General features: G+C 43.3%; 1 protein-coding gene across 1 annotated transcript; it reads right to left on the bottom strand.

The window, feature by feature from the left end:
* Positions 1-19,328: 19,328 nt before the first annotated feature.
* SYT10 (synaptotagmin 10) lies at positions 19,329-59,351 on the bottom strand. The gene is made up of 7 exons (XM_053406054.1): positions 58,599-59,351; positions 48,773-49,133; positions 34,732-35,296; positions 30,153-30,273; positions 27,984-28,155; positions 25,968-26,097; positions 19,329-22,733 (listed from the first exon to the last, which is right to left on the bottom strand). Exons 1-7 carry the CDS (start codon positions 58,732-58,734, stop codon positions 22,662-22,664), a joined length of 1,557 nt encoding a protein of 518 aa, XP_053262029.1. The 5' UTR covers positions 58,735-59,351; the 3' UTR covers positions 19,329-22,661.
* Positions 59,352-72,089: the final 12,738 nt, after the last annotated feature.

The following is a 72,089-nucleotide window of genomic DNA, read 5'->3' as shown; positions in this document are numbered from 1 at the left end:
TTCTACTAGGCTTTGCCAAAGCTAACAGCAGACTCCTAAGGGGTGTACAAAGATTTATGAAAGCAATTCCAGAAAAGAAAAGAAAAGAATATGTAAGGAAAACAATAAAAATTCACTTGGAAAAAAAAAGAAAGCAATTCCAGAGTTCCCAATGCATTTTGAGCAAATTTCTCTTCTTCAGGGGAATAGCTAATAGAAATGAATGTCAAGGGGGAAAAGGACTTTGTGGACATGCATGTCTCTGTTCTTCAAAGCAATAAAAAACTAAGCAGCAAGAAGCTGGAAAAATATGCATTTATTAGTCAGGTGCATTAAAGAATTGTTTGTCTCAATAGCTTCTTTGATTTTGTGTTCAGGTTTCCATTTTTTATACAGTTGCTATAGGCTATATCCCTATGGTAGAGATGGTCTTTGTGTTTAAAAGCAAGATGTACTTTAAAAAATTGTCTTTCATGATCTAAACATAAACCCAAAATCAGCTCTAAAGGAGGAGGCCCTGGAGGCATAGCCATACTATCAGAAGAATTTTAAAAAACAAGCCATCTTTTGAAATCATCAACCTCTTTTCAACTATAAGTCCACACACAGATGAAGCACCGGATGACACCAAAACCTTTGGGAAGGCAACCAGATTTATAGCTCCTGCTTTTACTGTTTATTCCTCCTAGAGTTTATGAGAACAGCTTCTGCAGCATTAAGGAGAGCTTTATGAAATTTCGCTGCTTTCCCATTGATTTCTTGACTCAATGGTGCACCCAAGTGTAAATCTGAGCCTCTGGAAGCATCCTCACATGACCTTGTTAACTATGAGCAAACCACACTTTGGACGGGAAAACAACAAGAATGAACGAACGAACAAACAAACAAACAAACAAACAAACAAACAAACAGAGGCACAGGACAATTCAGCATGGCAAAGTACTCCCTCTGAAAAAAGAAAAGAAGTCAGGATAAAAAATGTTATGAATACTCTCCCTCCCCAAAGACCCCACATTAAACTATTAAGAAGCAGCAGCTTGTTGGATTCAGTGGAGCCTCTGTGCTAGCTTCACAGAATGTGGGTTGCTGTTGCTACCTGGGAGGAAGAAGGAGAGAGGCAAGGCAGTGGAGAGGTCAGTGTGGTGCAAACTCACCAGCAGGGCCTATCTGGCAATCCTACTGGTGTGTTTGCAACGTGCCAACCTGTAGCCTCTTAGAGAGAACCAAGGTGCCCGCAAGGTTAGGGCTCTACTGACCTTGATGGTGTAAGAGATGGGGTGGGAGTGGAGTCACAGGCCAGACTGGAAAACAGGAAAGAGGCAAAACTTGCAGGAAGACAACAGCACCATGTATATTACAGTTGAGATTATGGGGGTAGAAAAGGTGTGTGTGCTGAAACTCAAAGTTTGCTTAGCACAAGCAGAGGGAGCTTGGTTGAAAAATGGAGGAAGGTTTTTGATGGCTAAGGGTGTTGCCCTTCACCCATTTCATTTCTCCTAATTGAACTGGAGCTGCAAGCTCATTTCAGAGTAGAGATTTGTTTGCCCACTCTTTTAAAAGCAAAATCTTCTTAATTTTAGTGCATGCCAATCAACATATTAGTTTCCAACAACTTCTGTGTTTATCGCCCATTGTATCTCCCAGTCTCCTCCCTCCCTTTCCTTCCACACAGTCCTTGTGATTTCAAGTCCTCACCATTTAATCACTTATCGTTGCTTGCTTTTTAATACTTTGCAAATGTGGATATTAAATGGAAAGACAGTCAGACAGCACGGATGAGAGAGGAGTGATGTTAACTGTGATCCATCTGACAGTGGTGCAATTAAACTGCCAGGAAAGAACAACAGAACCTAAAGGGAACCCCCTCCCCCCACTTCCAGCTCCACAGTCTGTGTTGTTTAACAAATAGTTTCAAGCCAAGCACATTTTACAGCGCGCATCCCAGGAAATAATTACAATAACTGGCTTTATAATTGCTCATGTGATGGGCAAAGGGATATTAGTCATCATGCAAATAGGTGGAGAAAGGAACCAGAGAGTTTCACATGCTATGCAGGTCTCAAGCATCATTTTTGATTTGATTCTCAAAGCATTGCTTACTGAAGAGTAAGAGGGAAGAGAGAAGGGAGGCTTTCTGTGTGGGGTGGGGTGGGTAGCAGTAGGGATGGGCAAATCTGTTAATTTCTGGTTTTTCCTAACTTAAATTCTTAAATAACATTAATAACTTAAATAACATGCAATTAATAAACGTAATAAACAATAAATCTTACATCAAAAAGTACTCAACCAAATCAATTTCCACATAAATCATTATAAATTCTAAAATAAAGATACAAAATATTAACAACAGAAATAGCACCACTCCCAACAGCCCCCACCCCTTAAACAACACCCAAGAGTCTATTCAGCAGGTCAGCTTTTACAGTTGGAGTCAATCAGGGCTTTGCACTCCCAGGCCAGGTGGAAAAGGCCTGCAAGGCTGGGAGCCGGTCTGTCTATAATATATATATAATGTATCATGAAACTTCATCAGCATTTTAGTGTGAATATTCTCTGAATATACACATAATTGCAAAACATCTTTTCCTAATGTTATTTGCATATGTTATTTCCACTAACATTACCCAGGTGTATGTATTTTTTTGTATGCATTACTTGATTTACATAGCTGGAGAGCTACACTGCAAAATTCTAAGAAGTGTGAATTTTTAATTTTGGCTGTGTCAGGCTTGCATATTATTTTGGGAAATGCAGATTAGGTAGGTTCACCTGCAGATGCAAACTGAATACAATTTCTCCCCCATCCCTCCTGTCAGGAACCGAAAGAAGCTCCCAAAGCATGGGGAAATGGAGGGAAGGACCTTTCTGCACACCACAAACTATCATCGTCTGTGAAACTTCAAAGCTTTTCCCTGGGTTCTGAACAGACACCAAATGCAACTGAAGATGTAGCTACATATTGTTTGGAAGGAGATATTACTTTCTGTAACGTCTTTCAAATAACCGCTTACTCTTCTTGAATAATGCTTCTTTCCATATTCTAGGACCACTGAGAGAAAGAAAGAGAGAGAGAGGGAGGGAGAGAGAGAGAGAGAGAGAGAGAGAGAGAGAGAGAGAGAATGAATCTAAAGGGGTCACAGATTTTTGAAGCAATGGTAAATGACTCTGACTGCTGCTGTTTCCAAGCACCGCTGCAGAAGATGGATGACAAAACTCATCGAATTTCCTTCTCCCTGGGCAAAGCAGCTGCTGAAAATCTAGCTGCACTTTCGTGCTCCCACCCTGGGGCATTCTGATTTATATTGGCCTTAGCAAGCTTTTTGCTAGTGAATCACAAGAGGAATCACATACTGCTGGTGACTAATTGAATTCTGAAACACTAGGTACCGCAAAGCCAAAAGACATTATTTTAGGCCTTATTGGCTGCAACTGATACACGGTCAGAGATGTTATTTAACTTGCTATCAGCTCCCACTCTGAGAGCTTTTGCATTGATGAAGTGATAGGCTCATTTCCCTTCTAGTGATCAGGCTAGTTATAGCTTCCCATGGGAGACGGCTTTCTTTCAACAACCCAGCAGAATGCTTTGAAGATGCTCTCCATAGAAACCTTTGCTGACCCCTGAGAGGTGGAGGAAATTTAAGAAACAAATGGAACTTTGGCTTGTTATGAGAACATAACCTTCCTTTAAGCGAGGTCTGAGCCCAGTCGCTTTCCTTTTCCGTTTTAAGACTTCTTCAGCTTGCTCCTTACTCTGGAGGCATCAGACCATTTTTCATGAGGAAAACTCCTTGGCAGGACTGCCATTGCCAGGAACTTAGCAGTCATTTGTAATGCCCACTGACATGAGTGAGATTTGAGAAGATCAGAGGTTGTATTTCAAAGGACTGGTACTGTCTGGAGCAGGACAGGAAATCTCCCAAGAAAACATAGCCCAATACAGGGTTTTGAGCCCTCTTCTGACAAAACAACTGTCACAAGTTTGTGGAGGTCCAGAGGCTGGTCCTGGAGCCATCTGACACTGAGGTATTGCTGAAGCAATCCCTTGGATGGGAGATGGCTGTGAGTGTAGGAGTGCATCAAATTTTGAATTATTTCAAATATGGATATTCATTCATGCTTGCCTGCATATAGTGCAGGAACCTTCCTCTGCGGCAGTTTCATGCAGAGGTGGAATTGTTGCTCAGGAACCAGGTGGCCCTCCACAGATGATATTAGGCACCCAACACATTAGATCATGGGTAGGCAAACTAAGGCCCGGGGGCCGGATCCAGCTCAATCGCCTTCTAAATCTGGCCCGTGGACGGTCCAGGAATCAGCATGTTTTTACATGAGTAGAATGTGTCCTTTTATTTTAAATGCATCTCTGGGTTATTTATGGGCCTGCCTGGTTTTTTTACATGAGTAGAATGTGTGCTTTTATTTAAAATGCATCTCTGGGTTATTTGTGGGGCATAGAAATTTGTTCATTTTTTTTCTTTTCCAAAATATAGTCCAGCCCCCCACAAGGTCTGAGGGACCCTGCTGAAAAAAGTTTGCTGACCCCTGCATTAGATGAAGCCATGACTCCTTGCTACCCATGGGCTATCATTCAGCCTTGAGCACCCCAGGCCAAGAAGTGAGCTAAACCAATATACAACTCTTAATCTCAGAGCCATGGGTTTGAGCCCCAAATTGCAGGGGTTTGGACTAGATGACCCTCGTGGTCCCTTCCAACTCTATGATTCTGTGAAGAATCTGAGGCAATCCAGAACCTTCAGTAGTCTTTTTTATGGGTGACATAAATATTATATAAATGCTATTTTGATTAAAACAAGTTACCGCTAATATATCTCAAGTAAAAGGTTAACTACTGACAACCCAGTGCAAGAATAGCTAGGCAGGCTGGGCTCATGCCCTGAATTTTACCCCTGGTTTCCCTTTTGGAAATATTTTGGACCGGGTTACATTAATGAAGGGACGCGGGTGGCGCTGTGGGTAAAACCTCAGCGCCTAGGACTTGCCGATCTCATGGTCAGCGGTTCGAATCCCCACGGCGGGATGAGCTCCCGTCGTTCGGTCCCAGCTCCTGCCCACCTAGCAGTTTGAAAGCACCCTTAAGTGCAAGTAGATAAATAGGTACCGCTTTATAGCGGGAAGGTAAACGACGTTTCCGTGTGCTGCTGTGGTGCCGGTTCGCTAGAGCAGCTTCGTCACGCTAGCCACGTGACCCGGAAGTGTCTGCGGACAGCGCTGGCTCCCAGCCTCTAGAATGAGATGAGCGCACAATCCTAGAGTCTGTCAAGACTGGCCCGTACGGGCAGGGGTACCTTTACCTTTACCTTTTACATTAATGAATATAAAAAGAGCCCTGTTAGGTCAGGCCAAAGGCCTCTCTAGAACAGCATCCTGTCACCCACAGAGGCCAACTTTCTGCCTCTGGAAAGACCATGAGCAGAAAATTAAGGGATCTGTTCTCGTCTGCCACTGTTGTTCTCCAGCAACTGGCCATTCAGAAACACGCTGTCTCCCAATTTGGAGTTGGCATATCGCCCTCAGTGACAGCAGCCATTGATAGCCTTATTCTCCACATTGATTAATCCCCTTTTAAAGTTGGTTAGGCTACCTTGTCGCAGTGAATTCCACAGGTTAACTAAGCACTTTGGAAGAAGAACTCCCTTTTGTCTGAGACATTTTGCTGCCTGGGGTGGACAAGATGGCGCCCTCCCTCTGTTTTTAACACCGGCAATGGGCCAGTGTCCGCCACCTCTCCTGAGGGCAACAGTTTAGGAAGCTAAAGGGAGGCTGTATGGCACACACACATTTCTCCTCCAGCAAAGAGAACTGTCACTATCTGCTGCCTGAGGCAACTGTCTCATTCTGTCTAATGGTAGGGTTGACACTGCTTTTGTCTGTTCTGTGTCCCATCCCTTGGCTTCACTTCTGGCATTAATGAGGCAAGGGAGGCACACCACTCCTTTATTTATGTAACTTCTCATCACTGGCTCTTTCCGTCTTTGCTTACCTTCAGTCAAGTGCGTGAGCTGCCTCCACCGAAAATACATTTCTGTGGGTTGACATTGGGAAAAGTTAATTCACCTCTAATACCTCATTCATGCATACAAGTCATCACTGGTGTTAACAAGTCAGCGAGTGATGACAAGCTTGCAGATGGGCACCAGCTTTTAGTATAATTGGGAAGGAGTGGATCAGCAGCAGTCACAGCTGGAATGGAGACCAGGCTGTCATAACAAGTTTTTAAACAAAAAACAAACTTAGTGTGGGCTGTTGCCATAACTGGTATTGCATTGTGACTGAAAGATTATCTGCACATGTAACTGGTTAAGATACAGCTGTACATTTATCTACTCCATGTTTACAGTATCTCAAGGCTTTGTCTTGCACATGGCACCTTAGTATGTTTGTTGTTTGAATGGTTACAAGTCCATCTCTATTCTAGCTATTATTCTAGTAAATTTGGTTTTATACTTATAAGCCCGTTTGTGGTGTTGTTGTTTTGTTGAAAGATTATCTATACATTTAGATTTGTATTATTGCATACATTTATGTTGGGAAAATTAAAACAGAGTACTCCTTCACAGAGCACATAGTTAAACTTTGGGATTTCCTCCCGCAAGAGGAAGTGATGGCCAATTTGGATGGCTTTAAAAGAGGATTAGGCAAATTCATGGAGGACAAGGCTATAAATAGCTACCAGCCATGATGGCTGTGCTCTGCCTCCATGTTCTGTGGCAGCAATGCTTCCCAATACAAACTGCTGGAAACCACTGGAGGCGAGAGTGCTCATGTGCTTGAATCCTGCTTAATTTCTTGACAACTCCATCAGGTAGGTTAGGCTGAGGGATGGGGACAGATCCGAGGTCACCACCCAGTGATTGTGTGGGGCTCAGAACCCTGGTCTTCCAGCTCCTAGTCCAACATGCTGACCACTACACCATGCTTTAAAGCCCTAAATGGCCTCAGTCCAATATACCTGAAGGAGTGTCTCCACCCCCATTGTTCTGCCCGGACACTGAGGTCCAGTGCCGAGGGCCTTCTGGCGGTTCCCTCACTGTGAGAAGCCAAGTTACAGGGAACCAGGCAGAGGGCCTTCTCAGTAGTGGTACCCGCCCTGTGGAATGCCCTCTCACCAGATGTCAAAGAGAAAAACTAGCAGACTTTTAGAAGACATCTGAAGGCAGCTCTGTTTAGGGAAGCTTTTAATGTTTAATAGGTTATTGTATTTTAATATTCTGTTGGAAGCCGCCCAGAGTGACTGGGGGAACCCAGCCAGATGGGTGGGATATAAATAAATAATAATAATAATAATAATAATAATAATAATAATAATAATATATTATTATTATTATTATTATTATATAATAATAATAATAATAATAATAATTATTATTATTATTATTTTGAACACAGAGCAAAACTCTTGATAGAAGTAGTTCAGATCAGTGGTAGAGCACATGCTTCATGTGCAAAAGGTCCTAGGTTCAGTCTCAGGATCCATCCATGGTATCTCCAGAAAGACTCCTGTCTGAATCCCTGGAGAGCCCCTGCCAGGCACTATATAAATACTGAGCAAGATGGCTCAGTGGTCTGAGTTGCTATTATTAAATTTATATATTCCTTGCATGATAAAATGGTGGAAGACAGCTTCCTATGTTCCAGTATTGTGGACAAGCCATAGCCAACTGGGTGTCTTCTTGATATTGCTGTTGCTGTTACTATTATTGCCATTTGTTACCTGCCCTTCAGCCCATGGTCCTGGTGCACGTTGCTGGACCTCAGGTCCCATCAGCCCCAGAAACTATGCCCAACTATCAGGGATGGTGGGGATTGGAACATCTGGAGAACTTCTGGAGGTTGCCTGGTTGGTGAAGACTGTTGCAAACTTACAATGGCTCAGCTATACTGCAAGTTGACTGGTGCTCAATATCTAGCTGGAAGAAGAGGTGGGGGTTCCTTTGTGGAGGTGAGAATTCTTGTGCTGTTTTCTTACCAATTGCCCATACAGTGGTACCTTGGAAGTTGAACGGAATCCATTAATGAAATCTGTTTGACTTCCAAAATGTTTGGAAACCAAGGCGTGGCTTCCGATTGGCTGCAGGAAGCTCCTGCAGCCAATTGGAAGCCATGTAAGCCAAGTTGGACGTTCGGGTTCCAAAGAGCATTCACAAATTAGAACATTCACTTCTGGGTTTGCAGCATTTGGGAGCCAAAACTTTCGACTTGCAAGGCATTCAGGATCCAAGGTATGGCTGTATTTTGTTTGGTTGCCTGCACTTTCACTTGTGTACATTTGCACATTTTGTAATGTGCGAAGGACAAAATGGGTGTATTTTGTTTCATCTCTATACACCAGCCCTGTCCCAATGGGCACTGTGTCCTTGTTCTCTTGGAAAGAGCCAAAGCAGCATTTGCACCCAAATCTTTGGCAGTGAATTTAAATAATCAGTTTCTCCACTGCAAGCATGAATTCCCACAACAGGCCTCCAAGGTAAATTGCATTTTGTTTCTTAAGTGGACAGTTTGCTAGGAGCAGATGAATTTTGATGTCACTGGAGATAAGAAACATGATTAGAGTAGAGATCCAAATCAATAAATCAGGCCTCTCCATTTAGGAATCCAATGAGCACAGCATTGGGCAATTTATTTTACGTTCAAACAAATCACATCCAAATTATGAATGCTTTCTGTTTGCAACATTTCATAGGCTGTTTGGCAGCAGAAGAGTAAATAGCAGTAAATCAGTAGTCATTTTACTTGGCTGCATTGCGGGGGGCAGGGAAAACAGTGCCAAATGCCCTCCACTGGCCTGGCTGGGCCCAACTGCCCTTTGACTCCTCCCCCTTGAGCGCTGCCTCCAGCAATGGTCATTGTACCCATTCATGTGGCCCCTGAAAGGTTTCCCAGGAAGGAAAGTGGGTCTTGGGCTGAAAAGATTTCCAATCCCTGTTTTATAAACTATAAACCTAGCTTGAGTGCTTTAACAGGAAGATGATATAAATGCAGTAATTAAACTGTGTTTTGGGTTTGCAGTATTCTGTATGTTGCAAAATCCATTCTGGTATCTTGAGTCACTTGTTTTAAGACAAAACCATTTGCGCACGTTTGCAAAGGCGGAACAATAAGTGCACTTTTAACACAGACACAATCCGTAGCCCCAAGCTTGCTCATACTAGGAAATGCATGCTAGGCTGTGGTTACATTCAACACTAGTAAAGAATCTTAATAGAGCTGAAAGTCATGAACCACTATACTGTTCTTGGGGCTTGAACAGAAATGCATGTATACCACCTGATGAGTGTGTGAATTGATTCCCACCAGTCATTTCCTTGTGTTTGAGGTGGTGGGAGGTCATATTAATGTTCTATCTGTGATGTTTGATCTGTGATGACTCAAGAAAGGTCAGGGAAAATAAGTACCCTCTGAAATTTAAGTTGAAGTTCTATGCACAAGCTCCATTGAATTTTCATGAGGACTTAACTTGGCATTTTTTTAATGTGGAAATGTGGAAAAACGAAGAGTGGAAAAATGGTAGATTGTTTATGTTGCTTTCTAATGAGATTTGCAATTTTATTATTCTTGGTTTCAAGACCTTTAGAGTTATGAATTAATTCTTATTAATATACTAATATCTGTGTTTTGCCTAATTTCTAGATTTCAGTGGCTGGTCTTTCATAGCCATATTCTGTATTTGTTATCTCTGTATTGACACAAAAGCAAACATGCCATCATGAATGACTTCAAGAAATGCAAAGTAGGTAATTTTAGATTACTTTATTTCTTCTTCAAAATACATATGAAACAAATAGAATAAAATTATATCAAATGTTTATTGTTTTTTTAAGATATAAAATTATCACAAACTGTACACTTGTTAACGTATATTTGAGGTGTTGTCATTACATAGTTTGATTTCTCTCTCTCTCAGTTGACAAATAGATTTTTCACACATTCTAGGTGATACATTGTAAAAATACAGAAACATGTTGTACATCTCTTAAAGGCTAGTGCAAAAATACAGTTACTATATCATTAATAACAATTATATACTCTCAAGTTTCCACAAACGGCGGTTTATAGCGCATACAAAAAGCCAGGAACATGTGTTGGGAGGTGGGAGAAGTGTGCTTTAAAAAATTCTGTCTATCAAATGCAGAAGCCAAAGATGCCAACATGAACAATGGCTAAGTACCAAACCACAAACTGCCTTGAAAAAGTCACAGAATTAACACTGCATAAAGGGTACCAGAAAAGATCCCATTCAGCCAACATCAAATAGCAAAGACTAGGCAGATGGTTTGAAGAACAAATTCGTCCTTCATAGGCTACATTGACCTGGCCCTGTGACTTAGAATATTCCACACAGATAGGCAGTTCAGTTGAGTTGAGTTTGGGCTGCTCAGAGCCAGATAAACTGATGCATATACCAAAGTTAATTGGCAAAACTGCTCGTAGGAATAGTGGCTGCTCCTAGCCTTGCCTTAGCTCCATTGTAATAAAATAGGATTACGTGGGAGGCATGCCTGAATGATGCACAATTCAGCACATTTGAAGCATATGCAAACCCAGTATCCTCTATTGGGACAGGACTATTATCCCGTAAAGCAAGGTTTTATGGGTTATGTTTGTGTCCATATGCATGCACCCTAGATTCCAGATTGAAGTGTGCTACATTTTTCTTCCCCCGCAGGAGCTTCCATTAGGCCAGAGAAAACACGTGGCAGTTCCATAAGTATATATCTAGAAATGGTGTCCATTGACTTTAGTGGTGGAAGGAAAATGGAGATTCAGAAGCCTAGCACAGCCTACTGAAACCTGCTGCTCTCTAGGTGTTTTGGTCTACAATTCCTGTCATTCTCAGTCAGCATGGCCACTGGGCAGGGATGATGGAAGTCCCACCACACCTAGAGGGTACCAGGTTGGGAAAGGCCAGTCTTGTGAATCCATTGGGAGCATCTTATCTATCAACCGCGTGGATAGTAGTCTATAGTGGGCATTGCACCAGGCTGTAGGTAGCACACTAACTTTGCAATTAAAGTTTTTTTTATAAAACTTTTTTTAAAAAGTGCACTGTTACAGTTTTTGCTTTCAAGATTTCCAGCAGCTAGCTATCCCTGCATGAGTCCCCCCACCGTCCCATTTCGGACAGTTAATCCTTATAATCACTTTGTTTAAAAAATAAGCATGTCTGTTCTATATATATATATATATATATTTGTGGTAAAAGCCAAAATAGTCTCTGATGAATAAAATATATATCAAAAGCCAGACTCTGTCCACCTCATTTCCATGGAGTAGATTCCCTGAATACAATATTATAAAGGAGGAGAAATGGAGTGATTATCAATGTCCTGTTTGGATCTCTAACCAACCTTACAAAGGCGGATTGCTAAGCAAACCTGTTGACTCCATACTTGGTAGCCTGAGGGCGATGAACTTCTGTTATGACAGCATAGAGCTGTAATCTATTTGGCTGGACTCTAAAGAGCATGGAGGTGGTTATGATTTTTCTAAAGGGGTATATGACAGAGTTTGTGAACTCCACGTACAGAGAGAAACTGAACACAATGTCCCTGGAGAATCTTGCAGCGTGCAAAATGGGATGGCAGGCAAATCCCTCATCTTTTGACAACCATTGTCCCTAACACTTGATGTCTCCTACTCTTGGTTGAAAAGAATAATAGATCTGGGCGAAGAGAAGGAGGAAGAAATAAGAGGAGTAATGTGAAGAAAGATGTTACCTAAATTGACCAGTCATTGCCGGTTCATCTTTTAGGAGGCTGACTTTTCCCAGGGTATTTTGTACTCCTGGAGCTTTTTATATAGCTACACAAGCACAAAATATACACAGTGCCCATCACTGGTATACAGTGCCCAGCATATAGATTTTTTTTGGTGCATTCATGATTAAGATTTTTGATGCTTCCAGGCTGTCACTGTTTTTGGGTTTAGGGAAATTTTTAATATTTAATGCTGAATTGTGTTTTAAATATTTGGTTGGGAGCTGCCCAGAGTGGCTGGGGAAACCCAGCCAGATGGGCGGGGTATATTATTATTATTATTATTATTATTATTATTATTATTATTATTGGTGGGATTCAACCACATGCTGACATGTCCAGGTTGCAGAATTCTAGTCGATCAGACCGCTTGTGATAAGGAAGTTGCCAGGGAAATACCCTGGAAATTGTGGGATAGCATTTGCTCTAACGCAATGCCATTGCAAACAAATCAGAATGCAAGCTCATTGAACAGCCAATGTCATCTAATCTCCCTTAAAACAAGTCAAGGGACACGCTCAATAAACAGTTAATCTGGAAGCACCCTCAGATAAGCAAGGGCTCTTACCTGTCACATAATTAACACCTTGAAAGTATATTATAAATTGGAATGTGGCAATCAGTGCCTCTGTTCTTCATTCCTGATGGACAGGCAGTATATTTAAAATACAGACAACTCCCTGTTTACATGGGGGTTATGTTCCAAGGCACTGTGCATGCCAGCGGAATGTGCATCAGTCCGTCTGCCCTGCCCCAGTCCCTTGCAGTGCCAAAAAATAGTGTCCATGTCAGCAATCACACATACACCAACTGCACGGAAATGGGGAGGTGCCTGTACTCATTTTTGTTCTGATCCTAACCCACCCCCCCTCCAAAAAAGCAACAACAGCACAACAGAATGAAAGGGCAGGGCAAGGCGTAGATCAGGAGTCAGCAAACTTTTTCAGCAGGGGGCCGGTCCACTTTCCCTCAGACCTTGTGGGGGCCCGGACTATATTTTGGAGAAAAAAATGAATGAATTCCTATGCCCCACAAATAACCCAGAGATGCATTTTAAATAAAAGGACACATTCTACTCATGTAAAAACACGCTGATTCCCGGACCGTCCGTGGGCCGGATTTAGAAGGCGATTGGGCCACATCCAGGCCCTGGGCCTTAGTTTGCCTACCCATGGTGTAGATTGTCTGTAGGAAATCTCATCCTTCTCCCCAGACCAGAAATTTTCTTACCAACCCAGTAGTGTGAGCAAGAAACACTCTGGGGATGGTAAAGCCCTTGAAGGTTGTGTTTTTGGAGAATTGAGAACCTCAGTGCTTCCATTGTGATAAATGGAAGAAAAGCCTTTGTGAGTATGTTGGATAGTTTGATAGCTGACAGTGGGGAGCCCTGCTGATGTAGAATCATAGAATTGTGGAGTTGGAAGAGACCCTGAGGGTTTCTTGGTGCTATGTCCTGTAGCCTACATCAATTCCTACTGGCACAGAAGTTTGAGGTGGACAAAGTGCAGCAAAAATTTTTAGAAGAAGAAAATAGCAGAATTTGTATACATTTTAAACTGAGAAATAATTTCATTCTTATTTGTTATCAAAAGTAAACTTTGTTTCTTCATTTCCCATATAAATATATAGACATTTCAAGTGCAAGGGGGCTGGTAAAGACAGACGCTCTCACAACCTTTCATGCAAACAACGGTCCATTACAGAAGGAAACAATTTTTTGAAAGAATACATCACATCTGAATTCTGGCTATGCTGTGACAATCGAGTTCAGAGCTTTCCAAACTGTGTGTTGGCTGTACTGCGTAGGTGTGTAGTGTTGTGTTATCGTCCCAACTCTATTTCGCTAGTAAAACCTGAATTACTTTGATGCGAAATGACGCATGTTTAAAAAGTGTGCCACCAACATGAAAGGTTTGGAAAGCTCTGATCTAGTTATTTCAATCATCATTTTGGGCAACAAGGCAAACGCTTGTTGATGGCTTGCTTGAGTTACACGAGATACATGAAGAAATACAAACCTGGTGAAGATTATAAGCACACATTTCATCTGGAAAATTGTTTCAGGTTTGTGAATGCCTGTGCCCATGCAAGGTGTTACTATACTGAAAGCAGCAAACGTAGGCTGGGGAACCCCAGTTCTCCATTGCAAAAAGGGTGGCCATGGGCTGTGTTTTACACAGTACAGCCTGCTCTTTGAAAGGCTGTCAGAAGACAGTCTTTGAAGAGTTTGAAGAGTTGAAGATGACCATCAGAAGGGTGAACCTTGAAGTGCCCCTCAATAGTTAGCACCCGGACAGCTGACTGAACAGTCACCTGATCTGTTATCCCCCCACTATGGTGAAACATATTGCATACCTGTCTTTTAATTTTCATTTAACTGTACTTTAAAATGGCTTTTCTAGGCAAGCCCATCCAAAGCAGCTTTCTCTTCAATCCAATTTCTAATTTAAATTATAGTGATTACCAGTATCTCAAAATCCGAATCTATTCATAACACAATTTAGGCAAATCTGAACCTTATTTTATCCTCTCTTTTGGTGGTTCATAAGTTTGCAGCCTCCCTAAGCATAGAACAATGGGGATATATTTCAAGAGGGTGTTTAATTGGCTCTGCCTGCCATGTGAGCCCAGCAAGTGGCAGAGCAAGTGCTTTGCGTGCAAATTTTCTCTGGTCCAATCCCTGGCATCTCTAGTTAACCAATGACAGGCAAGACCTCTGCTGGACACTGTGGAAAGTCATTGTCAGACAGTGAGTGGCAATATTGAGCTGGTTGGGCAACGTGCTCTAAGTCAGCTCCCTATGTTGTTTCCAGAGGGACCATAGCTCATGCTTCTAACGCAATAGTTCCCAGATTCACTCCCAGGCATCTCTAGGTAGAGCTGGAAAAGAGCCTTGACAATAAGGAAAGAGAAGACTGAGCTAATGCACCACTTGGTATATGGAAGCTTCCTATCCTCCTGTGTTCCTAAGTTGCTCTGACCTGCTTTTCTCCCAACAAGGGTTTCAATTGGGAAAAGCAGCTGGTAGAAGGAGAAAAGCATTGGTTGGGTAGGAGAAGCAGGAGATATCCTCTCCAGCCTATTGCTTCTCCACTTCATTGCCCATCTCACCTCCTTGGAATGGAGAAGCAACATTTAGAACACCCAGATCCATGTTTTCTTTTTGCTGCCCTCAATGTAGTTCTGCCCCAGAGCTGTCTTCCCATTCATCCCCATGGAGGTGGCTGATTCACATGAACATTCTAACAAGCATACAGATGAGCTCCCTCCATTCAAAGGGATGCCTAGCATTCAAGATGAAATTAAGCGTTAGCGGCATTTCTTTTTTTTTTTTTAGCGAACCCCTTTTACTTCAATGGTGCTTTACAGAGCAGAATATCTCAAAGCTCCATTAGATGAATGAGCGCTGCATAGGGACCAGTGCTTATAATCTGAACATATCAACATTAAATACATTTACAAGAGACACTTCCCAGTTCATGCTAGTAAATTTCAATGTGATGTTGCCTTGGCTCGTACTGTCAAATTCTTGCAGTGATCCAACACATAGTGCTGTTTGAACAGCTTAGTTAACACAACAAACTGTTACACTGAACACTCCCCCCCCCATAAATGCCCATAATTTGGCCACTCGGCACACATTCATTTTTGCTGCATACATAGAAAGAAATGTCAAGTAATCTATTACTATATACTTTTTTCTTTTTTTAAGAAAAAAAGTTGTTTTAATTTAGCACAAGAACAGTTACTGCAAATAGAGAAAGCACAGCAGCAAACAGACTTTGAAAGTCATGATTTAAAAGCAATATTATAGATTCTACATATAAGAAATACTGTTGGTCTTAAGAACGTAAGAAGAGTTCTGCTGGATCAGGCCAAAGGCTTATCTAGTCCAGCATTGCATTTCCAGTGGACAGCAGACGCCTCTGAGAAGCCCACAACCAGGACCTGAGGGCATGCAAAGTATTAAAATCTCTAGGCTATCATTCAAAAGTGTAGTCTTTTTCAAACGCAAAACAGAATGGAGTATTTTGTGCTATGTTGAAATCATTATTCCATATTACAGCATTTGCGTTCTGTCTTTTTTTTTAAAAAAAAACTAAATAAAAATCAGGTGCAGTTTGGCTATTGATCAGTGAAGAGGCTTTTGAATTTCCCTGCCCTTATCTCAGAATTTGATCAGCTGAATTCTTCTACACAACTTTTCTCAGCAAAGTGGAAAAATATATAGTTAATGGAGGGGGGAAATCCAGCTTTCTGTTTGCCCTCCCTGCTCCCAAACAGACCTTATTAAGCATACAGGAGGCAGGGAGTATGAGGCACAAATCTCCTCCTCTATCTCCTGCTCCCTGGTTACATGATGTGTGCAAGACCCTCCCAATCAGTTCAGCCCATGTATCCCAGTCAGGTCAGCTATTCCAAAACACCAGATTGGACCTCCCAATCATGTCGGGAGGACAAATGCATAGCTGTACGATTCACATAAGAATGTATATATGCAAAAGCCTCAGTTCACACTAAGAATGATTGTCTTGTCTCAGCAGGAGGAGAAACATGTGGGCACTGCCTAAACATTTACCTAAAAAACTCAGTCTAGGTGTTCCTGCTATATACCCCCTAGCCTAGTCTTCAGCAGTGCCAATCACATTTCTGAACTCTAATCAAACTCTCTCTCTTTCTGTGTAGAGGACACACATATTCTCCTCCTCCCCTCTCACTGTCAGACTCCCTCCCCATTTTGAAAGCCCCAGGTCACTCTAGGACAGTGGACCCAATCTGACCCAGGCCTGCCTCAACCCATTCTGGCTGAATCCTGGGTCAACCTTCACAGATCCCTGCTTTCCATATTGGTAATAATGCCTTGATATTCAGCAAAGTATATCTGAACTCTACTTCTTCAGTGCAAATACAAACGTATGTTCTTGAAAATATCTAAGTGTACTTTTCAAAATGCAACTGCTCCCTAAAATAATCTGATGAAAAACTTTTTTTGCAATTATTCACCTGTCCGCTTGCAATATAGCTAAAAAGAAGTTCACATGTGGGTTACCCAACAAAACATAAAGAAAGAGAAATCAGAAATTCTATTGGATTTGTTTGAGCCTCTCTATAGTCAGCATGTTCATGATTTCAAAAATGAGAAATTAATGTTAATTTAGCCATAGTTTTCAGCTTGGGAAGAATTTATGTGTCCTGCAAGTTTCTATGCACATGCTATGACCAGATGAGCAGTTAGGACTGAGCCCAAAGACTGATTTATTTTTTTTAATACCCATACTTGCATTACTGAAAAACATCACTGGTAAATGAATAGCAGTTGACTGACAGCTGATATTTTAGTCCCAAAACTGGGTGAAAAGGATTTAAGCCTTTATGGCTAAAGACAGATAACTAGTCTTCTTAATCGGATCATAATTAGTTTGGGAGAGGAATTACTCCCAATGGGGTAATACTTATTTTGTCCCATTTTTACCTCTGCTCAAACAGGTTGTGCAGGCTTTTGAAACAATACAAAATTCTTCGAGACTTGTTGGCGATGCATGATGGAATGCGCACACCAAGAGGAACATCCCTTCTAAAAAACGATGTCTCCAGCTTGAGTTGGTACCAACAAAGCAGCGTCACTGTTTTAGAGAAGCATGCAAGTCACAGCTGTCACAAAGGAATGCAAACCACTATTAGTAGCACAGGTTGCAATGCTATGCACATTAATTAAGGTGTCTGGAAATGCTGACTTAATCAGCTTAGGCATATAGACCAACTGTATGGTTAGGTGCAGAAATCAGCCTCGGCACTGTCCAGTCTCCTTCTCAGTGTGTATAACCTGTAATGAATACTGGGACCTATATACATAGATCCTCTTTGCTAGGGCTGTCTATATTACAGGTCAGGGTACATGAGCCCAGTGTTGGTACTATATTACAGGTCAGGGTACATGAGAGAGATTGCAATTCGGGCCATTCTACAAGAGTGAGAATGGGATAGGTGCCCAGCTGCCCACCCCTTCAACGTGCAAACTGACTGTTGGGTGGGCATACATCTGAACTGGGGCTCACTGAGTTCAATGAGACTAACACCCAAGTAAGTGTGCATAGGATTGCATCATTACATGGACAACACTGAGGAGAAGGGCACAACTAAATATTTTTCCTTTGGTGTTGCATAAAAATAACAGCAACAATAGGTTGGATCCCATGAAGTTGTCCCATTTATGCAAGGACTTCCACCTGAATGGAACTCCTTCTTCCTTCCCCTCTAGATCTGTTCTGGGTGTAGCCCCAGCCCTCCAGAGCAGATTGGGGGGGGGCATGGGAATCACACAGGGATAGGGATTATTGTTGTGCAGGCAGAAATCCTATTGCTAAAGTGATGACTGTGACAGATGCAACCTAATAATAATAATAATGGTAATAATTTATATAAAACAATGGCCCTTGGAATCTCTTCCAAATTACAATAAAAGCTATGCCATAGCAGTAGAAACCGACGAAACAATAAAAAGTATATGTTCCTTACAGAACACTAATGCTACATTTGTTCATGAACTTGATAGGGTTTTTGTTTTTGGATAGTAGGCGTAAAACAGTGCAAAGTATATTGAAGTTCAATCTTACAGTATTTCATCACCAAAAACATAGCAGAAAGAGCAGAAAGGCCCTTTTGTTATTGAGAGTATGTGAAGAGAAAAATCAGAATAGCTCTGAAAAAGCTGTTAGATAGTATGCAGATGCTTGTGAAAATAAATAGCATTTGGAAAGTATTTGTGATGATGGCAAGTAAAAAGGACATATTCAAAGAGTACATCACAAGAATTCTGCAAGGGTCGATCTACACATACAGATTTCTGTGACCATAAAGTTGATAGTTTGAGGTACTTCTCCATAAGGTGACGCACAAGCCGCTTACAGTTGTTCAGTACCATAAACATCAACTTGTGACAAGTACCCATTTTTAAAAAATGGAACAGGATATTGAAGAAAACCCTAGATAATATCTGGGTTACTACTACTGGTTGGAAAGTCTATGTGTGGTAGTTTTGAAGCAACTTATCCACCTGTTCTTCCCCTTCCATGTGATAGAAACAGGAGAGATGGCGGCAAAAGGAGATGATACCAAACCACCTTGTTTCCCTCCATCTTTATTTTAGCCTGTCCTTCACATGACCTGCGAATGCTGCCTAAAACAATCAAAGTTGTGTTATTTCCTGTCCTAAAATTAAAAGCGGGGAAGAGGGATAGAAGGAGGGAGAGAGGGAAGCAGCAACAGCAGAGCAGGAGGGCAGGTTTACTTGCGGCCTACTTTATGAAACAGTTGGGGTAGAAAGGGAAGGAGGCTTACTTGGACCTTGGACCACTGCAGCAGGGATAGGGAACCTGTGGCCCTTGGACTTCAACTCCCATTAGCCCTAGTCATCATGGGCTAGGGCCCCAAACACCAGGGATCTATGGGAGTCCAACAAGTGCACCACAAATTCCTCACACCTGCTCTACAGAATTCCCCACCACCACCATTAGTTATCAGTCATATCCACCAGTAGAGTATAACTTTAAACACCCAAATGAGCCAATTTGGTTCATTAAAGTGATAACAGACATATCTAAGGTGCAACTGTGCATACTATGGGTAGAATCTGGAGTCCTGTTGATCTCAGTCCTATACATTAGTCATGACTAATGTTCCACATTTGATTTCATGTTGTTGGGACCGAAGTGTGACTAACTTAAGCCCCATTCAGGCATGGTCACTTTTTGTGTTCAAAGAACATTGGGGGTGGGGGTGGGCGCTTGGGAAGCAAGGCTGCGCATGTTGGTCCTGCCCCCAATGCCACCATCACTTCTAACCTCTGTGCATTAAGCATGAAGGTCTGAAGGAGATGAAAACATGCTTAAAATCATCCTGGCAGTTTCAGGTTCTGCATAATCCAGGGTCGCAACTGCAGAGAAATATCTAAACATGTATTGCTGAATGTATTTGGAATATCCCTTGCAAATGCACAAAGGCTTAGAGCAGATATTGGGACAAGGGACTCCCCCTCCATGTACTCTTCAAACATGGGCACTTCTAACGCTAATAGGGCTTCAGCCTGGATCCAAACCACTGTGTATACAGTCGACTCGCAACTTATGCAGGGGTTATGTTTGGGGGATAGCTTGTAAAGCCAAAATCATGGATAGTCAAAACACACTCTCCCAGCACCTCCAAATACTCTCCCAATGTGCATGCAAATGGTGGGTGGGATTGTGATAGTTCCTCGCCCCCAGTTAAATTTTTATTTTTCCTAGCCAAGTTAAATGTGCATAAGTTGCAAGTTGACTGTACCATGATTGGTGTTGAAAATAATGGAAGCTGGAAATTAAGCCCATACATAGATTTTAAATTGGACATTTGGCAAATAAATGTGATCAGCAAAAGGGCCAAATCAATTTAGGCAATTGATTTGCAGAAAGAAGAATCAACCTAAAGTCCTCACACTAATCCATCACCTTTATATCAAGCTCTGCACTTGTCTACTTTCTATTTCATGGCAAGACCAGCTCTGAAAGAGGGATGCTTCATGCCTGACATTTTTCCTGCATGGAGATAAATCTCTATCACACCTGAAGCGAGGCACAAGAGTTTAGGGTTTCACAAACAGCAGGCTCTGGTGAGTTTCTGCTGCACAAATGTTTTAATTTTGGAGTTTCTTTCAATGGTTCTCCTGAATATAAGGATTCACTGACCTTTCCACACATCTATTGCAATGACTGGTGTGCTTGTGTGGAATGCTGTCAGCAGTCAGCATAAGAATGTTTTAAGCCATCATAAACTAACACGGGAGGACAGAGCTCCACAAGTTTCAACTTTTTAATTTCAAATTTAGGAGACAACAAAGCTTGGTTTGCTGACTTCCTGCTACATTGAAGCAAAACAGATTTTAGTCCTCCAACTTACAACACTGAATCTGCATCCCAGAACAAGATGCATCTTGGTACCATTTTCAAAGACTTTTTGCCTTCCTGAATGGATGGCCACTTTCTTTTCTTTTCTTTCTCCCCCCCCTCCCAAATTTGCTACTCTTTGAAGGCTTTACATTTCTGGTTGCCTGAACATCTTCGTGCCCCAACTTCTAGTGACCTGAATTCACACTGTAGCTTCATAAATGCTTATGCTAAGCTCTTGTTGCATCCAAATGTCTGATTATGAATCCTCCAGGTCAATCACATCAATGAAGTTAAGCTGAAATAAAGTGTCAAAGAGTTGCCCCTTTGATATAGCAAAGCAAAGCTATATCAAAGCCCTAGAGGCTAAAGTGCCAAATTAAAGGCCAAACTTGGTGTGATGGTTAATGCATCTTTGTATGTGTGTGTGTTAAAGCAAGCAGGGATTGTTGGGCTGATAATTATTGGGGATTTCCTAATGCAAATAGAAGATCCAGAGAAATAATCTTTGACAGGACCACAGTAGGGAAGAGAGATAGAACTCCTCTTCCCCAGTTGCTACAATCCCAATACTTATCAGATCCATCCTCAGGGGCTGCATTTTTTTAAAATAGCCCCCCCCCCCAAGCCTACACACTTTAAATGCAAAGGTGCATTTAATAACACAGCACACATTGGGCCCCAACACAAGTTACTTTACACATTTCAGTTCCACATTTACACATAAGACATCTTGGCGTACACCAGCATTTCTTAAACTTTGGGGAAAGGGTGTAAGAAATCACAGGAGCAGATGGGGGTTGCCAGATGGCCATCCGTGGCTAAGCAGCTCCTGTTTTCCTTGGCTGAATGGCTAACTGGGGAGCAGACCAACCTTTCCAGCTGGGTTGCATAAGGGAGAGAAGGCGAAAAGCTCTTGTCTACACTAAATCTTCCCTTGCAGCTCTGCACCTCAGTTGCACGGCTGGCATTCTTCTGGCTCTCAGGCCCAGATTCAACCCAGAAAACAGGGACAACCCAATGGAGAACAGGGGCTGCATCCAATGTTCTCTGTGTATTAGGGCAAGGGCTCATGCACTAGCAGGTGGGCGAGTTTTCACATTACACAACAGGGGAATCAAACCCAGCTGTTGAGCTCAAGGAAACTCATTGCACAACCGATTGCACAATCTATTTTACAGAGAAGTTACCAGCAACCTGCTTATGTAGTTTTTGGTGCAACTGCATTTATTTTGTGCCAAACATTTCACCAGTGGAACAAATATACCGCAAAGTGACTTTAGCACTATATTGGATACAACCCTCATTCAGTGTTGGTATGCACCCCAGCTTCCTGAGCACAATTGGAAAGAGACTGCAGTGGGGGGCGGATTGGTGATTCTTGGAAGTGCTGATGCTCATGTGAACTTCCTCAAGGAGGCTCTTTGAATCCCACTCTGTATTGGGACCACAGAATGTACAGTACATTCAGAAAGGGGGCGGATTTTAAGAAATACTAGTGTACATGTAAAAATACTGTATGACTGTTTGGCACACTCATTAGGGAGCTGTGATAGACTGCAGTTCCCAATACAAGGTTCACCCAGTGGCAAACCTGTTTTTGCCTCTATGTAATATATAAAATTGTCACCACTTAGAGGCGAGTTCACAAGAAAGTAAGTACAACAGAAAGCTTTATGTTGACACAATTTGTGCTATCATGAGCATTATGTTGCTTTCAAGACCTTAAACCCACCTATACTTGTGTCCTTCTGAATGCCTTGTTCAAACAAAGAAAGAAATGACGTCTTTTCATGACATCTTTAACAAGTATTCAAGTGAAAGGTAAGTTAAGAATGAGAATTAATGGTATTATTATGCAGTAGAAATACAATGGATCAAAATGCAAAAATCTGATTGCAGGTCATCAGCTAGACCCAAACCTTTTGTAGCGTATAGACATGGTGAGCTTGTTGTGAAGCTGGTCATCAAGAATCCACTGTTCAAGCTAGGGTGTAAGTGGTGGTTTTGGTGATGAGCAAGATCCTTGACTGTCAAAACTGGTTGCTCGGCCTGGCAACTAGAAGAAATAAAATATTTTAAGAAGAGTCCTGTAGCATCCACAGGTCCATCAAGTCCAGCATCCTGTTTCTTATAATGGCCAACCAGTTTCCTCACAGAAGTCCACAAGAGCCCTCCCCCCACTTTTGTCCCCAGCTACTAGCATTCAAAGGACTACTAGTTCCACCTTGCCATTGTGATCAACAGCCATTGACAGACCCATCTTACCCCATGAAGATATCTAATTCCCCTCTAAAGTCATCTAAGATAGAGGCCACCACCACATCTTGTGGCACCAGATTTAATCCAGATTGAATTATTGCCAATTGTTCAACATGAGAGAGCACTGGAGAGTCTTCTAGAAGCGTCTGTTGGTCCAAAAAGAAGATATATTTACTGGATTTGAATATTAAATGGTGCATTATCGTGGGGTCAGAGAAGACTGGTGGTGGAGCTGACATCTAAAACTGGAGATCTGGAGGATGCCCTGGGCATCTTTACAAAAGTACCATCTTCTATATTCATGAGCCCAAGGTGTGCATAGCAATTTTGCAGTTATGTGTGGTTAGTTTACCTCATCATCTATATAGATTAGCCAAGTGGCTATTTTTGTGTGTGTGGCAAATTGCGTGTTAAAAATGTCTCGACCAATGAGGAAGACTCACTGGGTTGCAATGTGTCTGGTCTCAAACATTATCAATTTAATAGAATCATAGAATCATAGAGTTGGAAGAGACCACAAGGGCCATCGAGTCCAACCCCCTGCCAAGCAGGAAACACCATCAGAGCACTCCTGACATATGGTTGTCAAGCCTCTGCTTAAAGACCTCCAAAGAAGGAGACTCCACCACACTCCTTGGCAGCAAATTCCACTGTCGAACAGCTCTTACTGTCAGGAAGTTCTTCCTAATGTTTAGGTGGAATCTTCTTTCTTGTAGTTTGGAACCATTGCTCTGTGTCCGCTTCTCTGGAGCAGCAGAAAACAACCTTTCTCCCTCCTCTATGTGACATCCTTTTATATATTTGAACATGGCTATCATATCACCCCTTAACCTCCTCTTCTCCAGGCTAAACATGCCCAGCTCCCTTAGCCGTTCCTCATAAGGCATCGTTTCCAGGCCTTTGACCATTTTGGTTGCCCTCCTCTGGACACGTTCCAGTTTGTCAGTGTCCTTCTTGAACTGTGGTGCCCAGAACTGGACGCAGTACTCCAGGTGAGGTCTGACCAGAGCAGAATACAGAATACAAATTTATTGCTTGTCACATCAGTTTGATGTTCAGGCATTATCCTGGATAGATGTGGTTGTATATTATTGTATCTTGGCAATTTTATTTATAGTCTCTTTACATGTTTACATTGTCTTTTGGGAATAAAGTTGGATTTCACTCTGGCACATATTTTAGAAGCATCCAGTAATATTTTTTGTCCTCATTTTAGTCCATGCTACAGTGGGGTTAATGCCATATGCCTCTCCCAACAGAGCAAATGGCATTTAATTTGGGGGAAATGGTGTTTGCATTGATAAAGTGTTTTCAAAAACTTTCCTGTAATTCTGATCCTATTCAGCATTTTTTTTTTTTTTTAGAAAATAAGGGAAAAGAAACAGCAGAGAATTCAGTCCCAGATTTTCTGGTTTTGTTTTTGTCTGAAATACACCAGTATGAATGTTGTTAACAGGTGGCATAGAATGTAAAAGAAAGCCATTGAAAAATTGAACTTGCATTCTAAGGCCTTCCTTTTGGAGGCCTTCCTTTTGGGCATAGTTGGCCAACGGGTGCCAAAGAAAGACAGAACATTTTTTATGTATGCAACAACAGCAGCAAGAATACTTCTCGCCAAGTATTGGAAGACACAAGATTTACCCACCGTGGAAGAATGGCAGATGCAAGTGATTGACTACATGCAGATGGCTGAAATGACTGGCAGAATTCGGGACCAGGGAGAAGAACTGATGGAACAAGACTGGAAAAAGTTTAAGGACTATTTACAAAAATATTGCAAAATGTTCGAGTGTTAACATGATGTGGGAAGTGAAGGTAACAGGGCATGTGGGATTTGGTTAAATGTGAATGAAAAGAAGAATTTCAAAAAGGAGAAGGGGGTTATGAACAGATTAAAATTATGTCTTAGTATATAAGATGAGGAATGGGCTAAGATAACGAAAATTTGGGACATAATAATTAGAAAAACATAATTGTAAGCATGGTATGAATAAAGGGTTTGAACTTGCTGAATTAGATTGGAATAAAGAGGAACACAAAAAAGGGAGATGTGAGGAGGTCAGGACAGAGGGATATGGAATTTTGTAACTTTTTAAAATGGATTTTTCTTTTTTCTATTTTTCTTTTTTGCTATATATTTTTGTTTTTTGTTTCTTCTGTGGGCTTTAATTAATGGAATGATCTATGTGAAATGATGAACTTTTTGTTTTGTAAAACTCTAATAAACATTTATTTAAAAAAGAAAAAGAAAAATTGAACTTGCATTCTCTTCTACAGGCTTTTTCAAATAATTTAATGAAATGCCTAATACAAAACAGGGCTTCTCAGCTTTGTTTGGTGGAAAAGATTTTCAGCATCTTCTTTTGTACGTTGTTCTGCACTTAACCTCTTTTTTTTTGTCTCCCTTCACATTTCTATTTGACAAAAATGCTGCCTCATGAAATAGAGAGACCTATTTGTGAAGAAAAAAGCAGAGACATCACCTTGCCAACAAAGGTCCATATAGTTAAAGCTATGGTTTTCCCAGTAGTGATGTATGGAAGTGAGAGCTGGACCATAAAGAAGGCTGATCGCCGAAGAATTGATGCTTTTGAATTATGGTGCTGGAGGAGACTCTTGAGAGTCCCATGGACTGCAAGAAGATCAAACCTGTCCATTCTGAAGGAAATCAGCCCTGAGTGCTCACTGGAAGGACAGATCCTGAAGCTGAGGCTCCAATACTTTGGCCACCTCATGAGAAGAGAAGACTCCTTGGAAAAGACCCTGATGTTGGGAAAGATAGAGGGTACAAGGAGAAGGGGACGACAGAGGACAAGATGGTTGGACAGTGTTCTCAAAGCTACCAGCATGAGTTTGATCAAACTGCGGGAGGCAGTGGAAGACAGGAGTGCCTGGCGTGCTCTGGTCCATGGGGTCACAAAGAGTCGGACACGACTAAATGACTAAACAACAACAAATTTGTGAAGAAGGTATTACATAAAATAGTGACAATGAGGAGTAGGCTGCTGAAGAGATGCTTTAGTCCTCTTACCTCTACCAAGGGATGCCAGTGGGTTATTGGCTTGCGGGGGTACGCCAGCATTTCATTCCAGTGGTCTCTTCCAAGGCCTTCAGCGTCAAGTCCAGCCCTACATACTCCAATCACCTCATTGTGTCCCACTCTAGGATTAAAGGTGGAGAACAGAACGTCTAAAGATTATCCACAATGCCACGCGTCCACAAATAAGGCAAATGATAGGTGGAGGAGCCACATTCTGCGACAGGAAAAGCTAGATATTTACACCCCAAAGCACCAGGAACATTATACACACGCACACACGCACACACACACACACAGTGGTACCTTGGGTTAAGAACTTAATTCGTTCTGGAGGTCCGTTCTTAACCTGAAACTGTTCTTAACCTGAAACAACACTTTAGCTAATGGGGACTCCTGCTGCCACTGCACCACTGGAGCACGATTTCTGTTCTCATCCTGAAGCAAAGTTCTTAACCCGAGGTACTATTTCTGGGTTAGCGGAGTCTGTAACCTGAAGTGTCTATAACCTGAAGTGTCTGGAACCTGAGGTACCACTGTGTGTGTGTGTGTATAAAATTGGGAAGATTAAGACTGCATGCAACCTTGTACACACTTACCTTGCAGTATGCCCCATTGAATTCTATGGGGCACACTTCTGAGTATACATGTATATCCCACTCTATGTTGAGGGTGGTGAAAAGCAGACACAATACTAAATTTTAATCAACCAAACAAACAGTCATTCCAATTGTGCTGTAATGATGCACCCACTGCCACCTGTTGTGCTTCGGCAAAGTGTCAGCATGAACACATCGCCGTCTATCCATTATGTTTTGCAGGTATCTTGACAACAGTGGATTTTCTGTGCTATACTGCCCGGCACACTTTCAAATGTGCCCCTTTAACATTTTTGGTGAAAAGCAAAAGAGCTAGATCTAGTTTACATTTAGTAAGGAAAGGTAAAGAAATTAATAATTAATATTTATCCTTAATATTCAGGATTCTGAAACAAGCCTGCACAGCAGCAGTTTGGTGGGAAGCAGGGCTGGCTTCCTATTAAGCCAGTGTGGTATAATAATAATAATAATATCTATACCCTGCCCATCCGGCCGGGCCTCCCCAGCCACTCTGGGTGGCTCCCAACAGAATATTAAAAATGCGATAAAACATCAAACATTAAAAACTTCCCTAAAGAGGGCTGCCTTCAGATGTCTTCTAAAAGCCAGATAGTTGTTTATTTCTCAGTTTTTAACCTGTTGTGAAAGTGTCTACCTACTTGCCATTATTTCTTTACTTATCATATGTATAAGGCTGCCATGCACTCTCTGTGGGGCTATCTTTGAGGTTGGTCCAAAGACTGGCATACACTCCAACATTTCTCCAATGAAAATAGGGACATCCTATTCCATATGATAATTTTACTATTTATACCCCACGCATCTTACTGGGTTGCCCCAGCCACTCTGGGCAGCTTCTAACATATATAGAAACATAACAGAACATTAAGCATTTTTTAAAAAAATACCCTCCAACATTTCTCCAATGAAAATAGAGACATCCTAAGGAAAAGTGGGACATTCCAGGATCAAATCAGAAACCAAGACAGCTTCTCTAAATCAGCGACGTCCCTGGAAACTAGGGGCACTTGGAGGGTCTGGATTGGTGCAGAATATGGTGACTAGGTTGCTTGTGGGGGTAAACTACTGCCAGCATACTATAGAACACCTTGCTTGTTGGGCTTGCCTAGGCTACCTATCTGCTATTGGGCAAAATACAAGGTTTTGGTACATGCAAAACTGTCTACAGCTCAGGAGCAGTTTACTTGACAGACTGTCTTATACCTTGTATACCCAGCAAGTCCCTGCTTTAGGTCAGTATAAAGATAACACCTGTCATTATTATTCTTACAATAATAATAATAATAATAATAATAATAATAATAATAATAATAATAGATTACTATAGCACCCGCTCTTCTTGAATCTCCCTCCCCCCAAAAAAATCAAAAAAGAGAAAAATGCAGCATACCGGTCATAGTCCATAACAGCGATGGAGAGGCTGACTTGGTCCACATTCTCTGGAGGGATGTCAAAAACGATGGCCTCACTGTATACTGGATTGAGAGTGTTTTTCTTTGTAGTTGTTTTTCTCTTTTTCAGGCGCCGACCATCGCACATCAGGGACACTTTGACGTATGGATCTGAGATAACAGGAATGGAGGTCAACACAACCAGGTAGGAGGACATCAACAGTTCTCATGTAGAAGTTCCACCACAAATACAGAGGAAGCTGCCCTATATGAAGTCAAGACATTGGTCTATCTAGTTTTGTTGACACCAACTGACAGCGGCTCTCCAGGGTTTCAAGCAGGGATCCTTCCCAGTCTGAGCAGGAGACACCATGAATTAAGTCTGGTACCTTCTGCATGCAAAGCCTGTCTCCTATCACCAATGTACACTAGATGATGTGCTCAACAGTGGCTGCTAGCCATGATAGCTATGTTCTCTCTTCCTTGTCAGAGACATTATGCCTCTGGATACCAGTTGCTGGGAATCTCAGGTGGGCAGAGTGCTCTTGTGCTCATGTCCGGCTTGCAGGCTTCCCACAGGTATATGGTTGGCCACTGTGAGAATAGGATCATTGGCTGATCCAGCAGGCTTGCCTTATGTCCTTGTATCCAGAAATGACACCCATTTATTCAGGGTGGTGAAAAGCCCAACATGCCAAACCAGATGCAATGTCATTTGGGGTGCAGATTGTCACTGTTTTTGCCTGGGATTCAGTCACATCCCTGCAAGTTCCAGTGGCTTAATAAAAAGTGGATTTGGTGCTTTTGTGAGACCACCTCCTTGAAAAATTGGACTTTTTTTGCAATAAAGAGTGATGGGAAAATGCACTGGAATGGGTGTGATAATGACTGTATGGTGCAACTTCATATAAGCTCCCCCCAAGCAAACTGAATTCTTGGTACTGTCATAGACTGGCTAGATGCAGAGGAGTGGTGGGAGGCACCAGCAGGGCAACTCCCAGGCTTAGATGCAGCAGCAGGCAGCTACCATGGCAACAACAGAAGGGGGGCCAGGGTGGGTGGGCAACAGTGGGTTGCCTGAGGGCAGCCCCGAGCTCTGCCAGTCTGAGTGCCTGCCAGTGTGGCCCCACCCCTGTGCCTCACCACTGCCACCTGTGCGCCAGCCAGCCTGTCTGAGAGGAAGGAAGGGGGAAGGTGCCACCACTGCCACCCACTGAGGAGGGAGGAAGAGGAAAGCGAGAAAGTGCCTCCCAGGCTCTGTTCACCCTTTATGGTCTCTGTGTGCTCCCCCCCGCAACACTTGCCCCACCCTGGGTGATGGCAACCCACGCTATGCCACTGCAGAGCAAGGTGTGGCATTAGGACTCAGAATCCCAGACAAAACATGTACTAATCTGCACCAAGACAAGTGGAAGAAAACACGGAACAAATGGAAGCATGGATAGCAAACTAATTCAGCAAACTAAACAGAACATACTTCTATGTATTTATGTATGTATGTATGTATGTATGTATGTATGTATGTATAGAATTGCATCCTAAAGCAGCTGCAAAATGCACAGAAGCTGTCACAAGTTAAGAACATTGCTAATGGCGTTTGTAGTGCACTAAGTGACATTTATCAGGAATATGTCAAGGTCTTGGAATGAGGAAATAAAGCACATGATGGTATTCCTTTGTTTGTTATCCGGAAGCTAAAATGACACAGAGTCTCACACATTGTTTAAACCCAAAGCAAACAGAGGGAAGGTTTCATCTGGGCAGAAGAAGGGTGTCCCCGAGTACTTTTCCAGCTCAGAGTAATCTTCCTCAATCAATCAATCAATCAATCAATCAATCATGGGAAGATACAGAATTCCTCTCTCTCCCTTGAATCTTTTCCCCTGCTCGAGAAAAAGCAGCTTGGGGGAGGCAATTTTGAGCTGTGGGTGTTGGGAACTGACAGGAAAGGAGAGGGCTAAGCAGTTGCTTCCACTCAGACTGTCTATTGTTTTGCTTTTTGTTTTCGAAAGTGAAGGAAAGAAACATAAGAGATCAACGTATTGTTGAATTCTCCTCGTCTGTGAACTCAAGATCAAATGCCCTGAAATCCTGAAGGTAAGAGCCCTTCCCCAGAGAGTCATCACCACCCACAGGTGAAGCTAAGCGAAAAGGAACATTGCACTTACCTGATGAGCCAGTGATGTCCATAGCTTTAAGATTTCTGCATTTGATGACTGTGAGGGTCATCCTCCCTGCTGTTGGCAAATAACAAAGGGAAAACATGATCTCCCCCAAATCTATGCTTTCCTGAAAAAAACAAGCACAAACAAAAACATAGGTTATAACAGGAATGGGCCACCTTTTCCAGCTTGAGGGACACATTCCTTCATGGACAACCTTCTGGACGGGGGGACCTCCACGCCAGTGGTGGGTGGAGCAAGGGGCAACAGATGTGGTGAACATCAGGGCTGAGTCTACTCAGCATGCCCTGATTCTTGATCTTGTGTTGATCAGCTAGGAGTTCATGGACTCCACTGATGGCAAGAAGCCTGAATGCCTCCAAAATCCTGGGGTTGCCACTGAAAGGAGGAAACTGCTCCTGATGAAACAAGAAACTTGGGTAGGCACTGGAGAACAGGGGCAGGTCAACTATTTTGGGTGATTTGTAGGAGATTAGCCAGGGGGAGGCCAGGACTTTCTGCTTCCTCCAGTTGTTTAACAATAGCAACTGCAAAAAGAACCTGCGGGTGGGGGTGCTAGACCGCTGAAAGAAAGGTTTTCATGGGGGCAACCAGAAATGAATATTTGGGTGAAATGACTCTGAGCTCGGTTTTGGCAAATAATATAACATTTCTGTGCTGTGCTGGGATGTACCCTGCTCCTCAATTCTGAGTGTACGTCTCATCCCATCCCCTACACCACTACTTTGCACCTGGTTTGGGCTGGATGTTGATGATTTAGTAAAATCCCAAGGTAGAGCCCACATGTTTGAAGGCTGCAAACCTTAGATCAGTGCTGGGGGCCTGCTTTGCCTGTAGAAAGGCCAGGTTCGGTTCCTGGCATCTCCAATTAAGTGGATCATATAGAAGTGGTGCAAAATAATAAAAGGTCTCCACCCGAGACCCTGGAGACCAGGTGCCATCCAGAGTAGGCTGAGCTAGCTGGATAACCACTCTGACCTTTGTTACTAAATCTACAGAGAAAGCTTTGCTTGCTGCACACAGCAACTCATTTCCAGCTGAAAGGTTGCAGCTCTCAATCCGTGCTTCTTCTTTTTCCACAAAGTGGCAAGGTTATTATTTAAAATTCTAAAAAGCAGTTCATTACCAGCAAATCAGGATACAGCCACAGTAAGCCACACACTATAATTGGCCTTGTGTGTCTCGGAGAGCTGAAGGCACTTGTACTAATGTCAGAAGGCAAGAACAGCAATAATGTTCAGCTGCATGCGTATTAGCAGGTCTCTAACGATAGTGTTCTATTTTAGAGGACAAAAGTCTTGCTCAAAATGAAGCACTGGATGATCCTTGAGGCTCTGTATAGGGTTTGATGGCCTCACTCTTTTTTTCATGCTGGTGGGCCATTTTGATATTTTTATTATTTTTTTATAAGATATTTATTGAGATTTTACAAAAACTTAAGTTTACAAATTAGAAAAAAGTCATATAGAAAGAAAAAGATAAAAAAGAGAACATACAAAAATACATAAAAAAGAAAAAAGAAGAATAAAAATACAAAATACAAAAAACAAATAGATAAAAAAGAATTAAAAACAAATTCGTTTTTTGTAACTTTAAACTCATTAGCTTGTTTCCTTGGCCTCCTCACACCTCCCCTTTTTGTATTCCCATTTAAATAATCAAATCAGCAAATCCTTACCCTCTTTCGTATATCTTAACTCTGTATCTTAACATATTATGACTCTATATTTTCATCCATTATCAATTCATTTTTGCATATTCTTATTAACTTTGTTGCTAATGCCACTTATTTTCAATCCAACATCATTTTAACATTCATTTATTTTACAGTGTTTCTGCAGATAGTCTTTAAATTTCTTCCAGTCTTCTTCCACCAACTCTTCTCCCAGGTCTCAGATTCTACCAGTCATTTCCACCAATTCCATATAGTCCATCACCTTCATCTGCCACTCTTCCAGGGTGGGTAACTCTTGTGTCTTCCAATACTTTGCAATAAGTATTCTTGCTGCTGTTGTTGCATACATGAAGAAAGTTCTATCCTTCTTTGGCACCAATTGGCCGACTATGCCCAGGAGAAAGGCCTCTGGTTTCTTCAGGAAGGTATATTTAAATACCTTTTTCATTTCATTATATATCATCTCCCAGAAAGCCTTAATCTTTGGGCACGTCCACCAAAGGCGAAAGAATGTACCTTGGTTTTCTTTACATTTCCAACATTTATTATCGGGCAGATGATATATTTTTGCAAGCTTGACTGGTGTCATGTACCACCTGTATATCATTTTCATAATATTCTCCATTTTGATATTTTTAAAGAACCATCAGATGTAATTTTAAAGCCTTGCAATCTGAAGTATTTAATGTGATGCAGTATTTACTTAAGTCACAGGCGTATCAAAGGATATGGAGAAAGCTGCAGTGTGGCATTGATTAAAGTTGCAACCCTAGCCTCTAAATGAGTAAGCTCCACTGAATTAAATGAGACTTACTTCTGAGTAGACCCTTAAATTCACAGCATTAGGTTGGGCTTACACCTATTTGTATGTTCTAGAACAGGCATATCAATGTGGCACCCCTATATATTTGAGGAGTTCTATCTATAACAAAGCTCTCCTCTTCTTTTTGTGTACCATTTTCTCCATATTCAGTTCATTGAACCACTGATGTAGTATCTCAGAGATGCTTAGAGCAGTGGCTGGGAACCTGTGGCTCTCCAGATGTTGCTGGACTTTATTTTAAGAATAACCGAAGAGCAGCTCTTGGTGGCTACTGGTTGGCACTTGTCATTCTCCGCCTCCTTGAATGCGCCAGGAACAGCGTTGTTTCAGGGCATATGTGTGTGGTGGTGTCATTTTAAAAAGTGGTGGTGGTGAGGGACACCATTTTCTCCCCCCAAAATGACACACTGCCTTCAGCATTTGAGGGTGAAGGGGAGAGGGAGGTGGCCATCAGTTAGTGATTGCCAAGAGGGATGTCAGCTAACTCCCATGAGAACTTGAGACCAAAAAATTCAAGCATCCTGATTTTGATCAGCAGGATGTTGGAGGGTATGCCATTGTATTATTAATGGAACTCAGGGCAGCAAACATAGAAGGGCTAAAAGAATTAAAGCATATTTTAAACAATTCCAGACTGGGACAGATCTTTGTTTAAAAGGCTTGTTGAAATTTCATACATTGAACTGAATGAACATGACTAACTTAGGTCTATTAATTTCAGTGAGTCTGCTGTGAGTCAAACCAAGTTGTAAACAACCCAATTTTTTGTATATCTGTTTAATTGTCTAAGGTTCATTCTATGGCTTTTCCTGATATTATGTTGTTACCCGTGACCCATTTATTTCATCCTTGAAGATCAGTGTGACATCAATGTATTGCTTTCTTTTTAGATATCTAAGAGTAAATTGACTGATTAAAAATCATGATTTCAGGGGCAGACATTTCTAATGTGATCAGAAAGAGATTATCTCCATCCTGCACACATCCTGCTCCCAATGTGTAAAGAGCATCATACTCCTTCACTGCCTCAAGGACATTTTCGTTCATGACAGACTCCATGTCTGTCCATACTCAATGACACTCTCATGGACATTGTCCATTCTCCTTCACAACATGCAGCTGAGAAGCCAAAGGATGACGGGACATTTTTAATGGTGGTGACTGGTTCAAAGGTAATGAAACAAAAATTAGGAATAAATGAACCGTTTTTTATAGTGGGAAAGAGGTAAACAATGGATCCCATAAAGATCTGTACTGGGATCTACAAAAGGTGCAGACAAATGATCAAGGAGATGGACAATTATTCCATGAGGAAAGTTTACAGTAGTTGGAGTTTTTTTTATAGCTTAGCTGGGGAAAAAGTGAATAAAGGGAACCATTTTAGGGTTGTATGAAATTATGTATATTGTGGAGAAATTTGGTAGGCCTAACTTCTCCCTCTGTCATAAAACTAGAACCTGGGGGGGTCATCCAATGAGTGAAAGTCGGGAGATTCAGGACAGACAAAACAAAGTACTTTTTCACACAATACTTCTTCATAGTGTGGCGAAAGTGGATAGGTATAACTAATCCCTCTCTTGTAAAATAGACAGTGTTTAGTTAAAGCAGTGGAATTTGTAGTCATGGCCACCAACCTGGGCAGCTTTAAAGGGGGCTTAGACAAAATCATGAGGGTAGGGCTATCAATGGCTGCCTGTTATGATAATTGTGTACTACTACCTTGAGGATCAGAAAAAGTATGCCTTTTAAAACCATCTGCTGAGAGGAGAGGAGCCCATGAGCTTCTCAAAGGTATCTGGTTGGCCGATGTGAAAACTGAATGCTATCTGAACTAGCAGAACACTTATGTCTTATCTAAGATAGGGCAGGTCTGAACACTCTCCTCCCAACTGTAAAGTGCAGGATATTTACCATCTTTCTATCTGGCAGTTATTAGTGTGGGGAAAGTATGCATCTGAATCTTAGTATATTGGTGAAATGATCTTTGTCATACAAGGTCAATGCTGTCGAATAATAATTCATGATCTTTTTATATCACGTATCACATTTTGAGATATGCTACTTACTGCAGTGGCACAATGGATGTCTTTCCATACTGTGGCCTCTCTAGAGAGATCGGAGACCTCAAAAAAGTTATCCAGAATGACTTCTCCAATCATATCATGTCTAGAAAATCTGTCAAAATCATATACACTGAAATGTAGTTTCCTGTTGCAAAGTTGATCATAGGCTACAGGAAACTGAAAGGTTTCATTGAAGACAGGGTTTAATGTCTTTCTGTGAACCCGTGTCTGAAACTTTTTTTTCCTGTCTGGAAGAAGGTAGATTTTCACATAGGGATCTGATGTACCAGTGAAGTCTTTAGCTGGTAGTTCCAAGGCTTTGACAATGGTAACCAAAAGCATCTCATTTTCATAATCATACTTAAGGGTAAAGTTGAGTTTCCCACAAGTTTTCACATCCTCTTTCTGGCCTTCTGAATCCACAGACTTCTGTTTATAAAGTTCCGGTTTTATCCTTCCAATGCTGGTAGTTGTCTCCCCTCTTTGTAAAACAGGATCTGTCCCCATGTTAAAATCAATGCTGGACACCTGCATTTGCCTTGGCAGATGCCTCCTGAAGGAATTGTGCCTGCATGCGCAAAGACAAAGAAATTAACACTGATAATCTCAAAGGGAAAGAGAATAACTTTCATATAGCTAAAAATGAGAGGAGTAAATCAACCACTCACATTTAACAAGTTTCCATTATTGTTATAACTCTCTGGAGAGAACAATTACTAACAACACTAGGTAATCCAGGAAGATAATTCAATGATTCAGTTCAAGAAGAATGTTGACAATTTGGAAGACAACAACAAACAGCAGCAGCAGCAAATATAGAGGAGAGCTACAAAAATTACAAAGGGTTTAGGAAGCAAATCCTGTTTGGTAGACTGAAGGGAATGGCCATGCTTAACCTAGAAAAAAGAATCTTGATGGAAATAGGGGTACCCTATTTCTGGTCAGTGTGTATTAGAGCAGCAAAAGGCAAAAACGAGAGTGTCAAGTTGCTCAAGAGAAGCTAAGACCCATGGCAGAGACCACCGAGGAATGCTGATATGTGAGAGCAGGCATCAGCAAACTTTTTCAGCAGGGGGCCAGTCCACTGTCCCTCAGACCTTGTGGGGGGGCCAGACTATATTTTGAAAAAAGAAGAATGAATTCCTATGCCCCACGAATAACCCAGACATGCATTTTTTTTAAAAGGACACATTCTACTCATGTAAAAACACCAGGCAGGCCCCACAAATAACCCAGAGATTTTAAATAAAAGGACACATTCTACTCATGTAAAAACATGCTGATTCCCAGACCGTCCGTGGGCTGGATTTAGAAGGCGATTGGGCCAGATCCGGCCCCCGGGCCTTAGTTTGGCTACCCATGTGTGAGAGAATGTATTGGACATAGTCTGTTCCCACCTCACAGGCAATTGTTGGCTGCTACAAATGATAACCATTACAAGTGAATTAACCAAACAAGAACTCCAGGGACAAGGGTGAAAACCTGATTTTTTATTGTGTGGGTGGGATAAGTCCTGCCCTGCATAATCAATCACATGACAGGGCACGCATACACCATTTGAATGGCAATGCCCATTGACTTTTGGGGGGGCAGCCCCCTCAAGTATTTTATTGGGGTGTGTGTGTGAAGAGACCTTGGCCCCTAGGAGCTAGTTCCTATGTCCAGGGATGATGAGAGTTGCAGTTCAGTGACATTTAAGAATTCTGGGTCCAATTCATTAATAAGATGGTTATCCATATTCATTTGAAGCATTTCCAGAGACCTGATTGTGCCACAAACCCCACAAAGCTCCGCTGGTTGCTTGATGGTTAACAACCTAAAAGAGAGATGAAGCCTTTCTTTTTTAATATGCAGAAAAGGATGAGAATGGAAGCAGGAGAAGATCAGTAGAGGGCAGGTTACAAAGGTAAATATTCCACTGCTGTTTAGCTGGATCTGAATTCAATAAGGCAGGGGGGAACAATGTTCAAGTGTTCTGTTGAGTACTTTGCCCTGGAGATTACATTGCTTAATTAAAACATTGTTTTCTTTTTATTAAAAACCCACTTTTCTTTTTTTGCAAGAACAAAACCCTGTACTTTTTTATTTTTGCAAGGACATATATGTACTGTCATTAAGAGGCAGTTTGTCTGCATGTTCCCTGTTATCCATGCATGGGGAAGGTAGCTGTACCTGTTTAGCACTCTTCAGGTTCTCCATTTTTAGAGTGCACTGAAATAAAGAAGAGACCCAGCTGTGACACTCGCTCTTTCATACCGGGAGTACAAATTGTCCATGAGGAAACTATTGTGTTGTACTTCATGAAAAAGCACTCTTTCCATTTACACCCAGAGTGTCTGCTAAATGGAAAACCCTCAAGTACTGTAGCCATCTTTTGTTGAACAGGAATGTCAGACTGAACTAAGTGGAAGCCGCGCAGATGTAAGCCTGTTTACTCCCACTGTCTCTTCATTACATTTCATCTGAGCACTCTGACTGCATTCAGATGCAACAATCAGCTGTGGTTTATCAATATGTAAATGCACTCTGGGCTTATGCACCCATTTCATGTATTTATTACATTTGTATCCTACCCCAAGGATATTAAGGCAGTGAATATCCCATTTCTTCTCCCCGACAACAACCCTGTGAAGTAGCTTAGGTTGAGAAGGAGCGCATTTAGCACCCTGGAATCAAATATGTAATAATATTAGTTTAGTTATGTCTGTTTGTATAGTCAGGCTTGTGGAGGTAGCTAGGAGGGATTTATGCATCTTTGGCTAGCTGTAGCCTTACTTAGAATAGCTGGACATGACCTTTACCATTCATGCCCTAGTTACATCCATACTGAACTACTGCAATACCACTTGCTGGTAGCCGCAGGAGGGCAGAATGTTCTTGTGTTCAGGTCCTGCTTGAAGATTTCCCACAGGCATCTGGGTGGCCATTGTGAGAACAGGATGCTGGAGTAAATAGGCCATTGGCCTGATTCAGCCGGCTCGTCTCATGCTCTTATGTTCTGTGTGGCTGCAGAAGCTGCAGCTTGTCCAAAATGTTGCTCATGAACTGGGTCATAGAATGTTGAACCTATGCCAGGTATGTTTGCTGTCTGTTTCAAGTAACCAATCTGAAGGCTCATACTGAAGGGCTCCTTTGAAAAGTCCATGACAGCCCAGGGCCAGGTTACCCCCAGGACCATCGTTTGCCATGTGACCCTGACCAAGCCCTGAGAGTGGCACGAGAGGGCCTGCCCTCTGTCCCATCTCTGCTGAAAATATGATGGGCAAGTACAAGGGGTTTTTGGGTGCTGGTACTCAAATGATGGAATGGGGAGATAGAATCACAGAAGGTGGAAGAGACCACAAGGGCAATCTCTTCCAAGCCCCTGCAATGCCCCAGTGTGGGGCTCATAGCCGTGATCTTGGGAGATGCAACAGGCTCATATTCTTCCTGTTTTCAGCCAAGTAGAAAACTTAACGCTCTGCTGTTTTAAGTTATCTTTGTTTTAGCCTGTTCACTTTTAGCTTTTACCGATTAGGATTCTTTACAAATGAGACCAGCACTAACATGGTGCACTGTGGTGTGTTCGTGTTCACTGTTTCAGTCTCTCTATCATGGTCTGTTATACTCAATCCCATTCCCTCTCTCACCTGATTTACCATTCCTCCCGCTTTACAGTCAGCTGAGCAGACCCTCTCCTCATTGGGTCTAATTTTTGGACTTCTGCAAACTTACTGTTTCCCAAAGCCTGTGGATACCTTTTGTGCATGGACGGTGCTATATTTTCATGACATAAGCAACACTGGTGCCAACTCTACAGGGCCCTGGGTGCCTGGGGCCTTGGAATCAATGTCTGAGGCCATGTCAGGCTTCCTATGTGACTTCCAGTATTCATGAAGTCATGTGTGAGACCTCTGACATGAGCTCTGAGTCCCCGCGAAGCCTCGGAAGCACTGCTGCGGCACTCTGACATAATGTGACATCATGACGTCACATTACTTTGTGGGCACCATTGGCACCCATAATCTGGGGCCCAAGTCAGTGCCCCTGAGAAGCAACAGCATTCATGTCTGGACATTGGAATCATGAATATTTTGCAATAATAATAATAGCAGCAGCAGCAGAAGAAGAAGAAGGTGATCTCTCAGTCTGATCCATTGGAATGGGACAGACTATAGATTAAAATAGCAAAGGTCTTACGATTGTCTTTCTTTGATGGTGATATGGGAGGTGATTCAACTGCCATCTTCAAATATCTGAAGGGTTGTCAGATGGAGCAACTTTGTTTTGAGCTGTTTCAGAGGGCAGGATCTGAACCAATGGATTCAAACTACAAGAAATACGAAAGAAGAACTTTCCAATGGTCAGAGCTGTTTGACAGTGGAATGGACTCCCTCAGAACGGACTCCTTCACTGGAGGTTTCTGAACAGACGGCCATCTGTCAGGGAGTCTTTAACTGTGGGTGGCTGCATTGCAGTTGGATTAGATGGCCTTTGGGGTACACCTTCCAACTCTTCAATTCTATGATTTTATATTGCCACAGTCATTTTCAGCTGCCCTGTTTCTGAAAGAGTAACCGTACATCTGTTCACCCCCTGCTTTTTCCTTTCAAAGGAATGTGAGATGTCTTTTCCAAGTTGCCAAATGCTCCGTTAAAATTCAAAACGCCCATTTCAAAACACAGAATGATGTAATCACTAAATTGCAATCTCCCTCTGCCATACCCTCCCATCTTTTGAAGTGCTGCAATGTTATATATGCCACTAACAGTTATTCCCAGGCGGGTGTAATGTAAAGTGGCACTTTCGCTCTAGTAAGCCAATGTCCCGATGCCACGGCAGTTTGCACGGGTTCCGAGTCACAACATTTCAGTGATAGGGCTAATTGATGCGTTAATTATTTAAATCAGTCGTCATTCCCATGGCAACATGGGAATGCTTTTCCGAGTCTGCAGGAACAATGGGCCTTCGTGTGACTGCTGTGCCGAAGTATCAGAAGCGCAGCCAATTAGGTAGCTGGGATGCCGCAACGTTAATGGCTCACACCTGCTGCCCTGTTTTCCCAGGCTGGTGCACTGCACTCTGATTTGTTGTATTGCTCGGGGCACTGCTTCATCTCTCCGGCTCCCCGGGTGAATTAAAAAATGCAACCTTTGCCAGCACTTAGATCCTGGACTACAAAAGCCTTCAGACACCTGGCAACCTGGTTAAGGTTGGAAGCTCATAGAATGGCAGCGAAGTTTCAATGCAGACAGTGGATTTTTTAAAATGGAAATTGGCTGCAGAGAAGCAACGGAAAACAGCCAGCTGGATTCCTCCAGCAGGTTCTGTGCATCCCTAGCCACCCTCTACATACATTTGAAGGCACGCAGAAGACTAAATATAGTCAAACTGCTCCCACCCTTATCCAGGGACTTCCAATCTCTTCCCAGCTCTCCACTGTTCCACAACTGTCCCTGTGCCCATTTCCCCTCCCTGCTCTTGCAAGTTCCATTGCCCAAAAACTTACTTGACAAATCTGATCTAGGACACTCAGAGGTTCTCAGAAAGACAATTATGTCTGTGGTAGATGGGTTTTAAGTTTGCTTGCTTAGGATGGACCTGGGGGCAGTGCTTCTTGACCCCACATTTTCTTGGAATCAAAGGTGAGCACTGCGACCCACAGCATTTTCCTTCAGCTTCATCTGATTTGTTGGTTGTGCAAGGTAGACACACGGACTCAGTTTTGGATGCTCCGAACCAGCAGGGGAGCTCAAAACACTCACTTCTATAGAATGTTGCGTCATTCACAATTTGAGATATATTCCCATGGAGTTCTCTGTTCCTGTGCCAGGGCTAATTCACATGTGCATGTATATTGCTGATGGTTCGTTTTCATGGATTTCCAGCTTACCTTCGTAGGTACCCTCCAAAGGCAGGTTAAAGCAAATCAATAAATTACAGCATAACCCCCCCCCCAGATTTAAAATAGCAGTTAAAGAAGATAACAGCTGCTTATATATTTAACCGATGCATCAAGCGATGACTTCTGTCTGTCCATGAGTCACCACATGCTATTAGCCAAGTGATGAGACACCAATAGTTGAACAGGCATGTGTGAACCAGACATTAGGTCAGGCATAGGCAAACTCTGCCCTCCAGATGTTTTGGGACTACAATTCCCATCATCCCTGACCACTGGTCCTGCTAGCTAGGGGTCATGAGAGTTGTAGTCCCCAAACATCTGGAGGGCAGAGTTTGCCTATGCCTCCATTTGATCAAAGATAGACAACGTGGTGTCCTTCGGATGTTGTTGGACTACAACTCCCATCTGCCACATCCAGCATGACCATTAGTTAGGAATGATGGGAGATGAGTCCAGCAACAGCTGAAGAGCACATTGGTTACCTCTGCATTACATTGATTTCCATTCAGCTTCAACATGTGTAGAAATGCTTGAATGAGAGATGACTTACTGTATTTTTTGCTCCACAACACTCACTTTTTTCCTCCTAGAAAGTAAGGGGAAATGTCTGTGCGTGTTATGGAGCGAATGCCTACGGATGGTGGGGGGATCTGCTGCAGTCGTGAGCAGAGGATCCATGGTTTCCCTTCCTTCCCTCCTTCATGGCTCGCTTTGAAACAGCAAAGCGGGAGAAGAGCCGTTGAGTGGGGAGGAGAGAGGGACAGAGAGCCTGCTTGCTTTAAAGGAGCAAAGCGGGAGAAGGGAGGAGCCGCTTACACGAGTGTAAGCGGCTTCTGTCCGGTTGGCTCCTTTAAAGCAAGCAGGCTCTCTGTCCCTCTCTCCTCCCCACTCAGCTCGCTAAATAGCAGCAAAGTTTTTCATCAAGCCGGGGAGGAGGGAGAGAAGCAGAGCCTGCTTGCTTTAAAAGTGCAAAGCGGGAGAGGAGAGGAGCCTTCTCCTCTTAAACCCCTCGCCTGCATTATTAGCAGCATCCTTCTCCACACACCCCATGTGTGCTCCTTGTCCCTTGAGTGCTTTTCCTTCCCTCCCCACCTAAAACGTGGTTACAAAGCACGGACCCACATGGATCCTCAGGATTTTTGCACTGGGTCACCCCAAATTCACCATCAGATCACATAGCATGCCCATGGCTATAGCTTGCACCAAAAAAATCACGCACCCACTGTTGCCTGGGGTCGCAGTGGTGCAAAAATGTGGTTACAAAGCATGGATCCACATGGATCCTCAGGATTTTTGCATTGGGCTACCCCAAACTCACTGTCAGATCACATGTCTGTGGCCACAGCATGAACCACAAAAATCATACATCCACTGTTTTGTTTAGAATATTTTTTTCCCTTCTTTTCCTCCTCTAAAAACTATGTGCGTGTTATGATCGGGTTCGCGTTATAGAGCAAAAAATACGGTAACCGACACGTTGACCTGGAATGTCTCTGTGTTGCCTCTGCATCTCTTTCCCTAATTCAAAACCTGCTTTCTTATACTTATAGAAATGGTAAGAGTCTCACTCAGGAACTCCGAAAGAAATCTCCTTGATTGGTTAAAACAATTGAGTCCAACAAGTAGAACATATTCAATTTGCCTTGCTGAGCCCTTGGGCAAACCTTCAGCACCCCTTGAGAATATGTATTATTTGGTATCATTTGTTTTTAATCTTGGTTTTCTAATAGTTGCCATCCATTCTGATTTTCATTTAATCCTTCCTGGCTGTTCTATTAAGAGCAAGGACAAAGAAGTTCAGACAATTTGCCATTAATTATGGCTGCAATATTTTGCATGTTATTGCTTTTCACAAAGCCCGAAAACTCATTTTAACCTCCCTACCATTCTTTTTTTAAAAATGCCCCTGCTAGTAATTGTATCTGGAGATTTTCCTTCCGTCTGGGTCAGGCTGGGGCTGCAAGTGGCTGAACCTGAATTCTGACATGGAAGGGTCTCTGGGGTCAGAGTACTAAGAAAGTCTTGCATCCAAAAAGCATATTGTATTATTCAGTTGAGCAGTTTCAGTGTATGCCTGCGCTTGGACCCCATACTTCTAACCCACATTTCAGGATTGCGCAAGGAAGACCAGAGTTAGGATCCATTCCAAATTCCATGGATTAGTCTGTACAATAGGAAAACACAGATTGTGAGAAAACCTAATGACATTAAGGCTGGACATCATAAGATCCAGGGACAGTTGTATTATTAGGGAAATGGAGGCAATTGTCTCAGGAGGTAGTTGTGCCTCACTCCTGGCAAACTGGCATCTCCCTGGTCCACTGGCTTGGCCTGCCACCTCCTCCTTTAGAAAGGTCAAGGGAGTATTTACTCAGAGCAAGTCATCCTGGGCATTGTGGCTGTGAGGCTGCATGGTTTGCTACAGTGGCTAAAAATGATGAACAAAAGAAGAAATGAACAAAAAGCCCATGTACTGCCACATACAGTGGTACCTTGGGTTACATACGCTTCAGGTTACATACGCTTCAGGTTACAGACTCCGCTAACCCAGAAATAGTACCTCAGGTTAAGAACTTTGCTTCAGGATGAGAACAAAAATCGTGCTCCAGCGGCGTGGCAGCAGCAGGAGGCCCCATTAGCTAAAGTGGTGCTTCAGGTTAAGAACAGTTTCAGGTTAGGTACAGACCTCCGGAATGAATTACATAAGTACTTAACCTGAGGTACCACTGTATTATTGAAAGATTGGGAGGATTAATGCAAGACATTTCAGCACCTGAGGTGAAGTCGGCCTATGTGTGTTCCAGCAGCGGCACCTCCTCCTTCTGTTGCTCACCTCAGGGACCTTCTTGCTCATGTCTTGTTCTGAGGTACACAAGGTCCTTGTCGGCAGGCTGGTTTCAGAAAGCTCTTGCACCACCACTGCTATTGCAATGGCCAAAGCAGAGGTGGCTCTCTAGATGTTGTTGGACTTCAATTCTCATCAGCATGGTCAATGATTAGAGGTACTGGAAGCTGGGAGTCCAACAACTTCTGAAGGCCCATAGGTTAGCCCCTTCTGCTTTAATGTTTTACAATAAGCTATGAAACTTTAGAGAGGCGCTCTCCAGAACCCAGGGCATTTTTTTTTTACCTTGGCTTTCAAAATACCTTGGTGTGATAGACAGGCCCTGAGTCAGCCTGCTGGCGACCCAGCAACCAATCGGAGCTAGTCAGAACGTCAGTTAATCATGAAGGACTGGTGAGTCAAAAATTCAGCACTTGACAGTTAAAGAGATAGGGGCATGCAGGAGAGGGGGGGCCTGTTCTGATAAGGATTAGGGGTCAGCTAGGCAGGGCAACCCAGTCTGATTCCCTGAGAGGAAAGTTAAAATCCTAGAAGGGGCTGTGAGAGTGTTTTGGTATAGGAATACTAGCAGCCATTCTAGGTGGAAATAGTCTATCCTGAGACTAGGGTGCTGATTAAGATTTTAAAGTTTTTGGCGAAGAGTGTTTGCCTGATACGAAGCATTGTGCCTCACATGAAAAACCATCAAGCTTAAAATTTTCCTTGAGTGAAAATAAATAAAAGAACTAGCTTTGCATCAGAAGTGCTTCCACATTACATTGAACCTCTGAGTGGGGGACAATAAGTGAACACAAGACATTCTTCACTGGCTGCAATTTAATAAAGAAATACTACCACAAACAGTTAGAGCAGGCCTCTCTACTGTTGTTCACAGGGATAGTTTTAAACACCCAGAAAATTGGTCTCTTTACTGAGCTTCCATTTTCAGTGAGGGAGTCTGTCACATTTGGCTTCCCTTAGGTTATGCCCCTTGACTTGGGGAGGGACAACATTTGATGCTCTGCCTCAGGCCTCAAAATGTATTGGGCTGGCCACACCAAGGGTTGAGAGTCTTTTGCTCCTCACCTTCAAACACTCCACTCCTAAATTCACTTTATTTTTGGAGAAAACACTGTTGATCTCGCCTTGGTGCAGTGGATTAAGATACATTGCCCCCAAAGCACTTTCCTGCCATTAATGTCTGGTTCTCTGTGTCCCCCCTCCCCCACCATATCAACAAGGATATTCTTCAGCCTGCCATGGACTCTCAAGTGAAGCTAAATTGCACTCCGGAGATAAACAACAGCAAAGTGGAAATACTTATTCTGGTGTCATTTATTGCTTGTTGGGGATCCAGAGACTTGAAAAATGATTTCTTTTCATAAGCAGGCCCCTTCCTTAATAGCATAAAACATAAAGAGGATGTAAAGTGTTCCAATTAAGATTTCTCACATTCAACTCTCCCCCCCCTCAGCTATACCAGTGAAATTCCATATTAGATGACTGTGTCTAGAAAAATCATGATGTGAGGTTATCTAAGCTGCTTTTCAGTGGAAACTACTTAGGTTCATTAGTCAGTTTCATTATTGAGTCAGTCAAAGACATCCTTGCTAGTGACACAGTGATTCCAGTGGAAGACATCTGAAGGCAGCCCTGTTTAGGGAAGTTTTTAATGTCTGATGTTTTATTGTATTTTTGACATTTTGTTGGAAGCCGCCCAGAGTGGCTGGGGAAACCCAGCCAGATGGGCAGGGTATAAATAATAAATCATTATTATTATTAAAAATGTGAGGGAGAATTTGGAAGATTTGCAGAGAAAGGGTTACATAGGCCTAGGCACACACCACTGTTTGTTATCCTAGCACATAAGGTGCAACACGTTGCTGACAACACCTTGAAACTAGCTTCCAGGCAAGTACCTCAGTTTCTAAAGATTATTGTCACGCAGGGATACATAACAGAAGAAGATATGGTACAGCACTGGCAGCTATGGTGAGAAACCAACCAGCTACCAACAGAGACTTCACTGAGCTTCAGATTTCCTTGGCACAGGATAGGAATCTTGGTTAGTCATAATGCTTGCCACAAATATGAGCTGTAAATTTGAGGCAAGCATCTCTCTCTCTCTCTCTCTCTCTCTCTCTCTCTCTCTCTCTCTCTCTCTCTCACACACACACACACACACACACACACACACACACAGAGCGCTTCTTCTTCAGTTTGGATTTTAATTAGAGGTTTAACTCCTCCCTCCCTCCTCCCTCCCTCTGCCTACCCACCCAAGGACTTTCAACCAGCTTCTGTCTCTGTCTAATCCATCCAGCCACTCAACTTGCTGAAGCTCTGATACCAGCTGCAGAAGGGAGGGAAGGATGGATGGATGGAGATTTGGTGTCTGGAGGTGGCGGCTGCTGCTGATGCCAGCAGCACTAGGAAATGTAGGGTTGCTATGGTCCCAATGCTCCTGACATCCTGACAGATGTCTGTCTGTTTGAGATCTGAGATGCATGGGGTTGGACCGCCTCAGCAATAGGGTCTGATGGAACTCAGATGGGTAAAGGTAGAACAAGAATGCATATTCCCTGGTCAACAAGTGCAAAAGTAAATGCTTTTGTAAATTCAGAAGTCATGGTAGCCTATAAATTTTTAATACATGTCCGTTCTTAACTTGAAACTGTTCTTAACCTGAAGCACCACTTTAGCGAATGGGGTCTCCTGCTGCCGCTGCGTTGCCAGAGCACGATTTCTGTGCATCAGTGGGTTAATGTGTACAGTGGTACCTCGGGTTACAGATGCTTCAGGTTACAGACTCCGCTAACCCAGAAATAGTACCTCGGGTTAAGAACTTTGCTTCAGGATGAGAACAGAAATCGTGCTCTGGCGGTGTGGCGGCAGCAGGAGGCCCCATTAGCTAAAGTGGTTAAAAACAGTTTCAGGTCAAGAACGGACCTCCAGAACAAATTAAGTTCTTAACCCAAGGTACCACTGTACAATGAATGGAAAACATAACCATTGACCATTGTTGGCTATGATATTTAAGTTCTGGTTGTTGTAAAGTTGTGTGCTCAGTGAATGGAAACAGACTTGTATTAACTCAGATTTCATGGAATTATAGACTTGTAGAGTTGGAAGGGGCCTACAAATAGACAGACAGACAGACAGACAGACAATGAAAGAAATGTATACTTGAATGCTTATATATACTAGAACACTTATATAAATAATTGAAATACATAGTTCAGTGCATATAAAAAATAAATTCAGTGGGGGGAGTTTTTCTTTTTGTTTGTTACTGTGTTATGCATTTCCATGTTTTTTATGGTAAAGCATCATTGGAAGAAATGAAATTGGTCCTTTTGTACAAATATGCTGCCTGCACAGCTGAAAAACAAAATCCATGCAAACATGACTTCCCCTAATGCCTGTCAGACCATGCTGTGTCCTATTTATTTCGTTTATACTATGAGCTTATATCTTAGAGATCATTGGTCACTTATTCATATGCACTATACTCATACATGAACTCAACAATTATGGTGCCCATTTGTTGGATACATTTGTACTGGTTTATTCTGGTGCAAATATAAAAGAGGCATTTATTGCACATAAATGCAATAATGTACAGTGGTACCTCTGGTTAAGTACTTAATTTGTTCCGGAGGTCCATTCTTAACCTGAAACTGTTCTTAACCTGAAGCACCACTTTAGCTAATGGGGCCTCCTGCTGCTGCCGTGCCGCCGGAGCACGATTTCTGTTGTCATCCTGAAGCAAAGTTCTTAACCCGAGGTACTATTTCTGGGTTAGTGGAGTCTGTAACCTGAAGTGTATGTAACCTGAAGCGTATTCAACCTGAGGTACCACTGTAAATAATTCACTAAGCAGAAAGTCAGAACTTTTACATTCAGCATCTATGATTATCTGTTTGTTCTCATGGCACTTTTCACTCATGGCACTTGTCACTTCCTAGCTGTCATTTTCTCTTTCTGTGTCTGAAAAAAGCGTTACTTAAATTCTTTCATCTGCAGAGGAGGACATGTGTATTTCACACCTTGATGTTCCTTGTGCATTAAAATTAGATGCCTCTGTCACTCTATTCATAAAATCTTTCCTTGATTGATGGCTACAGGTGGTACTAAGTGCAATGATATTGTTCTCAGAGATGTCTTGATGTCAGTTAAGGATGGAAGTGTTAACTGTTAAAAGAGTTGCTGTTATTTTCAAATACGACTTGATCACTAAGAGCAGTTAAGTTTGAAATTGCTCCAGTATTGTGTCTCATTTTACATATTTTGTGCCTCAACTGTTATGGGGCCCTCACAGCAATAACATGACACCACCTTTTATTGATGTTCATATTTTCATGCACTCTCCCCATCCTTGAAATATGAGAGCTTTCAGGAATATTTCAAAGTAAGTACTTTGAATTAAGGAGGACTGGAAACGTTATGTAATATTTGCTAGTGATGTCACAAAAGTCTGTAATTGCATGAGTTGGAATATAAATGTCTCAAATAAAACAAGCAAGCAATAGCGAGCAACATGCCTAGGACTGGAGCATAAGTTGGAAACCTGTAATGTTTTATGAATTGTGCAACTAGTATCTGATATCTGTGCTGCAATCTGAGTCACACTGATTTAGAAAGGAATGTCACTGAAATCACCATGTCAGAGCATGAACACAGGCAAACATTTTCCAAGTGGAAAAATTCTTTTGTTGTGGGTGGGGAAACACTTGTTATGGCAGTTATACACCATGTGTCATCTTGCTAAGTGGTTAGGGACATTTAACTATTCTCTTGTTGTTTCCCCCAGATTTCTGATGCGGTGTGGCAAGATCTTAGTCATCAATTTATTATTTTTTGCAGGACAAGACAGTCAACTGGTCTGCCATACGGCTGCAGGTTGCATACCATGGTAACCTATTATTTCGGCAGACAGTCATCTGTTTTAATTGGCCATGTAACCAAATAAACATGGTTGGGATTAGGATGTAAAAGAGCTTTGCCCCTCACTGTACAATTATATCAGCAACTCCAATGTGCAATTTACTGCTACGGTCTCTTTCCTTAATAAGGATATATTTGCTCGGGAGTTACAGACTTTTAAAATGACCTATGTAAACCTGCCAATCACACACACACGCACACATACAAAACTGATTGAAATTGTCAGAAAAATCAGTATGTATATTACTAGGGTTATTGTTCCTGCGTCTATTATATCCTTGGCACAAGGCTAAGAATGTGATGTTCATCTGCTTTCGTTCCTTAATTCTCAGCCAAATGGTCTTTCTTAGGTGCTTTTTTTAAAAAGTGTTAGCTTCTATTTCTCTTACCTTGATGAGGATGCAGGCTCAGTGATCTGCCTTTGCATGCGTGCATGCCTGATTAGATGTTCCTTCAGAGCATTCTGGACCTCTGCTGGAATATCAGGTGAAGTGTGGCTAATTTTCATTGCCGCCTCAAGGATTTTCGTGGAGGGCTTCCCGTTTTCTTTAATCATTTCCTTTTTCTCATTAGCTTCCAAAAACTCAGTGGGAGCGCTGGAGGTGCTCTGAGGGATGCTTGTCGCGTTCGATGTCACCGGCTTGCTCCTCCAGCACGGCCAGCACAACTTCCAGAAGACAAAAAGTGAGACTAGCAGCAAGGCAAGCCCACAGAAGCTGACGACGACTGCAAGCAAGCTGACAGAGATGTCTGCAAAGAACAAGAAGACAAGGTGATATCATCCAGATAGCTTTAATTCGTTTGCTTGCAAGAATCATCAAAGATGTAATGGATGTAATTGGCAGACTGATTAATTTTGCAGCCCAAACCCTCTGCTGATTTACTCAGAAGTAAGTCCAACATAAACTTGCATAGATTGTGACCTTCTGACAGTGAAGGCTCTAGCTTTTAGGATGGAGGTCTGTCAATATGACTGCCATGAGCTCCCACTAGATCCCTCCCCCAGGGTCAACAGCAACAGAAGGTGGGGAAGCAGTTACTCCTTCTCTTGATGCTCCTTCTTGTTCTCACCAGCTACCACCCCATGGTGGGTAGAGCCAAAAGTGGGTGTGGCCATCCATGCAAGTTGAGAGGGTGTGACCTAGCTAAGCCTGGCAGGACAGCTTACTTTATGGTCTTAACCCTTTCATGCATTAATTAGAGTTAAGCATGTTGGTTATATGAGACTGATTTATCTCATAGCTACGTCATCCAACTTGGATTTATCCCACAGTTACACCACCCAGCTTGGAGCATCAGCATCTGGCACGCACCAGGACACAACAGTTCACGCCTCTATGTAATGCGGGATGAATAATGACACAATTAATGGCACAAACAGTGTTTCTAACAAAAGAGTTGATCATATTTCATATGCAGCAGAGAGCACATTAAAAGCAAGACAAGGGCTAGATAAAACAAATGGAAGCAGAAGCAGAAAGTTAAAGAGAAAACATGATGCACAAACTTCTCTCGGAGGGGATTCTTGCATCCCAAATGGACTTCTGCTGCTTACACCAATTCACACAGGGAAACATTTACACCAGAAGTGTGGGAACCTATCTCAGCTGGAGGGTCTTCTGGGTAAGATTTTGAGTGCCACATGCCAGTGATAGGCAGGGCCAGAGGCAAAATTGGGCAGAGCCACAAATGTAAATTTCACCTTTGTAAGGTAGGCTAGTTTCTCCCCTCCCCTCCATCCTTGATCCAGGCAAGCAAGAGGAACTATTGAGTGCAGGTTCTAACTATTAGGTTCTAACCATGGGGGAAAAACATGGGGTGTAAAGCAAGGCAAGTGAAGGTGTGGCCAGGAGAGGATTCCAAGGGCCAAATTTGGATCCTAGGCCTGAGGTTCTCCATCCCTGATTTACATCAACACATTACACAGGCGTTCCCATTGCTTCTTCCCCTTCTGAGGTTGTAGAGGAATTAAATTTCCAGTTGAAGCATCAGGACCAGGACCTTTATTTGTTTGTTTAGGTAGTGGTGATGATGATGATGATGATGTTGCCAAACCACAAAGGTTCTCTGGGTGGCTTACAACACAAACAGCAAATTCTAACAAGTACAACAAGGAAGTATGATACAAGGTAACCAAAACAAAAATGGCAATAGATCAAAATGCATTACTTTTTTAAAATACAAAAAAGCCCAGAGAACAAAAACAGCCTTGAAACAATTTGAATCAGCAAGCAGAGGTGGAAAAATCTATTGCGCTAAATGTATGTTTGAATCACAACATAACTTGGAAGGGAAAATGAAAAGGTATTTTCCTGGCAGCAAAAGAGCATTAAGAACACAAGAAGGGCCTGCAGGATCAGGCCAACGGTTCACCTAGAGCAGTATCTTGCTCTCACAGTGACCACCCACAAGCAGGCCCTGGGCGCAACAGCACTCTCCTGCCCTGTGGTTTCCAGCAACTGGTATTACCTTTTTCAACTCTGTAGGGACAGCAGATCCACCAAGGATAGCCTTAAAGGTAAAGGGACCCCTGACCATTAGGTCCAGTCATGGCCGACTCTGGGGTTGCGGCGCTCATCTCACTTTATTGGCCAACGGAGCCGGCGTACAGCTTCCGGGTCATGTGGCCAGCATGACTAAGCCACTTCTGGCGAACCAGAGCAGTGCACGGAAACGCTGTTTACCTTCCCACTGGAGCGGTACCTATTTATCTACTTGTACTGTGATGTGCTTTCAAACTGCTAGGTTGGGAGGAGCTGGGACCGAGCAACGGGAGCTCACCCCATTGCGGGGATTTGAACCGCCGACCTTCTGATCGGCAAGCCCTAGGCTCTGTGGTTTAACCCACAGCGCCAACCGCGTCCCTGAAAGGATAGCCTTACTCTCCCTTAATTTATCCACTCCTCTTTCAAAGCCATCCAAGGTGGTGGACATCACTGCCTCTTTTGTGAGTGAATTTCATAGTTTAACTATGCACTGTGTGAAGAAGTATTTCTTTTTGTCTCTCCTGAATCTCCCAACATTTAACTTCAGTGGATGACCCCTGGTTCTAGTGTTATGACAGAGGCCACTTTCTCAATTGTTGTCATCATCCATCTGTCTCGAGAGACAATGGAGTGCACCTTTGGGGATGAAGTCAAACCGATGTGTTAGCAGCACTGAAATGACCTCCCTGGAGCAGAAGCCCAGGCAGTGTATATGGAGGTCCTGGGCTGCCTAGACAACAAGACCCCCCTCTTGGCTTCATTGATGTGATCTCAATGCCATTCATAATTTAAGGTAGGCACCAGGTGGGCGCCTCTGCAGAGGGCATTCCACCCGGGGTGAGGGCACTGTTGAGAAGGCACTTTCCTTCATTGCCACCTACTTTGCATGGGGACATTCATGGAAAGTTCTCAGATGATGACCTCAGATATCAAGAAGGTACAATGCCTGAGTTAGAGGATATGTCCTTACAATATATTACAAACTGCCCATATGACAGAGTTAAAACAAACAAACAAATAATGTATTTGAAACTTGCTTTGAATGGGCTACTCAGTTCAGACCTAAGTAGTCAACCAAGGCTTCCTCAGGAATTCCTTTAGATCCTTTACCCTCTCTTTTGCTTCATTTCTTCTTGTTTCTTTTTTCTGTGTCGTGTCTCATATTGGTTCAGTCTAACCCCACTTAATGCCTTCCAGAAGCTGTTGGACTACAACACTCATCATCTTTAACCATTGGAATTGCTGGCTGGGATGGATGGGAGTTGTAGCCCAAAACAAATGGTTGTTGAAGCCTGTAAGCTTGTGAATTAGGCCATGTTTTGTTTTGTACATTGTTATAGGTGGATGATGAAGAAGAAAAGAATAAGAATAAACAAATATTAAATTATCTAGGTAGATCTGGTTGGCCAATGTGAGAAAAGGATGCTGGACTTAGATGGGCCATTGGCAAGATCCAGCAGGGCTCTATTTATGTTCTTTTGCTCTTAGGTAAAGCTAGAGAGAAGAAGAGAAACCACATCATACTGATACAGAGCTAAGTGGGCTGGAAGATGGTCTGTGTTGATTATCATTGACCATCATATTCCTATATGGAATATAACTGGTTGTTAACCAGAGACTGTACCACGCTTCCTCACATGTATGGAGACCATATCATCCATGCGTGCTCATCATCTGATGGATGCAATATCACGATGACGACCTGCCTTTCTGTATGGGGAACCTCAGAAAGAGCTTTCATCTCTCTTCATGCCACTTCAGACGCGAGATTGTCACTGTTTTCCTGTCCGACATAATTTGTTTGTTATGTTTTGAATCAGAAAAACAATAATTGTCAAACTGGGTCAAGTTGACCTTTCCTGCTCCACCGCTCCCAATGCACCACAAAACGCATTTGAAAAGCACCGCTTGCAATTCATTATTCTGTTGTAAGGAACTGGTGAGCTACTGTGCCATGGTTTTGTAACATGGACTCAAGCTGTGCATGGATGGCATGTTGTTGTTGATTTTATTGAGAAAAACATGGAGGCCAATTTCAGAATATCCCAACAGTTGCTCTCAGCTAAATAGGGTAGCCAACAGTTCCCTTTTCAACTTCTGTACAATGGCACAGTGCTTGGAAAAAACATCCCACACAACCATTATCTTTTTCAAGGGCAGCCACTTTTGCTTATGTCAGATGAGGACTTCAGTTCCTTTAAAAACGTTCTGGACACTGTGCACTTCAGAGGCAACACAGGTGGCGCTGTGGGTTAAACCACAGAGCCTAGGACGGCAGTTCGAATCCCCGCGATGGGGTAAGCTCCTGTTGCTCAGTCCCTGCTCCTGCCAACCTAGCAGTTCGAAAGCACGTCAAAGTGCAAGTAGATAAATAGGTACTGCTCCAGCGGGAAGGTAAACGGCGTTTCTGTGCACTGCTCTGGTTCACCAGAAGCGGCTTAGTCATGCTGGCCACATGACCTCCGGAAGCTGTACGCCGGCTCCCTCAGCCAATAAAGAGAGATGAGCGCCGCAACTCCAGAGTCGGCCACGACTGGACCTAATGTTCAGGGGTCCCTTTACCTTTACCTATATTTTGAATCCTACCTCCCCATAACTTATCTGCATTACCATTTTGAACCATCTTCATGAAAAACTGTTGGTTGTGCTACTACCAAGCAGATTGTTCTTGCAAGGCATCATACCAAGATAAAATCAACCTCATGTTCAAGGGTTCTCTTGGGCAAAATCCTCTCTCTCTCTCTCCAAGTGAACCCACCTCCCTGCCAGTGCTCAGAAGATCATGTAAAGACTGCTGTGCACTGAGCCAGACCATTGATCCACATAGTTCAGTACTGTCTGTAATCTCTAGCAGTGGCTGCCCAGGATTTCAGTTGGGGGTCTCTCCTGGCATAGGGTGACTGTAGCTTTCTAGTATATTTAGAGTTCCTGTTGGATTTACTGGAACCTATTGGTGCTCAGTTTTCCTGACAGGTAAGTGAGCTCTCAACATTGTAAAGGAACTATGTAATCATCAAGACAAGAAAAGTGCAAATGTACTCTGGCTTCCAGGACAAGAAATGTACTTTGGTGTTAAGGGTAACTCCTGACTAAGCACTGTAATTATTGCCGTTCAGCACCAATTATGGTACTCAGAGGCTGTGAGGACATCTATGGTTGTCTCACTGTTTTGGATTTTTAAGAACTTTTAGATGCTGATGCCTATTCAAGGTTTTAGAAATGGTATTCCTTATTTTGTGTCAGCTTGGAGAGGCAGCTTTTAATTAACTGGATTTGACTTTTAATGCCACACAGTGTAAACACCATTGACAACTGTCATCTGATAGCTCTGTACTGAAGTGTGTGTGTGTGGTGGGGGGAAATGTGTGCATGTAAATACATACAAATTCTACCTTGAGGATAATTAGAAGTCAATTTGTCGCTGAAGTACCAACTCATGCTGCGGGTTTAAAAAAATATTCCCACCGGATAAAATTGATTGGCAATGTGTAGTGACTGGACTTATCCCTAACCAGGTATAATAGTGCACATAACAGATGCTGGTATACAAAAGAGAAGAATGCATGTCTATAATAACCAGGGGAAGGTCATGCTAAAAAGAATTCAATTATTTATTTTATTGCATTGCATTTATAATCCACCTTCCTTGCATTATAGAACCCAAGCTGGTATATAAATGGTTCCAGGGAACCACTCCATATCCATGAAGGCACTGACCAGACCCAGACCTGCTAAACATAGCAAGGTCTCTATTATCTCTATTATAGCAAGGTAACCTTGTGTGCCTTCAGACCATTCTTCTCATTTGTGCCATTGCCAATATAAGCTAAACATCCAGAAACTGCATAATTGCAACCTTCAGTTGAAAATCCTTCCAGATCTACCCTGGCTTCCTCCATCCAACTATCCAAGTTGGTGGCCTTCACTACATCTTGTGGGAGCGGCCTCTGACTTTTTCCTCTGGTCCCGGCTTCTGCTTGGATTCCTGATGTTTCTGAACCTGATTGCTCTTTGGTCCTGGATACCAGTTCCCAGTTTCTGATTTTTTCCCCCCTAGGCCACTGTGCAAAGCCAAGCCCTGACATTCCTTCAGTTGGGATTCCAGAACATTAATTAACACAAATCATGTCTGTTAGCTTCATTGGATCTATTCTGAGTAGGCCTAGCATTGAATAGAACTTGTGGTGATGACTGTATCATGTGCCTTTATGGCTGTCACCTGGTGTGGGGCTTCCCATTTCATACTGCCCTCAATGTCATCCGGCTTTATGGACATTGCCAGACAACCCTAAAAGTATGGGGTAGTACAGAGAGAAAGAGCTATGCAATCATTAACCTCCATATTTTAACTGTTTTATATCTGTATTATTTACCGTGCTCTAGCTTATAGAGTTTAATTTTAACCTATGTATAGTTTATATGTTTTCTATCGCTGTATATGTCTGTATTTCTGGTCATTCATTCATTCATCCTGCAGTGCTGTGAACTCTGCCCTCCTTTGTCTCTGCCTCCTCCCACATTGGATCTAGCCCCGCCTGCCATCAGCAGTGGCTCCATCCACTGTTGGCTGTGCCCCCCAATTGACTTTTACTGTGGGCCCTTCATTTAAGTGTTTTCTCACTCATGGGCATCTTCAGGGGCAGGGGGCAAAGTAACACACTGAATGGAGGGGAGCAGCCTTATTTCTCGCAAATGGTAGAGGAGAGAAGAACAGTACTTGCACATCTTGTCTCATACCTTGGGTTCTACAAATACTGGAAATTTACTCTCTTTTTTAAAAAAGAAAGCTGAGAATCTGGGTGTTGTGGTTCATCCAGGGAAGAAGCAATGACAGCTGCCCCAGGATCCCTAACAAAGGATCCCCAGCAACGTTGTATGAGAATAATAAAATATACCCTTATATAGGGTTGTTTAAAGAGTTACAAGCGAGTCTTCATTGCCCTTACCTAGCCCCAATGCAAATCCAGATGACTAATCTACAGGTATACAGACAGGCAACAACCTAGCATAAAAGAAGAGCTTGTTTACTTTCCCACCTAGTGGTATCTATCATTCTATCATGCTTAGCAAGTATCCCCCCACCCCACCAATGATCTTCACAAGTGGAAGGCTGAAGTGGAGAAGAATGAAGTGGAGGATCTTCTGCAGCCAAACTCAATAGTCTAACCACTGCACCATCTGCCCTAACCATGATGGCCACAAAATGTTGCATCACTCTTTTACATTGTTGCATAAGAGATACTGTCTCATCAATACAGAGCTGAAATGGCACACAAATCCCTAACAAAATGATGCTTGCTGGTGGTAATTTTTTATGGTATAGCCAGAATATTCTTTATGTGCTTATTAGGATATAGATCCTTCACTGCTGTTCCTCAAGTGGCACTGCCCTGCATTTTCCTTCGTAGATTCATGACATGCAACAATACACTTCTTATACAACAGGTTCTGGGTACATACAGTGCCAATACAAAGCCCATCACCTGCAAGGGGACATAGGAAGCAGCCTTATACAAAGTCAGACTATTTGTGCATTTATAGTCTACTGCTCTGACTTCGCAACAGCTCTCCGGGGTGTCAGGCAGAGGTCTCTCACATGATCTGCTACCTGATCCTTTTTAAAAAAGCAAAGCAATAATCTGGATATGCTGGGTACTGAACCTGGGACTTTTCACACACAAGGCATGTGCCTCTACCACTGAGCTATGATCCCTTTGCTTGTGAACTAAGGAGGTATCTTGGCTGATCAGTGCTGCAAAAACAAAATTCTGGACTAGATGGTTAATCCACACATAAGCTTTATGTTTGCATGATTATTATTTTTTGAAACCGACTGAAATTTTCTTTAGGAAAGGCACAGGAACAGAAGTCATTCCCTGTCCCTCCAGTATACACAGACAGAAGTCCTTTCTCTGTCTCTGTCTCTCATGAAAATCCCTCTCCTCCTGCAGCAACAGGTACTTTCAAGCTCTTCTCCTTCCTGCCACCTGTTGCCCTGCTCTCCAGCTTGACAGAAACTGTGTGCCAATTTGAGCAATGATAAGAATGTCAAGAGGGCCACAGGGCAGGGAGATCAATCACATAATCATTCATATATGTGGTATGCATGCTTGAGGTATATCTATACATCCTCCAGCAGAGTTTTTTAACCAAAAGTTAAGCTCATCCACCCCATCCCTAACAACTAGAGAATAACTATCTCTCTCCTGCCCTTCAATTATTATCAGATTTTTTTTAATAGAAAGGAAAATGTTGAAACAGAAGAAGGTGGCATTATCTTTTAAAATCTCTGGTGAATCTCATTAGAATTCATTAGCAAGGGATGGGTGGAAGCAAGCAGGAGAGAACATTTTGGGTAGATAAGAAATGCCTTCAGCTCCTTCTTGCATTTCTGCTACCTCGGCCAAGATATATGGCATTTGTTTTGAAGATGGAACAATTCTGAACCAAAGCAGAGCAGGGCAGGAAGTCCTGGATCAGAGTCCCAAGGTCCAACCATTCAACAAGTGAAGCAAGTAGGAGGACTGCCCTGCTTCCAGGACATTCAGAATGCATTCCTTCCCTCACATTCCCTCTTATGGGGCCACCATCTCCTCTTCTTCCCTTTCTGGAGGCTCTGCACTCTTAAGGAGCTGTGTGCCAAACTGAAAGTCAACACGCACAACTTTCTGCATTTCTATGCCCTGGGGGAAAGCTGCACCAGTTGCATTTCTGCCTGTCGCGCAGCTGTTGCAAGCACAAACAAGATCCCCGTGGAGGAAAATATGTTAACTTTCCACTCTCATAGCGGAACAAGTCTTTCAGGCAGGGTTTTGTTCAGGGACCCTCTCTTTAAGGAAATTAATCACTGATTCACCGGATATCAGCTCCTGTGTTTTAATGTGCTTCACTAGGAGAACCGGATCTTTCTCCACTTTACCTTTCCAAAGGGCGAGGGGGGTTCCCATTAAAAATAAGAGACATAAAAGGTCCTCCCCATACACTAGCACGAGATTTCCCTTTTCCTTCCCGGAGGGAGAATGAAGCATACATATGAAGTACCTGTGGCTTCTGAATGATTTTCCCTATTCCTTCCCTTACTTTTACCGAGTCAGCGGCAACTCGGCTCTTGAGAAGGACTTCCACGCCGTTTGCGCTCCCGGGGAATCGGGGTGCTAGATCGGGTGGAGCCTGAACCGCAGCCAGGCTGCACAACCCCCACCCCGGGGGGCACTGCATGGCCACTTTCCGACGTGCATCTAGCTAGTCAGCCACAGCCAAACACACGTTTCTGTTTGGTCTCGCACCAGCCCCTTGAGGACACGGAAATGTCCTGCCGAAATTTGGAAAGGACTCCCTTTCCTTTCTCTCTCGCTCTCCCTAGCCAGAGGAAGGAGGAAGGAAGCGGAAGGAAGAAAGCAGAAGGGTAAAAAAAAGAGAAAGTTCAACTTTCCAGACGCCCACTCAAACCCACTGCCGCGACTGCCATTAGTGGAAGGAAGCGTATGTCCGCCCCCCCAACCATCAGCACCACCATCAGCACCCCACGCCTCTCGGTTCCAGTCCTCTCGCTCCTTCCTTGAGATGCGATGCAGAGGATCAACAGGAGAGACCGAGTCAGGGGAGGAAAACACAAGGGATGGGGAAGACCGAGGTGGGGAGAAGCGGCGGCCGAGGACGCGGCAAGCAGAGCGCGCCGAGGGATGCGCAAGGAGAGCTAGAGGCTTGACTCTACCTGCGCTGCTTATACCTTGGTTGGTGGTGTCCAGCGGGAAGATGCCCGAACATTTCTCCAACTCCACTTGCCCTCCCAGGCACAACTCGGAGATGATCTGCAGAGCCTTGTGGCACAAGCTGCCCATCCCGTCTTCCTTGTGGAAACTCATGTTGACTCCCTTTTCTTTCTCTCTCTTTCGCGCGGTGGTGTTTGTTATTTTTCTTTTCCGATGCGCCTCTCTTGCCTTTTCCTTCTTGAGCTAAGCCATGGCTTTCCTGGGCAAAGGATGCTTCATTCTCCACCTGCTTCCTCTTGGATGGTCATCAGCGGTATTATTGTTGCGAGGCATCCAAAAAGAGGAGAGAGAGAGAGAGAAGGAAGAGGGAAATAAGGTACCAGCTCTCAAGGCATCAGCGCAAAGAGAAGGGAGGAGGGATCGCGGGAGAGACGCGTGTACGCTGGAGAGGAGAGAACAGTCTAAAGGACACGTTGCAAGTGAGCGAAGAGTCACCATCAGGAGAACAAGGATGGATAATTGGGGTGGTGGAGGGGAGGGGGGAAGGTTTGTTAAATATATAAAGCAACAGAAGAAGAAGCACATTGAGCAACGCCTTTTTGTGCCTTGTGAGGATCGGTAGGAATTTGGACCAATGGCAGCGCAGCGCGGGTGAATGGGAGAGGAGGTGCAGGCGAGGGTCGCCGAGCTCTCGGACTGGACGGTGGGGTCCGGGCGGGCAGGCGCCGCGAGGAGGCTTCTGCGCTTTCTCGCTTGAGTTTCGGGGATGGGGAGAGAGAGGGAGGAGCCGCAGAGGGCCGGGCGGGGGCCGGGCTGGGCGCTTGTGTGCAGGCAAGTCCCTTGATGTTCCCTGCAAAGAGGAGCAGGGGAGTCTGTCCACCCTCTAGGTGGCACAGGCTCTCGGGTGCCTCGCTTTGCAACTTCGCAACAGGAGTGCAGGGCTGAGGCCCAGCTCCATCTGGGGATTGCGCGCATGTGAAGAGAGTAAGAGTGAGATGGTGCCTGTGCATTTAAGAACTCTGCACTAGGTGGAAATCCAACAGGTGCTGTTATCCTTTTCCTTTCCCCCTTCTTTTTCCTGCTGTATCCCCTTCCTTCCTTCCTTCCTTCCTTCCTTCCTTCCTTCCTTCACACAACCGGAATACAACAATTTAAGGGATCTAAACCCCAGTGTAATCTGACCTCACATCTTCAGAAAGGGTGGCAGGTGCATTGTTGCTTTAATGTTGTCCTTTTTGTTTTGTAATATAAGAAAATAGTAATAGTAAAATGGAACAATGTAGAGAGTTTCAAACATATACGTAAGTTATGTACTGAATCACAGAACAATTGCTTGTGTGCATAGCTGTCAACGTTTCCCTTATTCCGAATAGGATTCCTCGCAAGAAAAGGGAAACGTTGACAGCTATGCTTGTGTGTTCCTGAATTTTATAGGCATGTTGTCAGAAGAGCTTGAAAAGTTTCCATGTAGGACAGTTGTCCCCAGTTTGGTGCCCTTCTGGAGGTTTTTGCCTACACCTTCCATCAGTTCCAGCCAATGTTCAGGGATGATGGGAGTTGTGGAAGTCACCAGACAAATCACACCATGTTGGGAGCACTGACACAGGATACAGCTATGAATTTTTCCAATCCTCTAGCATATCACTGGAACGCAAAGGATACCCATTGAGGCTGTTCCATTATTTGGATTTGCCTGAACTTGTGGATTCTCACAGTATGGATGAGGGCAGGGACACTCACACAAACCCCACCCCAAGATCCTGATATGCATTGACACCTCCCCCCCCTGCAGTCTTTGACCTTCCCTGTGTTGCAGGAAGCTTCTACTTACATGCATTTGAATATTCATCGCTACAACCATTACTTGCTCAACACAGAAGGTAGGGACTGAGTGCATCAGGAACAGAGTTTGCATGCTCAGGCAGACTCCTTAGCATGGATCTAGTAGGCTCATGATGGACAAAAGAAAGGACTTCTTCAGACCGTGTAACATTAACTCAGGATATTGAGCATAACATAACAAAACAAAAAACAATTGGACAACATCACAGAGGTTGGGTCCCTCAGCCATGAGGGCTGCATAGAATCTCAATGGCAGTGTGGATATGAATCTTGGGTACTGGGGATAAATCATAATGCAAGGTCATGATCTGCATGACTAATCACAGGCATCTATTTGGAGGCCATTGGGAAATAAATGATGGACTATGGGGATCTTGGGTAGTCCAGCATGGCAATTCTTGTGTTTTTCCTAGTCAAGCAGCACTTTCATAGAGCTCCAAGCTTTTGAACACTAGGGTTCCACCCTGGGCTATATGAAGTCTTAAGTGTCTTTTGACCACAGGTAAGCTCTTCACATGAAAAGACAGTGGAAAGGACAGAGGACATGACTTTGACGTTCTTTCCTCTTAGTATCTGACATTCAGAGGCATATTGAACATGGATGTTTCGTGTCGCCACCATGCCTAAAAGCCACAGCTAGTGGGGGCTGCAACAAAATGTCAAGGAGTTCTCTAAGTCAGAGTTCCAGCCAAGCCTTTTCCAGAAAACTCCATCCCACCTTCTGGTTTTCCTCCGTTAGGATTATTTTTTTAGGGAAAGTATTTTTTTGGGGGGGTAACTTCTACAGAAGTTGGGGTTCCTTCAAGCCTTTTTTTGGCTACATAAGGATCCACTCTCAGAGAATAAGTGTGCTGTTCATATGTAGGATAGACATAGTCTCTGTGAACCCTTTTAGCCTCCACAAATTCTCTTTTAAGGACATCTAAGAACTAAACCACATCTTCGTTTGCCCTGCCACTTTAGCACTACTCTTTAGCGCTGAATCAGAACAAACAGTAATTCTGTTTTCCATGGATTGCTGTTTGTTCTGATTTAGTGCTAAAGAGTGGGTTTTCTGGGGGAAAGCGGCAGGGTACAGGCAAAACACCTTGGACCCATGCTTTCTAGGCATGGGGCAAGTGGAAGTGTGGACAAACCATTGGCTAGTGTCCATCACGATCTCTTGGTGCAGAAACGTCAGCGTTGCATATAGATGTATTTTCTTCTTCTTGTCCTGAATCTCTTACTCATCAGTTTCATTGGTTGACCCCATGTTTTGGAATTATGAGAGAGGATTTTGTTAAAAATCAAAATCCCTTTTGTTCCTTCTCTCCATATAAGGCACAACTTAATAAAACTCTTCTTAAATCTGATGTGGAATTTTATACTTTAATGGGAAATCATTTTTCTTCTCGTTTTCTTTGGGCAGCTATTTTACTGTTCGTAATCTATTCCAATCTTGAAGGTTGAGGGCAGGCAGCAATCTAAAGTGAAAAGTACATCTTTTGAGACATAACTAGTCAGGTGCCATCCCTTCACCTATTCTGAATGTCAGAGCTCATCCACTTAAACTATTTGCAACATGTTCTGAATCTATTTTTCTCCGCCACTGATGTATTATAGGATCTTTAAAAAACAAGGAAGGTTAAAATTTGGTGCAAATCCCCCACATGGATTCATTCTCTCTCTCTCTCTCTCTCTCTCTCTCTCTCTCTCTCTCTCTCCAAGAACAACTTTTGCTTCATATGTGGAATTAAATGTTTAGCTAATTGTGTTGTAATGGTCCTTCAGTCTAATGCAGAGTTGGCTACCATTTCATCCCACACTGAATGAAATGTCAAAACTCCTAATCGTTTTGAATGAACCTGAACTGTGTCCACTGCTGTTAATTCCACAGACCATCCCTGTGTTTAAAATGACACAGAGCAGTGTAGAACAATTCACTGAGTGAATCATGAAACAGCCTTAGGGGATTCTTACACATAATGGCACACCACTGGGATCAACTGTCAATTTCTTTTACTGACTAGTAATTTTGCACCCATGCTGAAGAGAGGATGGTTTAAGTGTTGGGGTGGAAGTGTCCTAAAATTGCTGAGAAACCTGAAAGTCTTCTTGAAGCTTTGCATCCCATGCTACCAAAAATAGAGCAGAGAGGTTGCCTTATGGTGAATCAGTTCATCGGATTGCCAGGCCCAAGACACTTTAGGGACCAAGTTACCTGAGAGAGATCCTTCTCCCAGACACACCTGCCAGATCACTGAGATCAGCTGATTGGCCTACAGCCAGCAGATGTCTTTCTGGAAACAGCAAGAAAGAGGGCCTGTGGTGGGAACCATGCTCTGGAAAGCAAGCAAGCAAGTACTGGGTTGGTACAAGCTGCAAACATTCCTTCTCACCATGCCCTTTGCTGGCTGTGGATGCTAACTTTTGAAGACTTTTAAGAATTCTCAATGATTCCTTGATTGGACTTAATTCTGAATTGTAGTTGTATATTTTTGTACTGTATATTATGATACTGCTGTACATTGGCTTGAAATGTTAGCATAACAGGTGGTATATAAATATCTTAATAAATAAATATGCAGTGGTCTCCCTCTCTTTTCCTGTGTGTGTCCTGCTATCTGAGATCATTTAACAGGAGGTGTCAGGGACTAAACCTGGGCTTAATTTTTTTTTTTGCATGTGAATTATATGTTTTCTGTATCACTGTGTGATGGCTTGGATTAGATTCGGAAGGAAAGCTGTTTTATACTGAGTCAGATCATTGGTCCATCTAGCTCAGTAGTTGCTTTGATTAGCAGCATCTCTCCTGGGTTTTAGGGAGGTGTCTTTCTCAACCTTGCCTGAAGATGGACAGCATGCCAAGCAAGCGCTCTGTCACAGAGATTCGGCCTTTTCCCAAGGATCCATCAGCTCCTCTGCAATCCCATTGTTTTGTGAAATGCTACATTTTCCATTTTGTGTATGCTTTCCTAGAAAATAATATCCACCTTCTGTTCTCCACCATCTCCAACTTCTTCAGAATGCTCTGCTTCTGCAAGCTATTGGAACCATTTGCTAAGTGGAAGACCCCTAGTAGAATAAGTTATGTCAGGCATAGGCAACGTGGTGCCCTCCATATGCTTTGGACTATAGCTCCCATCAGTCTCAGTCAGTGATAGTGGATGGGTATCAAATTGGAGGTATCACATTGGCTTTCCCCGAGTCAGGTCAAAGAAGTGTGTGGTTTAACTTTCAGCTAAATGTAAAAGTGCACCAGTTCCATCGTTATACTGTACATTGCTCCATTGGATTTTATTAATTGTATTGCATCCAGATTCCACCTTTCCTCTAAGCAGCACCAGGTGGTGTAGACTGACACTTCCCTCCCCATTTTATCCTCACATAGGATGAGATGTAGTGGTTGTTCCAAGGTGACATAGGTTAGGATGAGATGTAGTGGTTGTTCCAAGGTGACATAGGTTAGGATGAGATGTAGTGGTTGTTCCAAGGTTAGGATGAAATGTGGTTGGTCCAAACTCAGACAGTGAACTTCATAGACGAGGGTGGATTTGAATCCTCGCCCAACACTCTAACTGCTACACTAAACCAGGCTTCCTCAACCTTGGCCCTCCAGATTTTTTTGGGTGACAACTCCCATGATCCCTAGCTAGCAGGACCAGTGGTCAGGGATGATGGGAATTGTAGTCTCAAAACATCTGGAGGGCCGAGGTTGAGGAAGCCTGCACTAGACTTTTGGGGAACTCAGGGGCCCCTCAATGGGTAGGTCAGCCAATGGAGGACAGAATTCCTGGAAAGAAAGTTTTCCTACCACTACTAACCTTTCCTTGCAATGTGTGATCACAGATGGGTGGTAATAGGTGCATTCTAGATCACACAATCACTTCACAGCTGGTGGTGATAAATCCTGACAGTTCTGTAGGTGGGGAAATGGGACATCAGTAGGTCACTGGAGGATCACCTCACATCTTCTGGATGCTTAAATTACTGCAAAAAGTATTGAACAAGATGGGTATTGGTCTGTTCTAGTGAGGCATTTCTTCTTTTCTTAAGCAAGACTGGATAGGGCAGGGATGGGGAGCCAGTGACTCACCCCAAGGCCTTGTTGGACTTCCCATCAGCCCCAGACAGCACGGTGAGTGTCAAGGATAGTGGAAGTTGTAGTCCAACAATATCCAGAAAGCCACCGTTTCCCCATCTCTGGCATACAGATTAATTGTGCCTAGCCCATAAATGATATTTATAGCACAATATTTATAATTGGATTTACACCCCCGCTTGTAATAGCAACAATCCCCAAGGAAAATAATTAAACTAAAACACAGTTGAGAAAATTAATAAGATGAATTTGACCAATCACAACAATTAAAAACAATGGGTGGTAATCAACTAAGTTTTACACAGAGTAGATTCATGAAAATTAATGTGTCTACTCTGCATAAACATAGGTTGGAAGGCACCCAAGATGCCCCAATCATTTGTCTTTCATTAGAAGGTGCTCCTGGTCATTTGGTCACCCCCTTTCTGCATCTTTTGTAGCTCTGTACTATCCTTTTGGACAGCGCAACAGCACTGTCCCCGTTAGAACTGACATTCAGAGAAATACTGCACATGACAGTGGTGTATGTCCTTATGTTCTCAGTGGTTGAGCATCTTAGTGGTTGCAGATAGGGCTGAGATTGTCCCACCTGAAACTCTAGTAAGCCACTGTCAGTCATTGTGGACAATATTGAACCAATATTTGGCAGTGCACAAGGCATCTTCCTTTGTTTTCTTCCTTGTCTCTCCTCTCCAACATCTCCTGTTTCTAGCTTTAAACTGCAAGCTGGAGAATGATATCTAATTGTTGTACTTGTCTAGCAATTTTAGCAGCGCAGTACAGCATTATTGAGGATAATAGGAGTAGCATACCTAAAATAAGATCTCATCCACCTATTCTCAATGAAGTTAGTAACCAAGCAGCAGGCTCACATGGCCACAAATTAAAATCCAGAAATCACCTCCAATTTTACAAATGACAGATGGGCAAAATGACCAAATTAGACAAAATTAAAGGTGTTTTTGTGTGTGTGTGGAAGCACATGTTGCTACTGTGATGTGATCAGAAGGTAATGTGAAGTCTCTTTGCTATTTGCCAGGAAGAAAATCAAGACAAATAAATAAGAGCAAATGCTAATCTAGATTAATGCTTGAAATGGGGTGCGGTTAAGGGGCAGCAAGGACTGCTTTTCTGGGGGGCTGCTCTCCTCTTCCTCCTCTTACAAAGCCTTCTGGGAATATTGCTACATCATCATGCAGCAGCATCACCAGATGGCTTTTGGGGCCAAAACAGTAGCTGCCAGCTAGTGTTCCAGTCCATCATGAGGCAAGACAGGGCCATGGACAGCTGTAAGTGGAGAACTGAAGCCTGGTGTGTCCCTTTAGTCAGTCTAATCCAGGCATGGCCAAGCTTGGCCCTCCAACTGTTTTGGGACTACAACTCCCATCATCCCTAGCTAACAGGACCAGTGGTCAGGGATGATGGGAATTGTAGTCCCAAAACAGGTGGAGGGCCAAGTTTGGCCATGCCTGGTAATCCTACCAAACTCCAATCCCCTTGTTTAATCCTTAAAGGACTAGGCTTTGCCCCCCAAAGGCATAGCTGTCAACTTACAGATTTGAAAATAAGGGATCAGTAGCCAAAATAAGGGACCTGCAGCCTCACCTGTTCCAGGTACTACAGTCTTCCTGTCCTCCTGAATTCTGGTCAAACTCATGCTGGTAGCTTCGAGAACACTGTCCAACCAACTTTGTAGCCAGAGGTTCAACTGAATAGAATCTGAATCACATGCACCACAAGGCCTATGCAGCCTCAACTTAAGATGGCTCCCCGGCCTGGCTTTGCACTGCAAAGTTTGCAGCAGCGTGTGCAACAAAATGGCACCCAGCATTCAAAAAACCCCTCAGCTTGCATTAACTAGCCACACACACACAGACTCCCCCCCTCGCCACGAGATCGCCAGTCACCCACCATTTTAGTCAACCAGCTCCTTTCTTTTCCCTCATAAGTCAATCGAAGGAGCCTCCAAAACAAATTCAAAAGCCCCCCCCCGAGATCTCCTTTCCTTTCCCCTCACCATGTGCCTCCGCTCCAGACAGACCTTTTTGCCGGCAAGGGTGAGTGGGCTGTCGATGATGTATCTATCCGATCCCGATCCGAGCACTCAGCACAGGTAGGTTCAACTTCTGAGCCCCTCTGAGCCAAAGGCAGAAAGCCCAGCCAGTAGCCAAACGAAGCCTCAAGGAAAACCACCATCACCTCTCCGCTGGGAAGCGCTGAGCAAAGGTGAGTCCCCAGGCAATGCAGCCGATTTGATCAGCACAAGGCATGCAAGCTCCACCCCCCAGTCATTCTTAGACTTCTTATTGGGTGAGCAACACAGCCAAGCAACACAGTTGGAGCCTCCCTCCTCCCTGGCCGGTAGGGAGGGAGGGAGAGGAGCTGCTTCCTTTGAAATTTAAGGGACATCATTTAAGGGACAGCAGTGGGACATGGCGCTGGAATAAGAGACTGTCCCTTCAAATAAGGGACGCTTGACAGCTATGCCCAAAGGCAAGTCTTGTATTCTGTTCTGTTGACTTGACATGGTCCCTATGACATTGGGTAGGCATGGTGAAGCAGGAAGTACTTGACTTACCAGGTGGCACAGGCTTGGGGGAAGTTGTCCATAAGCTTCCTGGCTCAGTTTCCACAGGCTTCTGGTCCAGCAGCCATGCTCTTGGTTGGCTCATCATCAATGGCAGCTAATGGTTGGTAGCCACCAAGGTGAGCTCTTTTACCATTTCTGCCCTCCACTTCACTAAATGTTTGACGTTTGATGGACGGCATACAAATTATAAAATGACTATCATTATGATTATTCCCACCCATTTGCATGCTATAAATGGGGCGGTGAAGGGAGCACCATTTTGGTTCAGCCCAAATATTGATGCCAAAGCAGAAAGGTGTTGTGCTCTGCAGCAAGAAGAGGCACAGCTGGGGGAAAGGCAAGATGAGGATCTCATGAAAAAAAGCTCTGAAGTTGCTCCGGCAAGGACCAAGGTGAAACCGAGCCCTTATATAGCAGCAGCTGCAGGTGGAACCTGATGGTTTGCACCACCCATGCGGCAAGCTTCTGCTTGATGAAGAAGGTCCAACTTTCTTCATTAATCTCCTGCTGCAATGGAGCAGGGGAGCCTCAGGTGCTCCTGGACTGTTGTCTTTACAGGGGAATCCTCTGAGTCTGAAGATGTTAGTGCCACATCCTTGAATGGGGAGGGGCACTGATCCCACAGGTTCATTGGTTAGCAGTGTTTCTGGGGCTCGTCCTTTGGCCTCTTGCCTCCTTTACCTGATGAAGAGAAATCTGATGCCTGGTCTCTGACATAATGCCCAGCTAGGTACGGCGGCGGCGGAGGGGCGGGTATCACATGGAAAGTCATTTGTTAGCTTTCTCTTCTGGAATATTGATGCGTGACCTACTGCGTGGCTTGTATTGGAATAAGCAAGGATTCCAATGCCTTCTTTTTTCCTTTCTAATCAGGCTTCCAATGCAAATTTATCTAGTTTGCAATATGTGAATGTATTCAGAGGCAAGCTCCCTTACCCCTGAAAATGGTTTTCAATTTGTAATTTGCACTCAGAAATGCTAGCAGGCTATTTTGCTTGTGTTCCTCAGAGTAGGCATTCAAAAAGAAAGTTGCTATGATGATGAACAGTTGGCAGAGATTGTAGATTACTGAAATTGACAAACTTTTTTTTCTTTTTTATATGGGCATAGAATTCACAGAGTCTGACTCAAGTAATTAACTTGCCTGGGAATTTCCAAGTTCTAAAAACTCACATAAATCCCCAAGGGTAGAGCTTTCATCATGTAAATGTGACCTTCACAAATGCAGATCGTGAATATTTCCAAGTCTGGACATATATAAACCCAGCCTTGCCTCAGGAATTAAGGAGCCCATTGAAAAAGATTGCTAAACAAGCGTTTGTTTTAAATTTTTTGCCTTCCCGCAGATACAGTCAACCTACACCAGCCGATCATGCATGGGGAATTACAAACCAGTGTATATGTAGCAAGTTTGAAAATCCAAGTATTGGGTGTTACCCTATATTGCAGACAGCATAGAAAGACTGAACAATAGTTGCTTACAATAATCCTGCAATTCAGTCCACAATTCCTTCATTCTTGCTCTCATACCACCTCACTCACAGTTCAGATCCCATGGAGCAGAATTCTCTCTCTGCACCTTCCCTGCTAGGTACCTTACCTATATAGTTACCTGCCAGGATCTGATTCTGTTGCTAAATGGGGACAGAGACTTGGGAGGAGGGAATGTGTTGGCTTTATTTATTTAGATGGGCTTGGGTGTTGCCCTTTGCACAACAGAAATCAAATAAGAGAAAAAGAGTATATAAAATAACACATTCCTTATAAACAACACTGCAACAACTTACAACAAACCACTAAATAGCAATTAATGGTGGCGGCAGCAGCAACAACAACTCATGAGTCTAATCTTATTTCTGTGATTGTAATTTGCTCTGCACTGCTTCTAACATTGTGTTTTAATTGTTGTAACACGTCCTGCAACCTTAGTAAATCATCATCATCATCATTGTCTTGCAGGGGTGCTTTCCAGGGGTGGCTGAGTGGTTGAAGGCCCCTAATTTTCAAGGAGAGGGCTGGGCCCCCTCAGTATTTTGTGGCCTGTGGCCGCAGCAACGCTTGCAGGGCCTACCTGCAGCCACAGCAGGCCCTGTCAGGCCTTCCCACAGCTGTGACGGCCCTGTTGGACCTCCTCCTGCTGCATGGCATCACACACATGTGCCCCTCCCCATGTTCAGGGTAACCCGGCGCCTGTGTTTCTGTTAGCTGTGTGGCTCCATGCGGTCTGAACTATTTTGCACATATGAACTGTAGGGGTTGGAATTAGATCTGATCCCCAGAATCAGGGCTACCTGCAGGTTTTAAAAAACAATCTAGAAGGCAAAAAGGAATTAAACACAACAACAAGAACAACCATTTTCATTTTTGTTTGCAATGGCAGGATACTAACAGTGCCAAAATAATTTAGGTTTGAAGTTTAAATTGATTCTCACTCCACCTCCCACCTCCCACCCCCGGCCCCAGGGCCCCTTTGCTGAGCAGTGAGAAGTTCAGCCAGCTAGTTAGCATTTGGACTCCTTATCTTGCACTCCTGAGAGGTTTTCTTGCCTTGAGTAGCAGGAGTGAAGGGAGGTGGAGAGGATGGTGTAAATTGCTTCAGGCACATCCAGCACAAGTCATTTTTAGGTGTTCCTTCACATAGAATGCAACACGCTATGCACGTTGCCTCTTTCCTTCTTCACTTTGCCTTCCCTGCCCCCTCCCTCTGTTGCCTCATTTATTATCATTATAATTTCATTTTATTAGTCACTTGACACATAAGGAGTGTCCCAGAGACATACAAAATCTTAAAAGCACAGAGCAAGGCAAACAGAAAAGAATACATTACGATAAAAGCTGTACAATAAAAGCCATACGTAAAACAGACTCAGTAAAGCAGCAGCAAAAACTCCGGCAGCAGAAACGTGCTATCAACAGAGAGCAAAATCATCCTAATGCGTCAGATGCCAGGGAGAAGGCATAAGTTGTTACCTGGCACCAAAATGATGTTACTGATGGCACCAGGTGGACCTCACTGGGGAAAAGCATTTGACAAACAGAAAGTCACAACTGAAAAGGTCCTTTCCTTTGTTGCAGTCCTCTGAACTTGCCTCAGATGGGGCTCCTGGAGGAAAGTCTCAGGTGAAGAGTGAAGGGAGATTTGTATTACGAGAGGTGCTCTGAAATATATTGTTTCATAGTGGAAACACTTGTGATTCGACATGCTTTCACATAATAAACAAACAAAGACAAATACCTTGTTGGTGCAATCCTTCACTAGAATGTAAAGGAAGAAAGCATGGGCTTCAAAAATTCAACGAAAAGGAAGGTGGGAATGAAAGAGAGAGAAACATCCTTGGTTGTGGGACCCCCTTCACAGAGAAGTTTGTCTGGTACCAGCCTTCAGTGGAGGTTGGTCCTTAAGAGCAAAGGAGCTCTGCCCATCAACTTCAATCTGCCCTCATCCATCCTCCCCACCTGCCTACCTTCCTACTTGCCCTGGAGGTGGCTCTGACACTCAACTTCCTCCTCCTTGGTCTCACGGTTCCCCTTGTAGACCTTGGCATGGAGGAGGAGGGGTACAAAGCTAGCACTAGTTGGCTCTGCCTGTCATTGGCAGGGTCAACTGCCAGTCCCAATAGGCACAAGCCACCACTGCCAGCCATGATGTCTTTTTGATGGTACCTAGTGAAGACTTAAAAATAAATGGTCAAGGATTCCTGCATCTTTTATAACTGGGCAGTTGTTTTTGTAATGACTTGCTGGGTTTTGTGGATTTGTGGATTTTACTGGTACTTGGCTGATGCGCTGGTGGTTTGCATTGATTCGATACGATGCTTTGTTGCATTGTTGCATTGCATTTTATTGTAAAAAAAGGTAAAGGACCCCTGGATGGTTAAGGCCAGTCAAAGGCGACTATGGGGTGTGGCGCTCATATCGTTTTACTGGCTGAGGGAGCTGACATTTGTCCTCAGACAGCTTTCCGGGTCATGTGGCCAGCATGACTAAACCACTTCTGGTGCAACAGGACACCATGATGAAAGCCGGAGCGCATGGAAACGCCGTTTACCTTCCCGTCGCAGCAGTACCTATTTATCTACTTGCACTGGTGTGTTTCGAACTGCTATGGTTCGCAGAAGCTGGGACAGGACAACAGGAGCTCACTCGGTTGTGAGGATTCAAACTGCTGACCTTCCAATCGGCAAGCCCAAGAGGCTATACTGAACTGAAAGTTGACTTACACATGCATACATACATTTTACTTGACAGCGTTTAATGTATTGTTGTCATACTTGCTGCATGCAGGTTGGGACAAATTTGTGTCTGCCCTCTTTAAAAATAAAATAAATAAAATAAAATAAATAAAATAAAATAAAAGCACAAGGGTGGGATATTGTGATGCTGCAAGGCTCCACACAGCCATCCAATGAGGAAGGGGAGTGGACGTGCTTCTTTTAACTTGGCTCTTCCCATGGAATCCTTCAACAGAGACAATGCCTCACCCTCCTCGGCTGCTTTATAACAGTGTGTGGTTAGCTGGTTTCCTTTGGAGGGTAAGGTAAGTATACATTTTGGGGTTCTAACTGATTGCCTTTTTCACCCCTGCCCTCCTGTAAAAAGTTTTCCATGGGTTAATTTTAATTTGCTCGCATCAAGTTAATTTGGTTGGCTAGGCTGCCCGAATTAATCACTGCAGTTGACTACCAAATTGTTGATTCACAGATTAAAAATAAATCACGAACTGCTTAAGTGTGGGAAGTGTAGGTGCCGTATCCATCATTTTGTCCTTTATAAATGATTGTTTATTTATTTGCAGGATGGCTTACCTTCCACCATTTCATTAAAATACCAGAGCGCTGACAACAGTTACATATACAACAGAAGCACATAAAAAACTGAAACCCACAGGTCACTGGTAAGCTATTAAAGAAAGATCTTTCAGGCTTCCCTTGGGCATCTGTGAGACCAGGATGCTGGATCAAATGGACCACTGGCCTGACCCAACTGGCTCTTCTT

The sequence above is a fragment of the Podarcis raffonei genome, chromosome 10, assembly GCF_027172205.1.
Source record: "Podarcis raffonei isolate rPodRaf1 chromosome 10, rPodRaf1.pri, whole genome shotgun sequence".
NCBI classification, from domain to species: Eukaryota; Metazoa; Chordata; class Lepidosauria; order Squamata; family Lacertidae; genus Podarcis; species Podarcis raffonei.
Note: the sequence above shows the minus strand (reverse complement) of the source record. Positions and strands in the feature narration are given on the sequence as shown.

Excerpts from the sequence above, each read along its gene's own strand:
- SYT10 (XM_053406054.1), bottom strand. The coding sequence starts at position 58,734 with ATGAGTTTCCACAAGGAAGACGGGATGGGCAGCTTGTGCCACAAGGCT. Across the intron at positions 49,134-58,598 it reads GCTGGACACCACCAACCAAG|ACATCTCTGTCAGCTTGCTT; the intron begins GTATAAGCAGCG and ends TGTTCTTTGCAG. Across the intron at positions 26,098-27,983 it reads GCTGTTATGGACTATGACCG|AGTGGGACACAATGAGGTGA; the intron begins GTATGCTGCATT and ends CTTTAATCCTAG.